Raw genomic sequence first — 72,089 nt, 5'->3', positions numbered from 1 at the left:
CTTTGGTAACATCAGTAGTCCTGGCCTTGCCTTAGCATCTGAAGAGTAATTGGGTGAGGAGATGGATAGAAGAATACATTTTTGGATGACAATTTGATTAATTGTGTTTCCCCTTAAGTTTCTCAATCAGATTTTCAGCATTAGTAGAGGTCATTTTCTTGCTAAAAAAGAGAAAAGAATATGCTTCTTTTTGAATTCATGTTTATTTAATTCTCAATTCCAAATTTTCTCCCTTCCTCACCCATTGAGAAGGCAAGAAAAATAGGCTCTATTACAAATAAGTATTGACATGCAAAAAAAAATGTCCACATTAGCTATATTCCAAGAGGGGAAAAGCAAGAAAAAGAAGAAAATATACTTCAGTCTGCACTCTCAGTCCATCATTTCTCTTTCTGGAGGTAGATATCATGTGTCATTAGGAATTGTGGCTGGTCATGCTTCTTTTCGAAAAATCTTTGTGAAGGGAGTTAGAGTGAGCAACACAACCTAGTGATTTGTTAGCTTGCTAGAAATTGGTCTGGGAGTGGAAAAGTTACCACTTGATTTAATGAGTTACCCCTTGGGTGCCTTGGACTTGGAGTCTGAAGGGCCTGTGTTCAAATCTTGTTTCAGAAATTACCATCTGTGTGACTTTGGGTGAGTCACTTCCGTGGGCCTGGGTTGAAATCCTGCTTCAGACATTTACAATCGATGTGACCTTGAAGGAGTCATTTAAGTTCTCTGTGCCTGAATTTCTTCATCTGTAAAATGAGGGCCTTTAATGCTCCTTCCAACTCTAAAGCAATGATCCAATGATGAGTTAATTAACAGCTGAGCTCACCTCCTTCCAGTGAGTCAAAGCTTTCTGTAGAGACCCTGATAGCCACGAAGACACACTGGGCAAGAATACGACAGGAATCAAGCAATGCCTCAGAGTCTCTGGTACCATTTTTCAATGGCTCTAACCTTTTAAGTGGTAGCTAGCAGGCTAAATGGATAGAGCACTTATCTTAGAGTCAGGAAAACCAATTTTTTTGAGTTCAAATCCGACCCCAGCCACTTAGTAGCTGCGTGACCCTGGGCAAGTCACTTAACCCTGTTTGCCTCAGGTTTCTCATCTATAAAATAAGCTGGAGAAGGAAATGGCAAACCACTCCGATATCTTTGCCAAGAAAACTCCAAGTAGGGTCACGAAGGGTCAGACACAACTCAACAGCAACTTTTAGTCGATCATCAAAGCCACTTGGCCTAGCCTTTTGATTCAGGCTTCCCTTGTCCAAAATGGCCTTTTACTGGGAGCTGGACCTTCACTTCCGAGATAAGGAGACAACGGCCTTAGGATTTGATAAACACTAAGTGAATTCATCCTGTTAGGGATTCAAGATCATTTGAAAAAATAGAGATATAGAAAGTGTCCCTTGAAGAAAAATGAGGGTGGGCCAAGGGGGAACTGCCAATGGGGCTGTTTATTTACTGTACTTAGCATATTTATACAGCAGGTTTCCTGGTTAAAAGCACTTTACAGTCATTAGCTAATTGCCTCTCTGAGCTACTGGGCCCCCAGAGGAAGGCTATGTGTTGAAATTGAGCCTGCTCTAAGTAAGATCCTCATGAAGGAGGAAGAGCGTTTACACTTCACATTAACAAGCATTGATTAAGGGGGAAGGGAGCAAGCATTTATCGAGCCCCTATTATGTGCTAGACACAGTGCTAAGCCCTTAACAAATATTAACACTTTGATTCTCACAATAGCCCTGTGTGGTAGATGTTATTTTTACCCCCATTTTCCAGTTGAAGAAACTGAGGCAGACAGAGGTTAAGTGATTTGCCCAGGGTCATACAACTAGCACATGTCTGAGTCAAGATTTGAATTAAAGCCTTCCTGATTCCAGGCCCAGGGCCCTAGCCACTATATTGCCTGGCTGTCTCCAGCTATCACGCACTTACTATATGCCACGCACTAAGTGCACAGCATTTAGCAAGGATCCCACGTTTAAAGTTATTGATCAGCCACTGGCACTGAGCGCAGCACTGAGGGTACAAACAAAAATCAGAACCAGTTCCTGCCTTCAAGTAGCTTACATTTTATTGGGGGAGATAACATTCATAAATATAGGTAGATGTAAGATCTGTATAGATTAGATACTAGGTAACATGAGAGGGAATGGCACTGGAAGCCAGGGGGACTGGGAAAGGTCTCCTTCAGAAGGCATCGCTGGGACTGAATCTTTATGAGAAACAGAGATTCTAAGAGGGAGAGGTGAGGAGTATTCCAGGCATGGAGGACAGTCAGAGCAAAGGTGCTAAGATGGGTTAGGTACCTGAAAGAATGGCTTGCTGCTACTGTCAACGTTCTAGCTGTAACTAACACTAGATCATGAGCCCCTACTACTGTGCTTCCTATTAACAAATCGGCCAGTAGTCTCAATTCTTTAGCAAAGGCATACTCAAATGGCATAACAAGGAACAGTAGTTTCAAAATGTTTTCCCCTAACACCAGGAGAATCTTCTTTCATAAACACACAGAGTCCTTTGTGGGGAAAAGGAGGGATAAATTTTGTTGTGTTGTTCTTAGAGGCAATTGGGATTAAGTGACTTATCCAGGGTCACACCTCTAGTGATAAGGTCAGATTTGAACTCAGGTCCTCCTGATTCCAAGGCCAGTGCTCTATCCGTTGTGCCATCTAACTGCCTCTGAGGAGGGGATAAATTAAAGTACAATGATAATGAGGCACTAGTAAGTAATTTATAAGCCTAAGAGTTTCATGGCCTCAGCAGCATGGCATTGGTGATGTGCAAGGCTTAGCTAGGCTTGTTCCTCCTGTTGATGGACCAGGCAGGCTGACCTGCCACTGGGCAGTGTCAGGAAGTCTACATTAAGCTGGACAGGGCCAGGCAGACCATTCTGCCACAGAGAAGGAGCTGCCAGGCAGATTGCTCAGTCACTGGGCTCTAGTCAGAGTGTAGAGTTGCTGCTGAATATCTCTGCTGGATGACTCCCTCTTCAGTGGGCGGCGGCAGCCACTGCCTTGGTTGAGTGGTACTGGGATCTCTTCAGCTGGAGTGTTACAGTTGTCTTTTCAGAAGTAGTGCTACAGAGCTCTGTAAGCTAGGGCAGCACCTTTAACTTGGGATCAGCAGAAACCTCTTTCCTTTGATTCCAGTGGTTTGTTACCCCTAGGCTTGAGATGGGAGCTTTTTTCTCTTCCTTCTGCAATCCTTCCAGTCTTTTAAAAGCCCCTTCCCACTTTAAGCCACTTCACCTTGCCTTAGACTGATTTATTTCAATCCTACCACCCACACTTCTTTGGGCATCTTAGGTAGATTTGACTACGGACAAAGGCACACTCTTAGAGTAGGCAAGTCCGTTGTCTCACAGGCCTCTTCCTATGCAATTGAGCTGTTCAAGCTTCCACCTTTCCTAGAATGGGGACTGTCTATTTTTTATCTGAAGACCTTGCAGATCTTCAATTTTTTTTTTTTTTGCTGACATCTCACCCTACATCTGGAAAGATTGGTTATGAACAGCTTTAAATGAAGAGGAGTTTGTTTATGATTGTAGAAGTGATAGGAAGCCTCTGAAATTATAAAGTAAAAAAGAGCATAGCTCTTGAGCTGAAAAGAACCTAAAATGCCATCCAGTCCAAACTCTCATTTTACAGATGAGGAAACTGAGGCTCGTGGAGGTTAAGTGACTTGTCCAGGGTCATACAGGTAATAAGTGACAAGAGACAGGCTTTAGATTCAGGTCCTCCGACCAGGTCCAGGATCGGTGCTTTTTCCCTACTGCCTCCAATGGTCAGATCCGTCCTTTAGGAAAATCACTCTGGTGATTGTGGCTAGATTGGAGTGGTAGAATATTTGATGCCATCGGGAGCTGATTGCAATTGTCTAGGCAAGAAATGATGAGGGCTTATACCAGGCTACTGGCTGTGTAAGCAGAAAAGAGGAGATATTTGTGAGAAATGTTGAGGATATAGATTTGTATCAAAATTACAACTTCAAAGGAAATGAAACAAACTCAGTAAAGGAGACAGATTGTTCCCTAAATACAAAATATTAGATAAATTAGATGTTATATCTGCATCTGGGTTTATATCATATTTTAATAAAATATTTAAAATGAATTGAAATATTTAAAACTACTACATTAAAACATTAGTGTGGCATTTAAAAATGAAGTCCACAAGAAATAGTCTTCCCATTGAGAGAATGCATGATAGGGGACTCCTGCAACATTGTGGTCCACAAATGGACACAGGCCCACTAGAAATCTTGCTCTATACCAGTGTGCCCTGGTAATCAATCAATTACTCAGTCAGCCAACAAGCATTTAAGCTCTTACTGCTAGCCAGGCACCACACTAAGCTTTAGGATACAAAATGAATTTTAAAAAAAGATCCCTGCCCTCAAGGACCTTTCATTTTAATGGGTCAACCAACATATGCATAAAAAGCATGTACAGGATGCACAGTTACCATAAATGCATACAAATACACCAGGAACTTCAGAGGGGAAGACACTAGCAGCCGGAAGGGCTGGAAAAGCCCAGCAGACTGCAGAAAATGGGAATTAAAGAGAAGCAAACAGGAGTCTGGACTCTTGGCTTGAACTCCATGTGGTGTGTGCTGCCCTCTACTGGCTCTTTGTTGAACTATTTTGTCTGTAAGTGTTAGGGTTTTTTGGACACGGGGCTCAAAAGGGGTCCTTAGAGGTCATTTGAACCAGTCCTCGTTTTACAGCCAATGAAATGAAAGCCCCCAGAAGTTAACTGACTCTCTAAAAGTCACACAGATAGTAAACAGCAGACTCAGAATTTAAACGCAGCTTCTTTAGAGACCGGCATATGAAGGAGTGTGTGTGTGTGTGTGTGTGTGTGTGTGTCTGTGTCTGTGTCTGTGTCTGTGTCTGTGTCTGTGTCTGTTGTCTTTGCCTTGCCTAAGATCAAATACAAGGTTGTTAGCTTGGCATTGAGAATCCTTTACAATGTTCTTCTTTCCCTGCTGCCCCACCCCCATCTACCTTGCCAGGTTTATTTTAGCTTACCTTACTGCTCCAGGTCTGTTTCAACCAAACAGACTATAGCTCTTCCTTGAACTCTCCACTCCACTTTTCCTTGTATTGCACAAGCCACCTCCACCCCACCATGCTTGACATGCACTCTTTCCTTATTTTCACTTCTCAGAATTCATTGGCATGCATAGTTTATGGGCCAGGTGAATCAGAGAGTATGAGAAAAACCTAGTGCCCTTTTTTAAGGGCTCAGGCTTGCCATAAGGTATGAACCCAGACCACATGAGTCACTTAATATCTTAGGAACCCAGCCCCATGCCACTTAGTAAATCAATAAAATTAATCACAATAATTCAGAGCTCTAGTGAAACCCAATGAAGGAATTAACTCAGGGTTGCTCGATCTCTACACACTTTATGTGACTTGTGATTATATACACTCAGATAATGACACAATAATAATTGCTTACATTTTAAAAAAAGTTTTCAGGTTTGCATGTGATTTTGCTCACCAGAACACTGCCAATTTCAAATATGAGACCATATGTAGGAAGTTTTGTGTAAACTTTAAAACATTATAAAACTGAAAGCTATGGCCATAAAGGATTACAATTTCCATGCTGGACTCCATTCGTCCATATTTCATTTTGAAAACTCTAATCACTACCTTGCTACTTTGTGGTTTTGGGGTGTGTGTGTGTGTGTGTGTGTGTGTGTGTGTGTACATGTGTCTGTTGGTTTTTTCTTTGTGAAAGAAGGACTTGCAACACAAGCCTACCTACAAAGGCTAATGTAAAGGAGATTCTTACATGGGGAGAGGAGTTTAAAACAGGCGATTGCTAAAATCTGTTCCTTTGTCTTCAGAGATCAAAACATGGTGGTGGCTTATGAATCATGGCATGCCTCAGAGTGCCGAGGACCAGGAGATAGTTAGCATCTCTTTTGTTCTGTGTTCCTCTTGAGTCTTTATTATGTCTTTGCTAATAATTAACACTTAAAGAGCACTTGACAATTCCACAGAATCCAGGAACCTTTGGGTCCAAGGGACTATAAAGTTATCCAGGCCAGTCTGACCTTGAACAGAGATCCCCTCATCAACACTGCAGACTAGTGGTGAGTCTGTTTGAACATCTCTAAGGGCAGGTAACCTGCTGTCTCCTAATCCCAGCTTCTGTATAACCACCTTTCAAATACTTAGACAGGAATCTTTAGTGCCTGCTTCACAATTGGCCTTGATTCAGCTAGGATTGCAGCCAACGGTCTCCAGCTCCTGTCCTTGCCCCAGGCCCTTCCCTGAGAGCCCTACATGAGCCCCAACCATGCCTGTACAGGGAGCACAGTGTCAGCCTCCAGACCCAGTCACTTGCCACAGGTTTCTTCCTCCTGGGGCTTTTCCTGGTTCCCTGTCTCCTCCCACACCTTTATACTCTTCCTGTCCCAGTTATACAAACCCCATGCCCTATTCCCAACTGCTCACTCCCTTATCCCATCTTCCAAAACTACCTTCGTTCCTCCATGTCCCACTTTAGATCCTTCTGCCCCTTCCACCATGCTCTCTGGATTGTGCTTGCTTTCGTCTTACACCTTTTCTTTTCTCCTTTCTTCATTTTCTGGCATTCACTGACACCTAACTTCTTCATCATAACCCATCAACCATGGTCATCCTTTCCAGTACTGGTTGCAATTTTACCCATGGCCCTGGTTCCCTGGTCACAATGGGGGAGTCAGAATACTCCATTTCCAGACTGTCTCTATACTACCATCACCTTGGCAACCTCTCCTCCTTTTTTGGTTCACACTACTCAAATTTATGACCCAATCTAGATCATAGTAGCCAATATCTATTGACCTCCAGAACATTCTCCTTATTTTACCGATGACGTTAGTGCCTGGCTCACTGCTTTTTTCTGTATCCCAAATCCTGCCTGCTTTCTCCTAGAAGACATTATGCCCTTAAAAGTTCCTCCATCTACTCAATTCCCATGACTTCCATTTTACATCATTCTGGGTTGTAGGCCTGGATAACCAGAATGATGGTAGTGCTCATGACAGTTATAGAGAAGGTCAGAAAGGGGAAAGGTTTGAGGGAAAAGATTTTTAACATCAGAATCATTTCCAAGTCATCAGGCACAGCTATTTTTCATGTGAAAAATTCTAGGACATGTTATATACACTGTGACCAAGATAACAAAGTGATCACCTTCTCTTTAGTTAATATAATTTCTCCACAGCTACAATGCTCATGGTTAGGCAACCCAACATGATTGTCTGTGAACAGCTTAACTATTAACTATCTCAGACAGTTTTTCTGACATATATCACCTCCATATCCAGGTCCAGAAAAATGTCATTCTCTAATCCCACTTAGTTAATTGTTCAGCTTAAAGAAGTACATAAGATCTTCTAGCATTAAAATTTCTAGGATTAAATATCATACCATAATTTGAGATCTATAGAAACAGACGGCTCAGAGCACCTGTGTTAAATGTTGCTCTTCAAGGCCAGTAGAGTAATGCAAAGCCATAAATGCTGAACAGAAACCTGAGTTCTCCATCCCTTTCTCATATCTGAGTATTGTACTTACTAGCATTTCAAAATTCATATTCAGCTCTGGTCTTCTCCTCAGGAATGTTGAAAAGCTTCTATTCCATTAAAGGTCATTTTTCTCCTTTTATATTCTTCTCAGCTTTGCTTATAAGCCTATAGGTTTTTCCTTTTTAAATACTGTATTCCAAGGTCTCCTTTCATTTAAGGTAAAAGATGATAGATCTAGTGTGATCCTGACTGTGTTTTTTTGGTATTTGATCTCTTTCCTTCTGGCTGCTTGTAGTCTTTTTTCTTTGATCTAAAGTTCTGGATTTTGGCTGTGACATTTCAGGGTTATTTTTTTTTTTTAATTCCAAAGATTGGGAAGGGTGGATTCTTCCTATTGTCAGTTTTCCCTCTAGTTCTAGATCTGAGAAGTTTTCCTTTATGATTTCTTAAAATATAGTATGCAGAATTTTTTTAAAGGTCAGGCTTTTTTTGTGGAGTACAATGATTCTTAAATGGTTTCTCTTTGACTTGTTTTCTGGGTTGGTTGTTTTTGATAGCAGTTATCTATTTTTTTTTAATTTTTCAATAATTTAATTTTTTCTAATATTTCAGAGTCTTTTCTTTTCACATATTCAAGCTTCCTGGGAATCTATTATTTGGGTAAGGTTTACCATTCTTTCTTCCTTTATTTTTTTTCTTTGCAATTCTTTCCTCTAGAGATTTTATTTCGTTTTGATCTCTTGCTTCATTTCTTATAGATGTTCATATAGTTCTTGTGGGAAAATCTGTTTTTTCCTGAGTGTCTGCTCACAGCTGTTATAGAGTTATTTTCTCCTTTTAGGTTAGAGTTTTGGGTAGCTATGACGTTGGGGGTGGAGCCAAGATGGCAGCTGGAAAGCAGGGACTTGTGTGAGCTCCCCACCACATCCCTCCAAAAACCTATAAAAAATGGCTCTGAACAAATTCTAGAACTGCAGAACCCACAAAATAGCAGAGGGAAGCAGGGATCCAGCACAGGACAGCCTGTATGGTTGCTGGATGAGGTCTATAGCGTATGGAGTGGAGGAGAGCAGAGCTCAGCGTGGGAGGCAGCAGGACCAACCAGACCAGGAGCCGGGGAGGACAGGCCCTAGCACCCTGAATCAGTGAGCTGTGGCAGTTACCAGACTTCTCAACCCACAAACACCAAAGACAACAGAGAAGGTTAGTGGGAAAAGCTGTGGGGGACAGAGTTTGTGGTTCAGCCACCACCCCAGGAGCAGCAGGGGAGGTGCAGCTACAGAATTACAGCTGCAGTTACTTCCAGCCCCAGGCCCACGTGGTGGGAGGAATTAAGTGGCAGATCAGAGCAGGAGTGCAGAGCCTGCTGAAGATTTGCGTCAGGTCCGGGTTGGTGGTTCTTGAGGAAGGAGGAGTGCTGGGGTGGCAGAGCTGGCTATATAGAAATAGCTCTGAAATCAATGGTGCATCCCCTCAAGCTTGGAACAAAGTACTCTTTGCTCTACAAGCAGTCATACCCCAACGAAAAACTCAAGGGTCAAGTAAGTTGGCTGGGAACATGGCCAGGCAGCAAAAACACACCCAGATTCAGTCTCAGACTTTGGTGACAAAGAAGACCAAAACATATGGCCTGAAGAAGTCAACAAAGTCCAAGAGCCTACACCAAAAGCCTCCAAGAAAAACATGAACTGGTCTCAGGCCATGGAAGAGCTCAAAAAGGAGTTGGAAAAGCAAGTTAGAGAAGTAGAGGAAAAATTGGGATGAGAAATGAGAATGATACAAGAAAACCATGAAAAACAAGTCAATGACTTGCTAAAGGAGACCCAAAAAATACTGAAAAAAATATTGAAGAAAACAACACTTTAAAAAATAGACTAACTCAAATGTCAAAAGAGCTCCAAAAAGCCAATGAGGAGAAGAATGCCTTGAAAGGCAGAATTAGCCAAATGGAAAAGGAGGTCCAAAAGACCACTGAAGAAAATACTACCTTAAAAATGAGATTGAAGCAAGTAGAAGCTAGTGACTTTATGAGAAATCAACCAAAGGAATGAAAAAATGGAAGACAATGTCAAATTTCTCATTGGAAAAACCACTGACCTAGAAAATAGATCCAGGAGAGTTAATTTAAAAATTATTGGACTACCTGAAAGCCATGATCAAAAAAAGAGCCTAGATATCATCTTTCAAGAAATTATCAAGGAGAATTACCCTGATATTCTAGAGCTAGAGGGTAAAATAGAAATTGAAAGAATCCACAGATTGCCTACTCAAATAGATCCCCAAAAAGAAAACTCCTAGGAATACTGTCGCCAAATTCCAGAGCTCCCAGGTCAAGGAGAAAATACTGCAAGCAGCCAGAAAGAAACAATTTGAATATTGTGGAAAAACAATCAGGATAACACAGGATCTGGCAGCTTCCACCTTAAGGAACCAAAGAGCTTGGAATATGATATTCCGGAGGTCAATGGAGCTAGGATTAAAACCAAGAATCACCTACCCAGCAAAACTGAGTATCATGCTCCAAGGCAAAATATGGATTTTCAATAAAATAGAGGACTTTCAAGCTTTCTCAGGGAAAAGACCAGAGCTGAATAGAAAATTTGACTTTCAAACACAAGAATCAAGAAAAGCATGAAAAGGTAAACAAGAAAGAGAAATCATAAGGGACTTACCTAAAGTTAAACTGTTTTGTTTACATTCCTACATAGAAAGATGATGTATATGATTCATGAGACCTCAATATCATAGTAGCTGAAAGGAATATGCATATATATATATATGTGTATACATATATATACATGTGTGTGTCTATGTATGTATATATGTAGGTATATATATATATATATATATATATATATATATATATACACACACACACACAAAGGGCACAGTGTGAGTTGAATATGAAGGAATGATGTCTAAAAATATAAAATCAATTTAAGGGATAAGAGAGGAATATATTGAGAGAGGGAGAAAGGGAGAGATAGAATGGGGTAAATTATCTCGCATAAATGTGGTAAGAAAAAGTGGTTCTGTAGGAAGGGAAGAGGGGGCAGGTGAGGGGGAATGAGTAAATCTTGCTCTCATCGGATTTGACCTGAGGAGGGAATACCATACACACTCAATTGGGTAGCTTACCCCCAGGAAAGAAGGAGGAAGAAGATAAAAAAGGGGGGATGATAGAAGGGAGGGCAGATGGGGGGAGGAGGTAATCAAAAACAAACATTTTCGGAAAAGGACAGGGTCAAGGGAGAAAATTCCATAAAGGGGATAGGTTAGGAAGGAGCAAAACATAGTTAATCTTTCACAACATGAGTATTGTGGAAGGGTTTTACATAATGATACACATGTGGCCTATGTTGAATTGCTTGCCTTCTTAGGGAGGGTGGGTGGGGAGGGAAGAAGGGAGAGAATTTGGAACTCAAAGTTTTAAAAACAGATGTTCAAAAACAACAACAACAAAAAAGAGTTTTTGCATGCAACTAGGAAATAAGATACACAGGCAATGGGGCATAGAAATTTATCTTGCCCTACAAGAGAAGAAGGGAAAGGGGGATGGGAGGGGAGTGGGGTGACAGATGGGAGGGCTGACTGGGGAACAGGGCAACCATCTTGGAGTGGGGGGAGGGTAGAAACGGGGAAAAATTTGTAATTCAAACTTTTGTGAAAATCAATGCTGAAAACTAAATATATTAAATGAATTAAAAAAGCAAGAAAAATAAATAAATAAATAAATAAGTAAGTAAAAGAAAAAAAAAGAGTTTTGGGTAGCTCTGGATCCACAATAATTTTTTTGTGATAGACGATTTTAATTAAACCCATATTTTACTCCAATCGGTATTATTCAGTTTGATATGATTCCATAGGGGTAGTGATTATAAATTCTGTATATTAGGCCTCACAGCTTTGAACTGCATATTGTGAGTTCACTTGCTTAATCATAGGAAGCTAACTATAGGATCTCCACGCTTTCTACCTGCCTCAGAATAGGGGACCAAACATAGTGTGGTGGAGATGACTCAGTAACGTGGAAAGTCACCCAGCTATTTTTGTTACCTCTCCATCCTTTGTCATCTTTCTATTGCCTAATATGAGGAGATGGCCATGACCACTTGGCCAATAAGTGACCCTGTTTCGTGGCCTGTGGCCAGCCTGTCTACCAGCCTATTAGATGTTTTCATTTCTGTTTATCATCCCACCCCATTGGATTGCTTGTTGGCTTGGTAGGACCTATTGGAAGGTCAAGATATGGGTTTGTCAACCAATGGGATTTTATATTTCGTGGAGGTGCTCCTGAAGAATCCAGGTCAGGGTATATCAACCTGTATTTTACTATGCCTCATCTGTATTGACCTAGTATTAAACACTATAAAACTAAGCCCTGGAAGAAGGGGTCATCTCAGATCATGAGGAAGATCTGAGGTCCCATTCATTGAAGTGGGTCTGGTCCCTTTAATAAATGGTTATTCACTCAGAGCTCTGTCTCTGTTTCTTTTATTGCAGCTTGGACAATTCTATACCCCCCACTTTATTTTTTTTATTTTAAGCTTTTATTTAGTATTTTATTTTCCCCCAGCTACATGTAAAAACAATTTTTACCATTAGTTTTTAAAACTTTGAGTTCCAAATTCTCTCCCTTCCTCCCTGCACACCACCCCCTCACTGCATTGAGGAGGCAAGCAATTTGATATAGGTTTATGTATGTGTGGTCATGCAAAAACATTCATATTAGTCAGGTAAAAAAATATACAAGAAAAAAATCAAGAAAAATAAAGTTTTAAAAAAGTGTGCTCCAAACTGTATTCAGACACCATCAGTTCTTTCTCTGGGGATGGATGGCATTTTTTATCATAAGTCCCTCAGAATTGTCTTATATTGTATTGCTGAGAATAGTGAAGTCATTCACAGCTGATCATCTTACAATGTTGCTACTACTTTGTACATGGTACATTTCACTTTGCATCAGCTCATGCAAGTCTTTCTAGGTTTTTCTGAGAGCATCCTGCTTATCATTTCTTATAGTATAATAGTATTCCATCATAATTACATACCACAGCTTGTTCAGCCATTCCCCAATGAATGGGCATCCCCTCAACTTCTAATTCTTTACCCTCAGAAAAGAGCTGCTATAAATAATTTTGCACCTATAGGTCCTTTTCCTTTTTTTTAATCTCTTTTGAGGTACAGACTTAGTAACTGGTATTGCCAGATCAAAGAGTATGCATGGTTTTATAGCCCTTTGGGCATAGTTCCAAATTGCTCTGTTGGAATGGTTGAATCAGTTTACAACTCCACCAACAGTGTTTAAGTCTCATTTTTCCCACGTTCCCTCCAACATTTGTCATTTACCTTTTCTGCCCTATTAGCAATCTAATAGGCATGAAGTAGTACCTCAGAATTGTTTTAATTTGCATTTCTCATGCAAATCAAAACAACTCTTAGGTACCACATCTCTCCTGTCAGATTGGCTAACATGACAAAACAGGGAAATGATAAATGCTGGAGAGGATGTGGGAAAATTGGAACACTGTTACATTGCTGGTGGAGTTGTAAACTGATCCAGCCATTCTGGAGAGCAATTTGGAACTATGCCCAAAGGGCTATAAAAATGTTCATACCCTTTGACCCAGCAATACCACTTCGAGGGGTTGTATCCCAAAGAGATCACACAAGTGGGAAAAGGACCCATACGTACAAAAATATTTATAGCAGCTCTTTTCGTAGTAGCAAAGAATTGGAAATCAAGGGGATGCCCATCAATTGGGGAATGGCTGAACAAGTTGTGGTATATGAATGTAATGGAATAATATTGTGCAATAAGAAGGGGGGACGATATGGATGTCATAATAACCTGGAGAAACCTACGTGATGTGATGCTGAGTGAGTGGAGCAGAACCAGGAGAACATTATACACAACCACAGATATATGGATTCTGCGATGACTAACCTTGACAGAGTTAGCTCTTCTCAGCAATACAAGGTTCAAGGACAACTCCAAAGGACTCATGATGGAGAGAGCTATCTAAATCCAGAGAGAGAACTATGGAGTCTGAATGCAGATTGAAGCAAACTGTTTGCTCTCCTTTTTTTTTTTCTTTTGTTTTTTTTTTTTGGTTTTGTTTCTCCTTTCTCATGATTCATTCCATTGATCATAATTCTTCTTTACAACTTGACTATTGTGTAAATAAGTTCAATGTGAAGTTATACGTAGAAGATATATTGGACTCCATACCATCTTGGGGAGGGATGAGGGTGGGGGAAGAAATTCTGGAACTCAAAATTATGTGGAACTGAGTTTTATAAACTAAAAATAAAAAATCTTAATAAAAATAATAATTTGCATTTCTCCAATCAGTAGTGAGTTTAAGTATTTTTTCATATGGCTATAGATAGCTGATTATTTCATCGGATAACTGATCTTATTTTTTGATCATTTCTCATTTGGGGACTCCACACTTTGTGGGGTTGCTGTCTTCATCTGTTTATTCATCTCTCTAGCCTTAGATCCTGAATTGGCATTTTGTGCTGCCCTTTTGGATGGGGTAGTCAGTCTCATCTTTGGTTACCTAGGTTATTCTGCTGACCTCTACCTCTTGGATCCTTGAAGGTCAGACCACCCTTTCTTCTATAGCATTTCAGGAGAGAATATTAGAGACCTTGGAACCTTTGGGCCTGGGTTGTTGTAGTCTGAGTGTGATCATGACTGTACTGGTCACTGCTACTCCCAATGGCTTCCAAGGTCCTTGATATGGAATTTGCATTATGTTGACCTGAAAGTGTGGTTAAAGTAGGCAAACAAGTTAGGTGATAGAAAATTTTATATTACTTATTCTTTTATTCCCTTAAATTAGCAGATACATACATGTACAAAGCCAGACAAATTCTGACTGCCTGAACAGAAAAATGAGAAGGTTTAAATATTTTTAGAACAGTCACAATTCAGCATGTTTGTGCTACTCTATTTTATGATTCCCATGTATATTTAACCATGATACAAGAAAAGGATTTTTCTTAATGGAATAGGTTGTAAATACAATAAGATAAGAGAGTTGACAAAGGTCAGTTGAAACTACAACCCAGCATTTCTGAGTTTAATTTACCATTAACATTCCATAAAATAATATATGCCCATAAAATATTAAGCAAGATAGTTTCTTTGGTTTAAGGGTCTCATCCTTAATGGTTAATAGGCAGAGGAAAGAATGTTCTTAGGTCACCCCTATCTGGCCTTGTTGACATAGGAAAAGTTTACTCAGAGAACAAAGAAGCTTAGGTTCAGCTGGTTAATCAGTTCAGTCTCTTCCTCTGGTTAAAGTTACAAAAATGATATTAAATGATCATCAATTACCATGGGACTTTCTTAGGGCCCTGCTTCTGGATTCAGAGCCTAGAGGAATCAAAGTGTCCCTGGCTTGCCTTGGGTCACACTGGGAGGCTACAGTCTTGTTTGTCTACATTGGTGCTAGCTTTTCTGGTGGCCTCAATTATGATTGAGTCTGTGAGTTTCTGGCTTAATTTTTTTGACAGTCCTGGGATAGACCAAGTCAGCTACAGTGACTTTTCATCATTTTTTTTTATCATTATTTGGTATCATGAAATTTTTGGCTTTTTACTGAAGTCGGTATTTGGCAGCTGGTCTGGATGCTTCCATTCAGGCAGCAACCTAGACTGAGGAAGTCCCTTATTACTCTGTTTCATCACATTTGTTGCCCTTGGCCTTCAAGCAAGGGGAAGTGGTAGAGATTTCTCTCCTGTCTATCACACCAGGGCAATAGTAGCTTGTAGCGGAAGAACACATCAGTAAGAAACATATGCCTACCTAGGCAAGCCTGACACTAGATATCAATTCTGGGGATTCCTTCTTCTGACTTTCAAATTTTTCATTTTTCATTTGGATTTTTTTACATGTATATTTCTGGGTTTTTTTTTCTATCTTCTGGGTTCTCTTCTGTGGAAGAAACAAATAGCTATTCTATACCTTATATCCATATTAAGGCCCTTTTCTAGAGGATATCCTATCACCCACATTGTAGGAAGACCTTAGACATAAGTACTACCTAAGCTTTATTTTAAATATTTTATTAGAAGAATCCAGATGTGTTTGTAAATGAGCCAAAGAAAATGTGATCTTCTAGTGAGAACGAGTTTCTTGGGTAAACCTTGGCCATATGAGCCCAGAATTTCTAGTGGGAGACTCTGAGCTGAGGGTTTTGGAAATGTTGAGTTTGAGATCTATGGGGGATGTGCCGGTACAATGTTCAGAAGCCATAAGGAGATGTGGGACTAGAAGTTAGGAGAGATGTGATATTTACATGTGTAGATTTGGGGGTAATATGCATAGAGAAATTAGTTGAAGCCTACTTCATTAGTGGCAGCTACTGAAATCACTAAGAGAGAACATATAGAGGGAAAGAGAAGGGTCAAGAAAGATTCCCAGGGAATGCCTTGCAAGAGAGTTCAGGACATGGTTGATGATGCTGTGTTGGACACAGAAAGTGATCTGTTAAGTAGAAAGAGAACCACAAAGACAAGTGTCATAAAACCCTAGGGAGCAGACAGACAGTATATAGTTAATGGCTATTGATATGAACAGATGAAAGAAATAGGTAATAACCTGAAAAAGGCCAGCTTCACTAATAATCAAAGATGTAAATTAAAATAATCAGTGCCTATTGTTCAGATATACCCCTAAAGCAGGGGGTCTTAACTTTTTCTGTGTCATGGCCCCTGTGGCAGTCTGGTGAAGCCTATGAACTCCTTAGGATAAGGTTTTCAGACCTATAAAACAAAATGTAGAGGATTACAAAGGAAATCAATTATATTGAAATAGAATTTTCAAAATATTTTAAAACAAATTCACAGACCCCAGATTAAGAATCTGTTCCAAAATTTGTTTTTTTTTAAAGAGCTATCTGTTCAAAGTTTCATAGTACTATATTTTACCACATAATTGTGGCAGATTTCATGCCAAATTTTTTTTTTGCCAAAAATGTGGTGTGACCATTGTAAGAAGCTTTCAAAATTGTTCTGGTATTACTTAAAAATCATTTATTACTGAACTGTTGTGGGTGCAGGATGAGAATGCATGGAATCCTGGTGAATATATGTTAAAATTGAATACTGACAATGCATTTGTGCTGAGAATTCTAGACTCCTGGCTTGCAATGTGCGAGAGATAAATGCGTATCCATACGCCACTGGCCAACACTTAGCTTACCTTTTAAGCAGTGTGATGAATAGAATTGTACTACTCGATGATTACACAATGAAAAGTTACAAATCAATTTTTTTGGACTAAAAAAAAACCCACACAGGATTCACCAATTATGTGGTGGTGATGATTATGTGGTGAAATATGGCATCATTATGTGTAATTACAAAAATCTGGAAGCAACCTATATACCCTATGGGGAAATGATTAAATATGTCATGATACATTGTTATAATAGAAGATTATAATAACAGCTTCATTTATACATTATTTTAAGGTTTATAGAGCACTTAAAAATGTTATCTCCTTTTCTCCTCACAACAATCCTGAAAGGTAGGTGCTATATTACTATCATTTTATGGTTAAGGAAACTGAGGTAGGTAGGTTTATTGACTTACTCTGGGTCATTATAGTATCTGTGAGCAGATTTGAACTTGGTCTTCCTGACTTCAGATCAAGCATGTACAGTCTACCCTCTCTATTAGCCTCAGCATCCTCCTTCTCAAAAATGAAAGGACTTGACCTATAAGGTGTGAACTCCTAGCGGGTAGGAGGCATTGGAGATACCTCAGGGAGACTATCTAAACAGCTCAGTAAAATAGATCAGGAAACTGTTTCCCAGGGTGAATTGACCTCCAGGGGCCATCTCTGAGAGCATGCATCTAGAGCTTCCCTGGGGAGACAATTCAATCTCCACCACACTATCTACTATAATCAGGAAGTTTTTCAGATCTAGGTATTACTGTCTATCAAATGTTAGTGAATGTGAGTGATAAGTTCAGTGTACTAAATTCATGATAGTCTTTTGTCATTATGTATTTTCTCAAAAGATATTACAGTGCAGTTACCGTCTTGAACATCTGAAAAATTTACAAGGGAATCACCATTCTAAAAAAGTTTGTGGACAACTGCTTTAAGGTGTACTTCAGGTATAAATTACCGTGGTGATACTGTGTGTCGCTGGCTTTATCTATGTTTGCATGGTGTAAGTTTCTCTAGGGCATGGACTGTCTTTTACCTCTTTTTGTATTTTCAGCTCTTGGCACGTTACTTGGCACATACTAGATACTTATTAAATGTTTATGGGTCGCTTACTGTGTGATGCAATATACATATTACACACACATATACATACATATGCTGATTCCATGTTATATACATGCATATATACATATGCATACACACAGACACACACACACATTTCAACAGCTCTTGGTGTGGAAACTCCCTTTCCCGTTGCAGACCCACAAGCATCTGTGTGATTTAGTCTCTGGAATTGCTTGAAGTCAGGATGCGTCTTAGGGGGTCAGAGTGGGATTTGAACCCAGGTCTTAGTGATTCCGAGCCCAGCACGCTAGTTCGTTGCCACTACATAAAGTGACATCTGCGTAGCACTGTCAAGTTTACAAAGCTGTGTTCATCCGTATCTCCTGTGACCCTCACAACGTCCCCTCCAGGTAGAGGCTACAGGTATTCTTCCCATTTGACAGATGAAAAAAGGGGCGCACAGAGCTGGTTAGTGTAGGAGGCAGACTGTGAACCCAAGTCTAGCACTATTTTTTCTCTTTCCCCTAAACAATAGCCCCGAGGACACCAGGATGAGGACTGGGTTTATGACCTTTGGATAAATCAGAGAAGCTCCTCACTGGGCAGGAGACCCCGCCCTTCCCAGGCCCGCTGCCCCTCCCTCCAGCTCGCGCACGCGCGTCCTCTCTCCACCCGCCCCGCCCCCACTTGTTGTGGGGGAGGGGTACGGGCCGGGGAGAGCCCTGGAGTGACGTAAGCAGCGACTTCCCCTCTTCTCCTCCCCCCAAGCCCCGCCCTATCCACGCGCATCTCCGCCAATCGCGGGCCGCGCTCCCTCGGTGACCTTTTCCGGCCCCTCCAGGCTCCCGCCCCCCAGTCCCCAGCAGCTTCTTTGTCGCCAGAGGCACCTGAGGTGAGAGCGTCTTCTTCTGTCGTTTTAGTCGCCTCAGCCCCCAGACTCGGAGCCGCAGCCGCCGCTTGGGGTCCCCTGGCCCGAGGCTCCCGCCCGCCATGGACTACGATGAAGGTGAGCTCGCGGGGGCCTGCCTGGCCGGGCCGCCTCAAGATGGCCGGGGCTGCTTGGGGGGCTTCGTGTGGTGCCCCTAGCCCGCCCCGCGCCTAGGCCTCGGTTCGACCTGGGGAGGGGGTGAGGAGAATGGTGCGTAGGAGCAGGCGAGGCCTCTCCCACCTCATCGGCGCACTCGGAATCCGGCCCGGTCCTGTGGGTGCTTTGTTTTCCGAGGGGCGTCCGATCCCCGGGGGCTGGGGTGACCCTTCTGTGGGCCCCGGACCCCTGGGAACGGACCCTTTCTGGGGAGCCCGTCCTTAAATGCATACAGTAAAACCCAAAGAATCCCAAAGGAGACCAGTCCCAGGCATCAAAACAAAAAAGAAATCCCCAGGTTAAGGACCCCTGCCCTAGGCCGCCGTGCGCGCCCCCTCCCCCGGCACAAAGACGGGGGCGATCTCCCCATATTCGCCTTCCTTCGCTGTAGGAATATTTGAAATTGGCGAACAGTGTCCCAGGCTTCGTTCCTGGAGTGAGTTGGCCAACCGGCATCATTTCCCAGCTTTTCGGTGTCAGCACAGATTTAATGCTTGGAAGCGACCTCAAAGTCGACTTATTCAGCGCCTTTTGTGTGCCGGGTCTCGAGGACACCGAGACGGAAACAGCCCCTGCCCCTCAAGGGGCTTCTAGTGGGGGGAAAAATAACGTGTGCATACGTGTGTATATGTGTATATATGCACGTATATATGTACATCGAAAATATACACAAGAGACACAAGGTACTATTTTGGGGGTGGGGCTGGAAAGGGCTCTAGAAGGAGGTCTCATTGGGCACAACCCTTATAGGTCCATAATGATGAATTATTCTGCAGACTGGAAGATAAACCCTAAATGTCATCTTGCATGGTGGTATTTGAAGTTAACAAAGGCTCATTGCTTAAATGGGCAATGGTCACCTAGTTTGAGGTGAGTTTTTCACTCATTGTCACTCCGTGTGAGTTTTTAGAAGGTCCTTTATTATACAGATTCCAGTTGTGGTGCCAGTGTAAAGACTGTGATTTGTCTATGCTATCTTGCGGGATAGCCTTTGAAATTAATGAGTGTTGTAACAGGCTTTATTGCCTTGAGGATGTATGGATCTCTATGATAAAGCCTGCTTCGGAGTCATTAGTTCTTTTATAGTACTACTAATAGTGCTCTGCATGATAGGGCTGTGCTTGTTGACCAACTCAAAAAAGCAGCCTCAGGTCAGATTTTTCAGAATAGTTAAAACAAGTACCCTTCACTACTAGACAAGTTCACAGACAAAGCAGGCCATTGTTGATAGCCAAGTGGTCTTGCAAATGGTCACCAGGAAAGTACATAAAGGAAAGATGTCATTTTAATGTTATGTCCTTCTCAAGTCACCCAAACTTTAGACAGATTTCCAAAAAAAAGAGTATTGATGTATTTGAATTCTCCTTAATCTCCCTGCCTGCCTTTTATTGAAACTTCTTTGGCTAAAATAATCAGCAAATTTCTTCCCATTATCAGTCCCTGGACAACCACAAATTTGGCCTTTTTAAATGGCTTTTCTAGGAGAAAAAAAGTCTGTGTCTAGTTGGTTGTAAGAAATAAAAGGAAAAATAAATCTTACCTGGTTTTCTTTTGCATTGGAAGGGAAAAAGCAGGTTCACTGAAAAATAATTCAAAATGTTACTTTTTAATATGCCTTTTTTTGTTTGCATGCTTTAAATTAATACTTCATATGAGGTGTGTCAGGGATGCAATAGCATTGTTGTGAATCTTTCAGAAATTATTAGTTGATGTAATTTGAAGTAGGCTTTATGTGTAACTATTTTGCAGTAGGAAATTCATTTGCCATTTGTTGCCAAGAGTTTCTTGTTTAGTCTTTGATATCAAGAATTACTCTGATACATGGATAGTTCCGAACAGTGACACTAGAGGTGGTTCAAGTTAGGAATAATTTTTTAAAGTCTTTTTCATGCTGCTGTTGGGAGATGGGCCTGAGACCCTGTATTTTGAGCACCAGCTTAGGTGAAGTACCATTAAATTATCAGTTTATTTTTGTAGGTTTAGAACTGGAAGGGTCAACAGAAATCATCTAGTCCATGAGGGTTAATAGCTTTTTTTTGTGTCATCGACCCCTTTGGCCGTTAGGTAAAGCCCATGGTACCCCTCTCCAGATGGTTTTTAATGCATACAATAAAATACATAGGATTACAAAGGAAACCAATTATAGTGAAATAGTTTTCAAAATATTAAAAGCAGAAGCTCACAGACCCAAAGTCAGGGAGCTCTGATCTAGTCTGACCTCTTTTATTTGAAGCAGGATGAAATACAGAGAAGGATAAATAAGCCAGAGATGGATAATGATTCGTTTCAAATCCCACAGGTAGTAATAGGGCCAGAATTTGAACTTCAGGTCTTTTGACTCTACATTCTGCGCTCTTTCCACTAAGCCATGACAACTCAGTATTTAAGTCTCTTATATTAGATTTTTTAAGTTGTGTTACTTTGCCAAGGATATGATTTGACCCAGGACATATCTCAGCCTGGTGCCAAAAGACTGTTTTGTATTTGTGGATAAATTTGATATTCTTTCATTAATTTCTATTCATAAAACTAGCAAGAGTGATATTTCTTTGTTTTGAGAAGGGATGGAGTATTTTGTGAGTTGTAGTCATACTGTAGCTAGGTAGGGACATAATCTGTGTATTTTAAGACAAAATCTTAGACTCTAGTAGAGTTTGTAAAACAAAGTTAATTTGGAAGACATATGTTTTCAATTTTTAAATTGCTTTAATTCTGGTCTGTTTCCCTTTGTCACTCAGAAATACCTCTCTCTGCAGTCATTTGGTATAGATCAGGTAATGAAATTAATTTTTGTGATGTTATATGCAGTATTTCAATTCAGTTCTGCAAAATTTATTGAGAGCTGCTCTGCAGGTTACTTGAAGGGCATACAAACCTGAATGAAAGAATTCCTGACCTAAAAGAGTTTATATACACTTATATAATTAATATAATAAAAATCTACTACTGGGACAGGAAAAAAAAAACAATAATGCATCGCCAAAGCAAATGTAATTAACTATTGGGTTACTTCCATCACATTTGTGTGCACAATGACCATTAGCTGCATCAAAGGGGTGTGTGTGTGTGCGTGTGTGTGTGCGTGTGCGTGTGTACGTACCTACGTGTGTGTTTGTCTGTGTGTGTGTGTACACACGCATGTGCTCCAGTATTACTAGTAAGAATGGAAAGAAGGTTTGCATTTAAGTCTTTCCTTTGTTGTTGATTGTCTTTGTGATCTTAGGTAAGTCCTGTAATTTTCTCTTCTGGAAAGCAGAAATTAAATTCGGGATTCACACAGATTGTTTTTTGTGCTTGAGTATTTCAGAAGCAAGACAGGTTTTAAAAAGTGCAGGAAATTCCATGTATGGTAACTCTTGTTCACTCTGAGCAACTTGTTTGCCGCAGTGGAGTAACTAGTGTGTTGTAGCGGTAGGTCTTCCTGACTCCAAGGCTAGTTTACTCATTAAATGATCCATATAAAAACGTATTATAGAGTGCTAGCATCCTTCCAGATACCTAACCATCAAGCAATTATTAGTAATAGTAATAGTTTTGGTGGGGGGAGTATTTAATTTCTTTTGGAGGGGGATACCGAATATACATTTAATAAATACTCCATTTTTCCAAATCTAAATTAGATTGTACCCACATAGTTTTTTAAAATTTTTTATTTATTTTGAACTTAAATACCTACAGACAAAACAGAGAACATTTTCATGTACACAGCATGACAAAAAGAGGATTCAGTATTAAACCTTGAATTTCCATTTCACACTATGTAATAAGTACTACATACTGTTTTTAAAGCTACCCTGTTTTTCTGTGCTTCCTTCTAAATTTTCTTTTGTTTTCTGCTGTGCCTGTTTTATTTATTTTTTCCCTCCCTCCCCACCTCACCCTAGAAAAGGCTCTCATTAGACACAAGTATGTATGTATATATGTAAAACCATATCATGCATACTTCTGTTTATTAGTTCTTTCTTTGGTGGATAGCATCTTCCTTCACAGGTCCTTTGTAGTTGATTTGAGTATTTAGAATACACAAAAGGGCTTAGTTGTTCAAAGTTATTCTTAAGACAATGATGCTTAAGCAATTTCTTGATTTTGTTCGTTTCACTCTTCATTATTTCATTCAAGTCTTTCCATGTTTTTTTAAAAATCAACCAGCTCATCATTTCTTATAGGACAATAATATCTCATCACAATCACATACCACAACTTGTTTAGCCATTCCCCAATTGGACAGTTAGGCTGGTCCCAATGTAAATTGGCCCTAGTCTTAAATGCCAAGATAAGGAACATACGTATTTTATCCTGTGAGCGAAGGACAGCACTGAAAATTTTTGAGCAAGAGATGACGCAATAAAATCTGTGCATTGAAAAGTTATTTTGGGAGAGCAATTTGGAACTATGCCCAGAGGGCTATAAAAATGTGCATACCCTTTGACTCAGCAACACCACTTTTAGGGCTATATCCCAAAGAGATTATACAAGGGGGGAAAGGACCTGTATGTACAAAAATATTTATAGCAGCTCTTTTTGTGGTGACAAAGAATTGGAAATCAGAGGGATGCCCATCAATTGGGGAATGGCTAAACAAATTGTGGTATATGAATGTAATGGAATACTATTGTGCTATAAGAAATGAGGAGCAGATGGACTTCATAAGAACCTGGAGAAATTTATATGATCTGATGATGAGTGAAGGGAGCAGAACCAGGAGAACATTGTACACAACCACAGACACATTGCTTCTGTGATGACTAATTTTGATAGACTTGGCTCGTCTCAACAATGCAAGGTTCTAAGACAGCTCCAAAAGACTCATGAAGGAAAAGGCTGTCCATGTCCAGAGAAAGAATTATGGAGTCTGAATGCAGATTGAAGCAAACTATTTGCTCTCTCTCTCTTTTAATTTAATTTAATTTGATTTGATTTGATTCTTGGTTTTGTTTCATCTTTCTCATGGTTCATTTCATTGGTTATAATTCTTCTTTACAACTTGATTATTGGGAAAATAAGTTTAATGTGAAGGTATATGTAGAACTTAGATCACATGCCGTCTTGGGTTGGGGAGGAGGAGGTGAGGGGAGAAAATTTGGAACTCAAAAACTAGTGGAACTGAGTGTTGTAAACTAAAAAAAAAATAATTAGCTTAAAAAAAAGTTATTTTGGCAGCCTTGTGAAAGAGTAGAAAGGGGGGAGACTGGAGGTAGGGAAACCAGTTATGTTTTCTAGAGAGAGCAGCCATGTGGATTGGAGTTAGGGTAGTAACAATGTGAGTAGAGAGAAGTAATGGATGAGAGTAGTACAATGGCAGAATCTGTGAGTCTGGGTAGATGTGAGTGGGGTAAGGGAGAGGGAATAGTGTGACGATATGGACCGGAGTGACTGGAAGAATGATAGTACCATTGGGTTGAAGCCTGGCTTTACAGGGAAGGTGAAGAGTTCAGTTTTTTTCGACAGGTGTGGTTGGATAGCATACCATTACGGTGATGTGCAGCATCTAAATATGATACCTGAGCTGAGGGAAGAAGTCAAACGGGGAAGTAGAGATTTGGGATCACAGGAACTCTACTCAAAGCCTCCTTTTAAAGATGGCTCCCTTGCCAGACATCTCTTCATTCCAAATCCTGATGTACTCCTTTGGGCTCTATCATTCCCTGGGGATGACATCATCAGGAAACTCACCATTCTCTGAGATTGGATCAGCCTTGGTACTCAAACTTATCGATACCCTCAGAACCTTCTGCCCTTCTGTTGGCAGGGCTAGAGGGTGGAGCAAAGAGCTCCTCCTACAACCTGCATAGAAAGAGGGCTCCTAGGGCAGCCAACTTTTCATTTCCTACACATCTGCACTCCCCTGGACTGGACTTCATCATGGATCATACTGAGTATTACCGTTGTACACTCTGCCCCCCCAGCGTCTCTTTTTGTGTCGTCTTCCCTCATTAGATTGTAAGCTTCATGAGGGCAGAGACTTTTTTGTATTTGTATCTCTAGCACTTAGCACGTAGTAGGAGCTTAATAAAAGTTTACTGACTACCTGACATTGCCAAGAGAGAGAATATCTGAAAGAGATCCGAGAGCAGAACCTTGTGGGGATGGCTGTAGTTTGAGAGTGGAAAATTACCAATGAGGGGAAAGAATTGGTCAGACACATAGTATATATTATACATTTTTGGTTTTTTTGGTAGGTTTTTTTTGTTTGTTTGTTTGGGGGGGGCAGGGCAATTGGGGTTAAGTGACTTGCTCAAGGTCACACAGATAGTACATGTGTTAAATGTCTGAGGCCGGATTTGAACTCAGGTCCTCCTGACTCCAGGGCTGGTGCACTACTCACTGCACCACCTAGTTGCCCCTTTTTTGGTAGGTTTTTAGGTTAATTTTGCAACTTTAAAAATGATGGGATTATTTTGTTTGTTAAAGATTAGCAAGCAGAAAATGGAGAAGCCTTTGGGAGGGGAAATCATCTGACCTTTGCAAACACCTGACATTTACATTATTTTTTTCTTGTCTAAGCTCACCAGTTTATTATATGTACATTTCTTTTACAACAGATAAGCACAGTTTTTACTTAATGCAACTGTGATCTGATCATCACCCATCCTTGTGTTCTTTTCATATGTGCTGCTTGCCCTTGTTCTCTTGTATATCCTTTTCAAGGTGATCACTAAATGTGCTGGGTGCATTTTTGTAAGGGTTTTTTTTTTGTTGTATAGACACATTTATGTCGAGCAAATAGGCTGCTCATTAATCGTATTTTGCTCTTACCATGTGACTTATTCACCATTTTCTAGTCATACATCTCTCTGAAGACAGCCTTTTTGCTGTCTCTTTTGTGTAGTTCATAGGTGTTAGTGTTACAAGATCATAGATTGCACTTTGGAAATGACTTCATACATCTTGTAGACCAGCTCCCCTTTTTTATAGATGCAGAGCTGAAGCCCAGAAAAGCTCAGTGACTTGCCTGGGCTTGCACAGGTAGCAGGTAGCCTCTTTTCCTCTGTGCCATATGCCCACTGTATGTCCCTGCATTGCCTTTTAGGTGACCTTGAAATCCAATTCTTTAGAGACTTTGGTCATCCATGTCTTGTAGCCACATAGCACTCACTACTGGAAGAATATTATTGTTATAGATCTTTGTTTCAGAATTGTTAAAGGCATTGTATAATTTTTCAAAGTCAGTCGAGGCTGCTGTCTGTCTTTCTTGTTAAGTTCTGGACCCATTTCATTGTTCCATTTGCATTTTGACGGGTTTTTGCCAAGTTTAATGAAATAATGTAAGTAAAAACCTTTGCAGACCCTTCAGCCTCTGTACCTTTGAACCGTTACCACTCTTAGGAGGCTGTGCTGAGTCAAAGAGCTTGGTTAATCAGCTTGGCATGCCAGACGATAGTAGGAGATCATTACAGGAAATTCTTTTTCCATTTGTTCTCTGCATTTGACATCCTTCATGACAGTGGCAGACATCTTTGCATCTTGTTTTCTTATGCCTCATTTGATATAAATTATCAGAGCATCACCAAATTTATTTGTTATATTTTATTTTTCAAGTAATGTATAATTTTAACATGTACATAAGAGAGCCCTTATTAGGAATCTTTGAAACAGGGTTTTGTTTTCCTAAACCAAATGCGTTTTTATAGTCAATGAACTGTAAGCACCAGTGGGATCTTATAATTTTCTATTTCAGTCAATTGTGTTATTATAAAGATATGATTTGTTATAGAATATCATTCGCAAACGCCTTCCTGTTCTGGGTTTTATACCTTCATCAGGTATGCCCTTAGTGCCTGTGTAAGATTATTTTTGTGAAATTTTGGTAAGAGATGGAAAAGTAGACATAAGGGTCAGTATTTGATATTTTCTTGGTCACCTGAGTTTTTTTCTAAGCTTTTGGTTTGTCTCCTCCACTCCTTTTCAGTATTTTGAAATTTGATCTTTCAGTGCCCTGAAAACTGTCTTGCCTTCATTGTGGACCTATACTCCATTTTTAAAATTTTCGTTAAAGATGTTGCTTATTCTTGACCTCTCTGCAGCCGTATATGATGTCAATCACTATCTCCTCCTAGATATTGTCTTCTATGATGTTTTGATGACACTGCACTTTCCTGATTCTCAGACCTGTCTTGACTACCACTTCTCAGTGACCTTGGCTTAATATTTATCCTGGTCATGCCCCTTAACCATTGGTGTCCCCAAAGGCCTTGTCTTGAGCTTTTTTCTCTTTTTGTTCTGTACTGTCTTACTTGGTGATCTCATTAGCTCCCATGAGTTCGGTTATCATCTTTATTAAGATATAAATCTTAAAGCATATAAAATCTTAAAGTTATAAATCTAAAGCATTTAGGGAGTTTGACCACTCCCTCTGCTAAATGATCTCCAGTGACTTACAGTTACCTCCAAGAAAAAGTATTATAAAATTGTCTTTTAGCATTTAAAGCCCTTCATAAATGGCCCACTTCCTACTTTTCTAGTCCTTTTCAACTTTAATTCCCTCTTGCAGTCTGTAATCCAACTAACTACACTTGCCCTCTTGCTGTTTCTCCCACCAGAGATTCTGATTCTAACCCCTATGTCTATACCTTTGAACTGACTGTTCCCTTTGTCTGGAATGTTCTGATCTAGTACAATACACTCATTTCACACACAAGAACACTAAGTTCCAGGTTAAATAATCTTCCCAAGACCATGTAGCTAGCAATTAGAAGAGTAGTGATTTGGAACCAGATCCTATGATTTCAAATTTAATTCTGCTTAAAACTATCAAATATAAAAATACTAAATTCAGAACCGAACATATACGCTGACCCATTAATGACAGTCATTAAATTAAGCTGTACCTATAATGCAAGGGTTGCTCCCTAATCAGATAGTGCAAGGCCATATATGTGGTGCCAGGAGGGTAAATGCCTAGGAAAAAAAAATCTCCCTATGGTGTCACTGATTCCAGAAATCGTACTATTATCATTTTTTTCCCCTTAGGATTAAGCATTGCTTTGACCTCTTCTGGGTCTCCTTTTAAAATCCAAATGCTTCTAAACAGAAGTGAGGACAGAGAACATTGTAGACCAGGGCTGTTCAACCTTAGGTTATCTTAGGGCCGCATTAAAATAAAATAATTATTCGAGGGCCATGCCCAGAATAAAAAATACAGTACATTAATAGAAAGTGGGGGAAAGTGCGTCATCAATATCACAGGAGAAGGTGGGAAGCTAGAAAGCAAATGCAAAACAACAAAGCGACAACACAACCGGATAAAGGTAGGTGCATACTGACTAGTCTGCATCGCATTGCATCCCACCGATGGATTGAAAATTCCGTGCTATATGTTCTGTCCATTATTACTGCTTTAAAACACCAAAGAAAATTAACATCAATGAGATTATTTATTAGTGATGGAATTAAAAAATCTAATGCACATTCCATGCAAATTATTATTTTATTTTTTCGCTCCTGAAAATTAAAACCCACAGGTGGGCTGTATAAAATTGCACTGTGGGCCTTGGCCCCCTGGCCACATTTTGGACAGCCCTGTTTTACACAAAGGAGACAGTTCAAAGGTATAGACATAGAATGTCCTTATCACCTTGGGAAACAGACCTAATGGTATTATTGCTGGGTCAAAAGGTATTTACAGTTTTATAACTCTTCGACCATAATCCCAGATTACTCTCCAGAATGGTTGGATCAATTCACAGTTTCACCAAAAATATATTAATGTCCCGATTTTTACACATCCCCTTCAACATTTGTCATTTTCCCCTTCTATCATTTTAACCATTCTGATAGGTGTAAAATATCTCAAAATTGTTTTAATTTGCATTTCGCTAATCAATAATGATTTAGAGCATTTTTTCATATAACTCTATATAGTTTTGATTTTTTTTTTATTGAAATAACTGCCTGTTCATATCCTTTGGCCATTTATCAGTTGGGGAATGAGTCATTCTTATAAATTTTACAAAGTTCTCTATATATTTGAGATATGATACCTTTATCTGCGAAACTGTCTATAAATTTTTGTGTCCCGTTTTCTTTCCTTCTTATCTTAGCAACTTTGGCTTTATTTGTACAAAACTTTTTAATTTAATGTAATCAAAATTATCCATTTTACTTCTCACAGTGCTATCTCTTATTCGTAAATTCTTCTGTCCAAAAGTCTGATAGGTGATATGTGCCATGTTCTTCTAGTTTTATTAGGTTATCTCCCTTTATATCTACGCCATCTATCCATTTTGACCCTGTAAGTGATATGAGATATTAGTCTATACCCAATTTATTCCAGGCTGCTTTTCAGTTTTCCCAGTGATTTTTACCAAATAGTGTATTCTTACCCCAAAAGCTTAAATCTTTACATTTGTCGAACACAATGTTACTATAATCATTTAGTACTATATATTATATGTACTCTGTTCCACTGATATACATTTTTATTTCTTACCCAGATAGTTTTGATAATTAGTGCCTTATAATATTGTTAAATATCTGGTACTGCTACATTTTTTTTCATTAATTTATTTGATAATCTTGACCTTTTGTTCTTCCAAATGAATTATATTATTATTTTTTTCTAGGTCAGTAAAATAATTTTTTGGTAATTTAATTGGGATGGCATTGAATAAGCAGATTAAATTAAGTAGAATTGTCATTTTTATTATATTGGCTCTGCCCACCTATGACAATTATTCTTCAGTTATTTAAATCTGACTTTATTTGTATAAAAAGTATTTTTATAATTATGTTGATGTAGTTCCTGGGTTTGTCTTGGCAGGTATACTCCTAGGTATTTTATGTAGTCTGGAGCTATTTTAAATGGTATCTCTTATTATTTATTATCTCTTCTCTATTAAAGTATCTTTTTTTTTTTTAAATGCAATTTATTTATTTAACATATTTGGTTTTCAACATTGATTTTCACAACAGTTTGAATTACAAATTTTCTACCCATTTCTGCCCTCCCCCCCCACTCCAAGATGGCTTATATTCTGGTTGCCCTGTTCCCCAGTCAGCCCTCCCCTCTATCACCCCCCTCCCCTCTCATCCCCTTTTCCCTTCCTTTCTTGTAGGGCAAGATAAATTTCTACGCCCCATTGCCTGTGTATCTTATTTTTTAGTTGCATACAAAAACTTTTTTTGTTTTTGAACATCTGATTTTAAAACTTTGAGTTCCAAATTCCCTTCCCTCTTCCCTTCCCACCCACCCTCCCTAAGAAGTTGAGCAATTCAACCTAGGCCACACATGTATTATTATGTATAACCCTTCCACAATACTCATGTTGTGAAAGGCTAACTACATTTTGCTCCTTCCCAACCCATCCCGCTTTATTGAATTTTCTCCCTTGACCCTGTCCCCTTTCCAAAGTGTTTGTTTTGATTACCTCCACCCCCATCTGCCCTCCACTCCATCATCCCCCCACCTTTTTTTTTTTATCTTCCTCCCTCTTCTTTCCTGTGGGGTAAGATACCCAACTGAGTATGTATGGTATTCCCCCTCAGGCCAAATCTGATGAGAGCAAGGTTCACTCATTCCCCCCTCACCTGCCCTCTCCCCTCCTCCCATAGAACTGCTTCCTCTTGCCACCTTTATGCGAGATAATCCACCCCAATCTATCTCTCCCTATCTCCCTCTCTCAGTATGTTACTCTCTCATCCCTTAATTTCATTTTATTTCTTTTAGCTATCTTCCCTTCATCCTCAACTCACCCTGTGTCTGCTCTCTCTCTTTTACATATATATATATGCACATACATACACACATAGATACATACATACATACACATTCACTTATATATATACATAAACATATATATATATGCATATTCCCTTCAACTACCCTAATACTGAGGTCTCATGAATCATACTCATCATCTTTCCATGTAGGAATGTAAACAAAACAGTTCAACTTTAGTAAGTCCCTTGCAATTTCCGTTTCTTGATTACCTTTTCATGCTTCTCTTGATTCTTGTGTTTGAAAGTCAAATTTTCTATTCAGTTCTGGTCTTTTCACTGAGAAAGCTTGAAAGTCCTCTATTTTATTGAAAGTCCATATTTTGCCTTGGAACATGATACTCAGTTTTGCTGGGTAGGTGATTCTAGGTTTTAATCCTAGCTCCATTGACCTCCGGAATATCACATTCCAAGCCCTTCGATCTCTTAACGTAGAAGCTGCCAGATCTTGGAAAATTCTGATTGTGTTTCCACAATACTCAAATTGTTTCTTTCTGGCTGCTTGCAGTATTTTCTCCTTGATCTGGGAGCTCTGGAATTTGGCAACAATATTCCTAGGAGATTTCTTTTTGGGATCTATTTGAGGAGGCGATCGATGGATTCTTTCAATTTCTATTTTGCCCTGTGGCTCTAGAATATCAGGGCAGTTCTCCTTGATAATTTCCTGAAAGATGGTATCTAGGCTCTTTTTTTGATCATGGCTTTCAGGTAGTCCAATAATTTTTAAATTATCTCTCCTGGATCTATTTTCCAGGTCAGTGGTTTTTCCAATGAGATATTTCACATTGTCTTCCATTTTTTCATTCCTCTGGTTCTGTTTTATAATATCCTGATTTCTCATAAAGTCACTAGCTTCCACTTGCTCCAATCTAATTTTTAAAGTAGTATTTTCTTCAGTGGTCTTTTGGACCTCCTTTTCCATTTGGCTAATTCTGCCTTTCAAGGCATTCTTCTCCTCATTGGCTTTTTGGAGCTCTTTTGCCATTTGAGTTAGTCTATTTTTTAAGGTGTTGTTTTCTTCAGTGTATTTTTCAGTATTTTTTTGGGTCTCCTTTAGCAAGTCATTGACTTGTTTTTCATGGTTTTCTCGCATCCTTCTTATTTCTCTTCCCAATTTTTCCTCTACTTCTCTAACTTGCTTTTCCAAATCCTTTTTGAGTTCTTCTATGGCCTGGGGCCAGTTCATGTTTTTCTTGGAGGCTTTGGTTGTAGGCTCTATGACTTTGTTGTCTTCTTTAGGCTGTATGTTTTGGTCTTCTTTGTCACCAAAGAAAGAATCCAAAGTCTGAGACTGAATCTGGGCGCGTTTTCGCTGCCTGGCCATATTCCCAACCAACTAACTTAACTCTTGAGTTTTTCAGTGGGGTATGACTGCTTGTAGATTACAGAGTTCTATGTTCTACGTTTGGGGGGGAGGTGCCAGCTCTGTCAGAGCCGCACTCCTCCTTCCCCAAGGACCCCCAGTCCAGACTGGGCTCAGATCTTCGGCAGGCTGTGCACCCCTGCTGTGATCCGCCACTTAATTCCTCCCACCAGGTGGGCCTGGAGCCGGAAGTAACAACAGCTGTAGCTGCCCCACCTCCGCTGCCCCCGGGGCTGAACCGCGAACTCCTTCCACTCCCGCAGCTTTTCCCACTAACCTTCTCCGCAGTCTTTGGTGTTTGTGGGTCGAGGGGGTCTGGTAACTGCCGCAGCTCACACATCCAGGGCGCTAGGGCCCCCTCCGCCCGGCCTCTGGTCTGGATCGTCCACGCCGCTCAGGCTGGGCCCTGCTCCACTCCGTTCGCAGCTCCCAGCTCCCAGCTCCGTGTGGAACAGAGCTCACCCAGAGACCATCCGGGCTGTCCTGGGCTGGAGCCCTGCTTCCCTCCGCTGTTCTGTGGGTTCTGCCGTTCTAGAATTGGTTCAGAGCCATTTTTATAGGTTTTTGGAGGGACTCGGGTACGGAGCTCACTCTAGTCCGTGCTTACCAGCCGCCATCTTGGCTCCGCCCCCTATTAAAGTATCTTTTACTGTCTCTTCTTGTAGGGTTTTGCTGGTGATATATAGAAATGCTGTAGGTTTATTTTATATCTTGTTACTTTGCTAAAATTATTTCAGCGAACTTTTAAAATTGAATCTCTAGGATTGTCTGTCATCATATTGTCTGCAAAAAGAGATAGTTTTATTACCTCATTGCCCGTTCTGATTCCTTCGATTTATTTTTCTTCTCTTATTGCTATTGCTAGCATTTCTCCCATCCAAGTACGAACTAGCTAGCATTTCTAATACAATATTGAAATACTGGCAATAAATGGTATCCTTGTTTCACTCATGTTCTTATTGGGAAGGCTTCTATCTTATCCCCATTACAAATAATGCTTGCTGATCGTTTTAGGTAGCTGCTTCTTATCATTTTGAAGAAAAATCCATGTATACCCATACTTCAAATATTTTAAATAGGAATGAGTGTTGTATTTTGTAAAAAAGAAATTTTTTTTGCATCTATTGATGTAATCGTGTGATTTTTGTTACATTTATTATTGACATCAATTATGTTCATAGTTTTCATTATATTAAACCATCCCTATATTCCTGCTATAAATCCCATTTGGTCACCATGTATAATCTTTGTGAAATATTGTTGTAGTCTCCAGGCTAGTGTTTTATTTAGAATTTTATATCCATATTCATTAATGAAATTGGTCTATGATTTTCTTTCTCTTTGTGTTCTTCCTAGTTTAGGTGTCAATACAATATTTGTTTCATAAAAGGAGTTTAGTAGGAATCCTTTGCTTATTATTCCAAACATTTAATATTGGAATTGGTTGATCTTTAAATGTTTGGTAGAATTCACTTTTAAATCCATCTGGTCCTGATTCTTTTTTCTTAGGAAGCTCCTTTATAGCCTGTTCAATATCTTTCTCTAAAATAGTATTATTTAGATATTCTGTTTCCTCTTCTGTTAATCCAGACAGTTTATATTTTTGTAAATATTCTTCCATTTCACTTAAATTCTTAAATCTGTTGGCATATAAATGGGCAAAATAACACCTACTAATTGCTTTGATTTCCTCTTCATTAGTGATATATTCACCCTTTTCATTTTTGATACTACTAATTTGGTTTTCTTCTCTCTCTCTCTCTCTTTCTCTCTCTCTCTCTCCATATTAACCAATGCTTTATTTTATTGTTTTTTTTTCCCATAAAACCAACTTCTAAGTTATACTTATTAATTCAGAGGTTTTCTTACATTCATTTTACTAATTCACCTTTAATTTTAGGAATTTTATTTTGGTGTTTAATTGGGGATTTTTAATTTGTTTTTTTTTCCTAGTTTTTTTAAATTGCATGCCCAATTCATTACTCTGCCCTTTCTCTGTTTTATTGATGTAAGCATTTAAAGATGTAAATTTTCCTCTCATTACTGCTCTCGTTGTATCCCATAGATTTTGATATGTAGTTTCATTATCATTCTCTTTAAAAAAAATTGTTTATTGTTTCTGTATCTTGTTCTTTAACCCACTCATTCTTTAAGATTAGGTTATTTAGTCTCCAATTCATTTTTAAAATGTGTTTTGATAGTCCCTTATTAAATATAATTTTTATTGCATTATGATCTGAAAAGAATGCATTTAATATTTCTGCTTTTCTTCATTTAACTATAAAGTTTTTAATGCCCTAATATGTGGTCAATAGTTAATGCCCTAATATGTGGTCAATAAAAGGTACCATTTACTGTTGAGAATTTCTTTGCAGTTCTTTCCAAATATCTATCATATCTAGCTTATCTAAGAGCCTATTCATCTTATTGACTTCTTATTTAGTTTTTGGTTAGATTTATCTAGTTCTGAGAGGGGAAAGGTTAAAGTCCCCACTATTATAGTTTTGCTATCTGTTTCCATCTGTAATTCATTTAGCTTTTCCTTTAAAAATTTGGATGCTATAGCACTTGGAGCACATAGATTTAGTGCTGATATTACCTCATTATCTTTGGTACCTTTTATCATAATGTTTCCCTATTTATCTCTTTTAATTAAATCTGTTTTAGCTTTAACTTCCTCTGAGATTGTGATTGCTGTCTCTGTTTTTTTTTTTTGCATAAGCTAAAAAACACAGTGAATTATACTTCAGCACTTTATTTTTACTTTATGTGTATCTTTCATTTTTAAATGTGTTTTTTGTAAACAACATATTGTCAAATTATGGTTTTTAATCCATTTTATCCATTTCTGTTTTGTGGGTGAGTCCATCCCACTCACATTTATAGTTATAATTACTAGTTGTGCATTTCCTTCCATCCAATTTTTTTTATCACTTCGTCCTTCTCTCCTCTTTTTTACCCTATTCTTTCTCAAACATCTGATTGACTTTTAACCACTGCCTTCCTATTCTGCACCCCTTCTAAGAATTTCTCCCTTATCCTCTCCCCTTACCCTCCACTTTTCGATTTGCATATCCTTCTAAAAGTCCCTTCCTTATCCTATCCCCTTGCCCTCCTATTTCTCTGCAAGTTAAGAAGACTTGTATACCTTTCTAGATGAATATGTTATTCTCTTTAACCCAGTTCTGGAGAGAATAAGGTTCTAGGACCATCAGCCCTCCACCCCCTCCTCCCTCCATTGTAATAGTTCTATTCATGTCTCATTAGTATGAGATAATTACTCCATTTTTCCTCTCCTTACCCAATTTTATTTTTAAAGTTCATCCCATCATGACCACATAACATTCTTAAGAGTTACAGATAACATTTTCCCATATAAGAAATAAACATTTTGACCTGATTAAATCCTTTGTAATTGGTCTTTAGTGTTTACCTTATGTTTCCCCTGAATCCCATAGGTCAGATTGTCCGTTCAGTTCTCCGCTTTTCTTCACAAATACCTAAAAGTTCTTTAGTTCGTTCAATATCCATTTTTCCCCCATTCGTGATTACAAACAGCTTTGCTGGGTAAGTTATTTTTGGCTGCAAGCCCATCTCCCTTGCTCTTTGAAATACAATGTTCCGTGCTTTTCAGTCTTTTTATGTAAAAGCTGCTAAATCTTGTGTTATCCTGACTGTAGCTCCACGGTATTTAATTTTTTTTTTTCCCTAGTTGCTTATAGTATTTTTCTCCTTGACTGGGAGTTTTGATAACTATGATGTTCCTGTGAATTTTTATCTTGGGATCTCTTCCAGGTAGTGATTAGTGGATTTTTTCTATTGCAGTTTTACCCTCTCATTTTAAAACTTCTGGGCAATTTACCTTGATAATTTCTTGAAGTATAGTGTCCAAACTTGTTTTTATCGTAACTTTAAGGTAGTCCAGCAATTCTCATATTGCCTCTCCTCAATCTGTTTCTTCAGGTCAGTTTTTCTAAGGCAGTGTTTCATATTCTCTTCTATTTTTTCATTCTTTTTATTTTGTTTTGTTATTTCTTAGTGTCTTATGAAGTCATTAACTTCCCCTTGCTCAATTCTAATTTTTAAGGAATTATTTTCTTCCTTAAGTTTTTGGATCTTTTTTTCTAATTGAACTTCTCATAATATTTTTTTTCCTAATTTTTCCATGACCTTTCTTATTTGATTTTTAAAGCCCTTTTTAAGCTCCTCCAAAAACTGTTTTGGCCTTGTGACCTTTTCACTTGGAGATAGATAGATATAGTTCTTTTAACTTCACTGTCTTCTGTGTTTGAACCTAGATTTTCTCAATACCATAGTAGCTATCCATGGTTGGGTTCTTTCTCTTTTACTTACTTTTTTTAAAGCAACTTATTTCTTGTCTGTTAACTTTGCATTAAAGTAAGGCACTAGATCCACTATGGGAGGATAACATCTCAGAATTCAGTGGGTTTTTTGTTTGTTTGTTTTCCACTCTTGTTTTCTGAGCCCTTGTCTGGGAGCCTGACTTCATGTACTCCTCTTTGTCCTTGAGCCAGGACCAGGTCCCCCAGTAACACTGTCACTGCAAATGCTCTTGCTCCCTGTGATACCTCCTACATCTGCAAGCTTTAGCTCACCCCTCTGCCCTGGAATCAAAATCAGAGACTCCACTCTTCTGCAGTGCTCACAGTCAGCAGAGTCTCTGCCCTCTGTGACCACACTCACCTGTGTGCTTGCTTCTCTCCCAAAGCCATAGTCCAGGACAGCTTCTGGTCAGGGCCCAGTTTCTAAAACCAGTGGAGGGCTCTGCAGTCTTTCCCTGATGAGCTGTCCCACCCCTACACTATCCATGAGGCATAAGTTTCTGAAGCTGAGGCTCTCCTAATGTCCTCCCAAGTTATCTTAGGCAGACAACTGCTTTATCCAGACTTTTAATTATTTCTGCCACTCAAAAATTCATTTTGAGGCATTATTTTATATTTTCTCTTGGGATTTAGGAAAGCCAGGTAATTTCCTGCCTTACTCCACCATCTTAGAATTCCTTCCAATTATATTTTATTCTGGCTCCAGCCACACTCCCTATACCTACTGTAGTCCTTATGCCACATTGTCTGAAGCAAAAAAGGACAGGATTAGGGCAGTTACTAGAAGATATGCTAGAGAAAATTATTTTGTCCTAAGTAGGAGTTTTATAACAGTACCTTGAAGACAGATGCAGGCAGTTTAAAGTGGAAACTAGAAGACTTTGTGTAGACTTTGAGTTGGTCTGTCTGTCCCATTCCTACTTGTTTCTAAAATACCCTCCTCCCTCCCTGAACTAACTGGGGCTAGCTCCAATAACATTCTTTGAAATGAAATGTAGAACTTTTTTAAGGGAAAATAGGTTGATTTTTTTTTGTCAGAGGGAGTTTTGAGTAATTAGAATTTAAAGTTTATAATAGGATTTCTTTTTCACTAAAAAAAAACCTATGTATTTGTCTTGTTTGCCACTCTCTAGTAGGGGAGACTTATAACACATTTTAGGCAATGACTAATCTCTTTTACATTTGAAGTGTGTGAAACTAAAAATTGTCTATTGGTTCTTTTTATTTTTCGTTTTTTAATGGAGTTATAATTTAAATAGTGATTCCAAACATTGTATTTTATCCTATATTAACCTCCCCTCAGGGGAAAGGGTGGGTTTAGGTGGGATTCTAGTCTCACACTCTTTGGAACCTCCAGTTTAGATCATTATTATCATCATCATCATCATTATCATCACTAACATTTTTATAGTTCTATGTGCTAGACACTGTACGGCACCCTTTATAGTTATAATCTCATTTCATCTAAACAACAACCATGGGAGATAGGTGCTATCATTATCCCCATTTTGCCCATGAGGAAACTCAGGTAAACAGAGGTGAAGTGACTTACTTGCCCAGGGTCACACAGAGCTAGTAAGTTTCTGAGGCTGGATTTGAACTCAGGTGTTCCTGATGCCAGGCCTGACCCTCTATCCACTGTGCCACATAGGTGCCTCAAGTTATGGTCTAGGGACTCTGGGGAGTCCTTGGTATCCTTTCAAAGATTCCATGAGGTCAAAACTATTTTCATAATAATGATGAGACATTTTAATTTCTAATACAGTAAATGATGATATAACCCACATAAACAAAACTTCTTTGGGAGTCCTCAATAATTCTTAAGATCATGAAAGGGGTCCTCAGACCAAAAAGTTTGAATTGCTACTCCAGTATACTGTAGAATCCTAATTAATATACTACGTTGCTAGGAATCCCATTCTCAATCTGCAGGACCTAGAGATAATAGGTGATGAAAGTTGTGACTTGGCTAAAAGGTGTTCAGAGTATTTGAGTTTTGATAGTTTGAATTGTTTTAAGCAGACCGTAAGGTAAAGAAAAATCATAGCACTTGGCATAGTCAGTTCCTTTTATAAATAGATAAGTTATTTAGGAAAATCTGATAGAGTTATTTTTCTTTGTTTAATTTGTTGTTTTAAAAGCATTGAATCTGGTTCAGATAATGTGCTGAAACAATTGCTGTTTTTTACTGCCTGTCTTTGTTGTTGTTGTTTAGAGTCCGTAGTGCTAGAGAAAGCTGCGTAAAACGAGCATGCTGGGGTTGAGCTGTACCCTTGTAATTTTTGAAATTCATAAGCATAGTAATGAGTTGCAGGATCACATGTAAAGGTCAGCCCATTTTGTGTTGGTCTCGAATTTGTATCAGAGTGCTAGAAATAAACCATTTTCTTTAGAGTGAGCAGTACTGACTTCTTTTTTTCTCTTTCAGGAATAGATCGGGATTATGGCCATGGATTTTATGGAGGTCTGACTTTTAAAGTTAATTATCTAAAATTCTTCATGTGAGGGCCAATTAAGGTGAGCCTAATTTAGTTTCTTTTTAATTTTTATAGGGATGGATCGTGACTATGGCCATGGCTCCTATGGAGGTCCGAGATCCATGGACTCCTACCTAAACCAGTCATATGACATGGACAGTCATAGTGGTGGTGGTGGTGGGGGTGGTAGCAGGTAAATCATTTAATTACTTGACCAAATGATTCAACAGCTTAATTTAAGATTCAGAATAAAATCTTTTAACTTAAGTGTTCCTTAGGTATATTGCCTGATACTTGTTGTTAACAAAGTGGCATTAAATTGAAAACATCATGAATATTTAAAAGATGTAATGAGTTAAAAAAAATAACTGACAAATATACTCCTTGTTTCTGGGAAATCCTAATTAACTAAAAAATAGGAGTGTTTATAAAATATTTTAATGTCTTTCTAAAGTCTTTTTAAAGTCTAAGTAGAACTTAATTTTAACCATTGTCTCCTCATCAAACCAAGTGCTGCAGTCAGCTGTGATCAAAGATAACTTTGATCTATTTGTTACTGTCATTAATATTTTTTGGTTGTTAATTATTTTTTTCAATGCACTGTAAGCGGGAGTGATGGGGAAAGCAGCAAAGCATTTTAAACTAGGATAATTTTAAGTCAATTTGTTTAGCAATATTCCACATCTAAGGAACATTTAAGATAACTATTCATATTCTTTTGATTTTAATGTATAATTACAAGAGTATGTTGTAATGTTAAACTTTTTCTTTCTTTAAATCATATCCAGCTTATTTTATTGGCAGATACTGCTTACACCAAAAACACATAATCTCTATTCTAAATAACATACTTGCTTATTTTTAATTAGGTACAGTGAAATTTATATTTAAATGTTGCTACTACATAAGACTTAAGCTTTAGTTGATCACCTGCAGAGTTTAGGTTAATCATATTCTGGAGTAAAGGGATCTGCTGTCCCCAAAGGCACAAAGAATGATATTGTATGTAAGTACCAGTAGACAGGAAGAAAGGGAAACTGGTAGGCTCTGGGTTCCTCAGCAGAGGGCTGGGTTGGTCCTCACTTTTCCCTGGTGCTTAATGTGTGTGTCCTCTTAGTGTTTGATAGTTGTCAGTTCTTCTTGAGGGGAAAACATACTTTTTTGTCCTTGCTGGGTTTCTGAAGTAAATAGTACCTTCCATTTAGTAATCTGTAAATGACTGAAATAATGTAACATGATTTAGTGTTTTAAAATGTTATTACCTATTGCATTGAAAATGTGCATAGACTATTTCTGCAGACATTTTGTATTGTTTTTGTGTGTAACTTGGGGCTTTTCTTCATAAAACTAGCTTCTGAATACAATATCATGTAAATCATGTTTCTAATAAAAGTTTATTGACAATTAATTGGTTTGATTATAAATATGAGTGATTTGTAAGTTTAGATTTGTATGACAAAAAAGGTTTTGTTTTTGTTTTGATTTCTGTTGAATTTCTCTATGTTAAAAACATGAAGAGATTACGTACTCCTTTCCTTAGGACAATTTCACGGGATTGTAATTCTTTTTTTATCAAGGAAATTATTTTTAAAGTAATTGATTATGTGTACTGTCATCATTCACAACGCATTGCCTTTCCCATCTGCCTTGAAATTTCATAGGTAAAGGGCATGTATTGGAGATAGATGTCATTTTTTCAGTCCTGTATCATGTGCCTTAATCCTTTTGAATATGTTAGACTTAGTAGTCTACAAGTGGGAAGAGGCTAAGGCTTGATTGACCTTGACCTCAAAGATTGGCAGATTGTTAAAGTTTGTTAACCAGGGATAGCATACACAATTTTAGTCTGCTTCAGAGGCAATCAAATAGTTTGGTGATATGACGTTTGGCGTGTATAAGGGTCAGTTCTGTGTTCTAAATAGCCTATGTCTTTGTAACCCAGGATAGCTTCCCAATTGAAAATTAAGGTGGTGTAAGTGCTGTGTATATTTCAATATTAGGTGTGAGTTCAAAGAAGGAAGACTTAACTGATTATGTAGTGAACTTTAGCAAGTGACTTTTTTTTTTCCTTGAGACTAGGGCTGGGCTTAAATAATGACAGGAAAAAATTTTCTTTTTACTAGAAAAGCCACTGAGAAGTAGATACATCAAGTTAAGGCTTATTACACTTGACTCTTAGAAATTGGCTGTGATAGCTTTCTGTCTGTTCATGTGCCAAATTGCCCAGCCCTAATCATGTTTAAACAGAAGCAGAATTGTACAAATCAGTATAGCATAACTGAATTTTAGTTGATAAATGTCAACTGATAATTTGTCTTTTGCAATGTCTAACATTAGTAAGCTTACCTTTTTTTTTTCCCTCACTGTGCAACTTTTCCAGGTTTGGACCTTATGAGTCTTACGACTCCGGGTCTTCTCTGGGTGGGCGAGATCTGTACAGATCTGGCTATGATTTTAATGAACCCGAACAAAGCCGCTTCGGAGGTAGTTATGGTGGTCGATTTGAGAGCTCCTACCGGAATAGCCTTGACTCTTTCGGAGGTAGAAACCAGGGCGGGTCTAGCTGGGAAGCACCTTACTCCCGTTCAAAATTGAGGCCTGGGTTTATGGAGGACAGAGGAAGAGAGAGTTACTCTTCCTACAGCAGTTCTTCTTCACCCCATATGCAGCCTGCACCTGTAGGCTCTCGGGGGAGAGGAACGCCTGCTTATCCTGAAAATACGTTTGGAAGCAGAAACTATGATGCTTTTGGAGGACCATCAACAGGCAGAGGCCGAGGCCGAGGAGTAAGTACAACAGAATCTTTTCAGATTCTTTTTGCTAGTCACTCTTTTAAACCCTTTCAAGACCATGATTTTAATGTGGATCACACACTGTTTTCATCCCACTGTACTTTGACCAAGCACAAGCTGAGTGGTAAATAAGTTCTTCTTAAGTTCACAAAGTGTGTTTTTCTGGTATCTCTTTGAAAATGAATGGCAGTAGGAGAGGAGTGTTTCATAAAGTTTTTGCCTATTTCTTTTATTGGAAAGGTGAGGATGATACAGGTTTGGTCTAAAAGGGGTTAAAAAGAACTGCATTTTCCTTGTAAACACGAGCATTTTTGCTGGTGTGATATTCTTGGATTATTGTAAAGGGTAACTCTGAAACCTTTTAAGGTTTTGAGTAGGTTAAAGGTGCAATGTATGACCCAAAAAGTTTTGCTGATAAGCTTTGGCAAGCATAATTCTCAACAGATTCCACATTAAACAATAAATCCACAAGTTGGAAGCATTTCATTTTTGCTTAATCATATTTCTACATTGGGGCAGGGTGAGGGGTGGGATGCTTGGAGAAGATGTCTAAAATGGGCTGTATACTATAGTTCTTTGTTCAGTTTTAATCTCTCTAATGCAGTCTCTTATGACATGTTTTTTCTTTTAATGACATGTTTTATTGGTCAGTTTCCATCTGTATAACTAATTTTACCACTGAGGAATAGTTTCTTATGTTAGGTAGTTTAATATTCCGATTCCCTTAATGTGATTGTATCTTATAATAAATGTTTTGTGTAATAACATTTAAATGAGTACTTTTTACTAGGTTTCCTAATTGTTTAATTTGAAAATATATAACTTAAAAGTTATTTATTATTTATACCTGTATTCATAAGTAACTTGATTGACAAGAAATTTTTTATAGTAAGTATGTAGATTTGGGAGTTATAATGTAGTTTGGTCTTTTAAGAATATTAAATCTGTCATTTTTTTAATTAAAGAAATGGATTTTTTAAAAGTCAAATAATTTTTTTTTTGCAAAAGAAAGCAATTTTGAGCAAATATAAAAAGGGACATGTTTTGATTACTAGCCAACAGTAATTCAATATAATTTGGTGTCCTATGTAGAAATTTTGCATTTATAGCAGTTAACTGTTATGTAAAATGCATTGCACCTTTAATGGCTAATTATTGAAAGTTTCTCTTTTTTTGTGGTGAACCTATAAGTTATCTTGGAAACTTCGTTTAGTTATTAATTAGGTTAGATATAGTTCACATGCATAACATGCAACTGTAAACAATATAGCTTTGTTTCATGTACCATCACATTTTGTAAATAAGAGGAATTGAAAATAGTTGGGATTTTAGATGTTAGATGTGAAAAATCGAAGTCAATGACTTTACAAAACTTATGTTAAAAAATTATAGAACATTGAGGATATTTTCTATACCATTTAGTTTCCTGTTTTATTTTAAATAGGTTTTTCGGTGGGATTTTATTTTTAAAATAATACTTTAAAGAAAACATCAGTTTTGTTTTCATGGCAGTAAAACAGATATTCTGCTGTTTGGATTCACCAGTCCAATCTGAATGGGCTTTTCTTTCTTCCCTTCTTTTGATGCATTAAATAAAGCAGTTAGATTTTCCTTTTTTCCTCCATAGTACTTGTACAGTTCCCATTGGTTTCTTCTCTTCAGATTACTCCTGTGTCTTGTATTTGAAGGGTGTAGTTGTTTAAGTAACTCTGAGGCATTTGGCCTCTGGGGATTTGGTACTAGCTAGAGAAGAGGCAGGAAAAGGAAGAACAGGGTAGTTGCACTTCTGTTCATCTAGAAGCTTTTTTCTATGTGAAATTACAGTTAAGAATATGTTTTCCAGGTGAGGCAAGCTCACAGAGTAGATGAGATGTGATTACTCTATATTCAGTGCTGTTTGGAGGGTATCTTGCTTTAAACCTGTGTGATGGTGGACAGGTTTCTTAATCTCCTTGCACCTGTCTTCTTTCTCACCTGTAAAAAGGAAGACGATGGGCAATGGGGTGTGGGTGGACTACATGGTGTCTGAGTTCCCTTTCAGCTCTGGATCTTTATCCTATGAAGAGTCTAATGGATTTTAGCTACTTTTTTTCTTTCATAAAGCTACAAACACCACAAGCACCTTTTCTGTTTAAAAGGCAGAGTTTTAGCAAAGTAAGGATTCACTGTAAGGTATTTTCTTGGGATACTTCAATTAGGAACTCTGAAGAGGAGTTGTCAGAGAGAGTTGTACAAGTTTTAGCCTTTTAATAGGCATGTTCATGATCTGGATTAATCATTGTGAATTTCAGAAATCCAACGTATAGGTAGGAAATATCCATATTTGTTCTACTGGTGGTGAAAATACATGCTGATCCATTGAATGTTTTTCTTGGGTGCTGCATATGTCAAAATATATTCTGGGGAATTTCCAGAGTAAACAAAAGAATAGGAAGTATGTCACTTGTTTATGAATTGATATTTTTATATTTGGCATTTTCCTAATAATTATTGATTTCACAAATTTACAGCATATGGGCGATTTTGGAGGCAAACGTAGACCTGGAATTGTTGTAGACTATCATAATAAACCCAGCAACGTAGCAGTTGCTGCAAGAGGAATCAAGAGAAAATTGATGCAGCCATCTAATAAGCCTGGAGGGACATTTATCAAGAAACTGAAACTGACAAAAGTGATTGAGAAGATAAACCAGAAAAAATCACCTAGTAAGTAGTAAAATGAAATTATCAGTTAGGCATTTTTATTTTTAGAAGAGGTTTTTTTTTTTTAAATGCTTTCTAGCTTTGATTGCACAAAAGTTTTATGCAGAAAATTGTGTTGTCTCTTTCAGTATTGATTGTATTGAAAATTAGTCCTTGAACTTGACAAGTACTTAAGATTTCTAAAAGGTTTTCAGTTTTTCTGTTACAAAATTATAACTGTTATTGAACTGGTCTCAGTGAGTCTCTTCCAAATTGAAGTCAAGTCATTAGTTATTGTTCTTTGGGACTAGCCATTTACCTAGTTCTGGCAACAACTAATTGAAGAAAATTTAAACTTTATTTTATTTTTACAATTTTCATTTTCTCCTTCTGTATTTGCCCCCACAATGAGAAAACAGGAAAAGCAGAACCTTTTACAAACATATAATATCAAGCAGAGCACAATCCCGTATTGGCTGTGTAAAAAAGAAAAAACGTCATACATGTGTGTTTGTCATATGTGTATGTAAAAATTATGTGTGTACATTATCTACGTATCTGTGTGTGTATATACGTGTCTATGTACATATGTGTAAAATTTGCTTCAGTTTTCCCATCAGCTCCCCTCCAGAGATAACTAGCATGTCATCATGAGTCTTCTTGAATCATGGTTGATCATTGCATTGATCAGAGTTCCTTTTAGAGTTCTTTGTCTTTACAATATTGTTACTATATAAATCATTTTCCTAGTTGGCTCACTTCACTTTGTATCAGTCTATAAAAATCTTCCCAGGTTTCTCTAAAACTATCCTTTTCATCATTCTTACACCATCTTCATCATTCTTTCACCACAGTAGTATTCTGCCTTCTTCATATACCATAACTTGTTCAGCCATTCACAAATTGATGGGCATCTTCTTAGATTCCAGTTCTTTACCTCCATAAAAAGAGTGGCTATAAACGTTTTCGTACGTATTTTTTTTCCTTTTCTTCTTTCTTTGATCTCTTAGGGGTAAATATCTAGCCTCAGTGTCATTGGTCAAAGGGTGTTTGCACAATTTTATATAGCTATTTGGACATAGTTTCAAATTGCTTTGTAGAATGGCTGGACCAACTTCTCCATCATTTGTCATTTTCCTTTTCTGATAGCTTTGATCTGATGGGTGTGAGGCAGTTGTAATTTGCATTTCTCAAATTATTAGTGATTTAACTAATGATAAATTCCTCTAGCTTATATCTCTCCATCTTTTAAGAATAATATGAGAGAATTTTTGAAAGGTTTTGCCAGAATTTTTAAGAAAACTATTAGCCTACAACATTCTTTATTTTAGCAGTCAGAAAGGGAAAAGAGATTACAATTGAATCATACCTTGTTTGGAGCTTATGTGCTAAAGTAGTTTTTAAGGCAGAAATCCCACATAGTCAAAATTACCCTGGAAAATCCTTTCATTTACCCATAAACTACAGCATAGTGTCTTTTAAATGGTTATAGCTCAAAAAATGCTCTTTCCTAAGTGCTTCAACTCTTTAAAAGAAAGGAGTCTTTATTAGAGTGCAGATGACTGGAGTGATTGATTATGGAAACAAGTGATCTTGAATTTATTTTTTATCACTTCCCAGGAACAGAATTTTTACTCTTAATAGCACAGAGAGTTGCCCACATTTTGAGAAGTAGTTAGGAGCTGAGACTGGCTGAGGGAATAGAAGACTCACATGGCTGGTGGAATCATGTGGGCTATTTAAATTGTCATCTGTCTGTCTCTCAGAAAATATTTTGTTTTGATTTAAACATATGACAGTTGAATTCCCCTAAGTTAATTGGGGGTATGATGCAACTCAATTGTAGTACACCTTAACCTATTTTTGATGAATTCGATTCATACATGTTCTTTGGGATTGCTTCTTCCTTTTCTAGAGGTTCATTCCATCCTTTTAATAATACATTCTGGCATTTTAGCAGAAATTGAATCCAGTTCACCAGCGTATTTGCAAAATCTACTGTGTTCTCCTCTTTGAAAGTTTGCCCTATTCCCATGTTGGACCCTTTTCCCATTCTGTATAGTTCCTTAGAAATCACCGACACTGATTCATCAATTACACATGCTAATTTTTATTATGTGGGGATGTAGTTCATTGATCAGCTTGGCCACTTGAACTTAAGAGCAGCTGGATGTTCTCTTCCCTTCTCTCTGTTGGATACCAACTCCCTACTAGCCATTTTGTTCTCTTTCACTCCAGTCCAAAGGTTGTTTTTCTGGACAGAGAAAATAGAAGCAAAGTTGAGTAGCTCTTCCCTCCCTACTCCTTCATCTTGTCTCCCCTGAACATCCGTGTTTTACCTTCTTTGATATTATACTTTGGCTTAGTAGTTAAAATACCAGCAACAAATGCCAGTGCTTTTTTTTGTCCTTTAATTTCCTCCTGTTCTCCTCACTCCAAGATCTTCATTAGCTTCAGAGCATTCTGAAGCTTTAGTGTTCCTTAAGATGCCACCACATTTTTTGTCTTTACCTGCTATTTTCTACCCTCATTTCCTTCTGTCCAGAATATTAAAAAAATCTAAGTTTCTTGAGGAGGTTCCCTGGGCATTCATATTTGTCTCTTTAGGCAGTTCCATCTTTCTCTTTTGCCAGTTATTTTCCCTTTTCTCCTCACAGTAACATTCACGAGAGCTTCCTATTCTTTTTAGAGGCAGTTCGTGACTCATTCGTAGAGAGTTGAGTCTGGAGTCAGAAAAACTCAAGTTCAGATCCGGCCTCAGACGCTTAGTACATGTGTCCTTCTGGATAAGTCACTTCAGTAGTTCCCGCAGCCGAAGAATGGCAGTAGTAACAGTGTCTATCTCGTGAGGTTGTTGTGAAGAGCCTTCTAAAAGCGCTCGGCACCTTGCCCAGCATGCAGTGTGCGCTGTATACATTCTTATTCCTTTTCTTTCCCTTGCCTTATGGGCTGACATCCCCTCTGGAATTTTAAATTATGGGATCCGTTTGTTTCATCTCTGAACCCTTTGAAAGTATGTCCTTTCCAAATGTGGGGTCCATGTCAGACTGTGCCTGGCTTCTCTCTTCTCTGTTACGTGAGCCTTGAATCTGTGCCGTGAGGAGTGGTTGGAGGGTCTGAGGCTGGTGAGCCTGGAGGAGAGAGAACTTAGGTAGAATAAGGGGTGGGGTTAATGGGGAAATGACAGTTGTGTTTCACTTTACATTCCTTATCTCGCTTGACTAGGATCAAAATCTAAGGGCCGTCTTGGACTCTTCGTCATCTCTTACCCACCATTTCCAATATGTTGCCAAGGCCTGTCAATTTCACCTTCTTCCTACTCAGCTCTGGTCTTTTTGCCAGAAATGCTTGAAAGTCTAAAGTTCCATTTTTCCCCATAGGATTGTGCTTACCTTTGCAGGGAAAGTTATTCTTAATTTTAAGCCTTTATCTTTTGCCTTTTGGAATATTGTATTCCAAGATCACTTTTTTTGCGTCAGAGCTACTATGTCTTGTGTGATCCTGACTATAATTTCTTGGTATTGAACTATTGCTGCTGCTGCTGCTGCTGCTTTTTTTGGAAAAGAACAAAAAAAAAATCAGAAAAAAACCTTAATCCCAAACTCTCCCCACCAAAAGAACATTTCCATACATAACACAGAACACATTCTAGCTAGTATAGGAGGGTTAGTTTGAAGCATCATCACCGCTAGCCTAAGAGAAATTGTTTTCTGAACCTGTTGGCTAGAAGAGAGGGAAGAAATTTTATTAAATGTTCTTTTAGGTTTAACTGTTGTTATTCATATAATTTATTAGCTAAAATGGCTCCTAAAAGTGAAGAAGAGAAGCGACGAGTTGAAATACGAAGAGAGAAACAAAGGCGGAGAAGAGAGAAGATCAGTGAGAAGTATGGCGATGAGTACAGGTCTGTGTTTAATGGAATAAAATAATCAGACTTTGTTAAAATAAACATCAGTTGCCTAATATGTGGGAGACGTCATGGTAGGTGCTAGAAATATATAAAGTAAAGGCAGTGGACATTTCTGAGAGACAATATTTCCATTATCTAGTATTTTTAGAGATGACTATGAAGTAGGAAAGAACCTCAGTTGCCGTATAAGCCAATCCATACCTACAAAAGGATCCCCTTTACAACATACCTGGGACGTGGTTGTAGATGAATGAATTTAAGAAGCATTTATTAAGTGTGTAATGTGTGGTAGGCAGTCTGCTAGATATTGGGGGAGACAGTTCCTTGCCTGTAGGAGCTAAGACCACACAAGGAGGGGAGCAGTGACACTGGAATGGGTAGTCCTAGCAATGCTGGTGGAACCCTAGGACTGCTGAGTGTCATATGCTTTCCATCAGCAGTGAGAGTCACTGTGTTGTATGTGGAGAAGATGCTCAGGCTTGGTGTCTGAGAGCAAGCACTTAGATGTTGACTTGGCTGCTGCCTGCATCATTCTGGGCAAGCCTCTCAGTCTCTCTGAGCCTCCTTTTCCTCATCTGTAGACCCTGTGAGCTCTAATTCTGTGATCGTGTAATTCAGATTCCTGTTCCCCATGCAAGAAGTAGAAAGTGGGAAAGGGGAAGGAGGGGCAGGTATCTGGCCTAGAGGGTGCTTGGAAAGATGTCCCAAAATGTTGAGGTTAGAAGAAAAGGAAGCATGGTCTGGGATCATTAAGAGACAGTTGGTTAGCGAGTTTGTACTCATACACCAAAGTCACCTCTAGGGTGGAATTCCAAGGCTGAGTGAGTTAGGTCCAGAGAGAGGAGGTTGCTGTTGAGGTGAGTGGGGGAGAGGAGTGGCAGTGGCAAGGTGAATGGCAAGAAGTGTCAAGGTGTCATTCAGCCTTTACTGACATTTTCCAGGGATGGGAATTCTTTAGTCCCTGAGGCAACTCCTTGCACTTCTAGCATTTATTACTGTCTTGTAAATTGTCACCTGGCCCCATTATGCTTGGTCCTGTTATAACCGTGATCCTCAATTCTAGGATTATTTAGAGGCTCTGAATGAATGGTTGGATCTAGACTGAGGTGGACTCAATGAGCCAGCACTCATTCTGAAGCACTCTTTTTCAAGAAGGTTTCTGGTCTTCAGACACACCCAAAGAAATGACTTATTTCTGAAACTTGAGTGATGTTACTTTGGTCCAGATTCCCTAGAACTTCTCTTAATTCACCTAGAAGCCTCAGCATGAAATCAGAATTAGGGTAAAGAATTTGGTTTTGATAATCCAGTTAGAGAACTGGGAGTTCTATAGTATAACCTTGAAGTGGACATCTCTGGACTTTGGCTTAACTTCTTAGCAGCTCAGTACAGGATTGGTTATGAGACTTTTCAGTCGTGCATAGATTGAGGTTACAGGCCAGAAACACTGAGTTGTGCAGTTACAAGGATGAGACCATGGGTGATGAACATTTCTTGACTTGGCAAACTGCTGTGAAAGTGGTGTTGTTCCCCCTGCCCTCAAGTGCATGTGATATCAGTTTATTGGTACAGTCTTCAGAAATCTTCAGTATCACCATTTTCTTCAAATATTGCCTGTTTGATTTTTTTTCTTCATAGGATGGCATTCACATGTTCATTTTGCAAATTCCGAACGTTTGAAGAAAAAGAAATTGAAGTTCATTTGGAAAGTTCTTCTCACCAGGAGACCTTAGATCATATTCAAAAACAAACCAAATTTGATAAAATAGTTATGGAATTTTTGCACGTAAGTAGCTGTTTTCATAGTTTATGAACCCCTTACTGCTTTGAGTTAAGATAGTGAAAATAATATCAAATGAATAATTAGGATGTTGAATTCCAAAGAGGTCGACGGGATCAGTACCGACTGGTTATTAGACAATCAGGGCTGGGGAAAAGCATTTTCTTTGAGGATTAGAGATGGAATTCAGATTAAAAGCTAAGTAAATAATCAAGATACTGGAGAGTAAGTGGGAAGCTGGGAATGGTCATTCATTAATCAAGCCTTTAAGTGTCTACTATATATCTATCATTGCACTATTTAATGGGGATACAAATAGAAAAACAAAGCAGTCCCTATCTTCAAGAAGCTGCCCAAGTGTGCGGGGTCACAACATCCAAAGGTTAAGTTTGGAGATAGGAAAAGGAATTTGTAATCATAGTCCTTTGCTGGGAAAGTTAGATTTCAGTAAGGGGAGAAGTAGATGGTGGGCACATAGTATGTTTCTGCTCTCTTCTCTTTTCCAGCATACTTACTGTGCCCCTTTGCCCACTATGTTGGCATTTACTGGGCCTAAATACTACCCATGACCCTAGACTAGGATAAACAATCTGAGATTACTTCCAGAGAGCTTGAACCTGTATCATGGCAGTATACTATAGTACTGGTAGAAGGTCTTTTATCAACTCAAGGGCCTCTACATAGTGTACATTTGTACCTTGTCATAAGTTTGGACACAACCCGACAATCTGCCGGGTACTGGAAGTACCTCTGTTAATTCCATGAATCTTGGCTCTTTTGGACTACACATTCTTATACATCTATGATTATCAGAGGGCTTATGAAGTAGTTGGTGAGTGAATCTTTTACAGTGAAGAATGATTGAATATAGGAAAAACTTGAGTGAACAGGTAAACTGAGCTCTTCTCACTGAATTGATTGGCTAGGGTGTATAGCATCTGACAGCCCTGTTGTTTTGCTGCCTGCTGATTGGATTTTTGGTGATAAGCAATGAAAAAGTGAGTCTTTACTTGGGTGTCACAAGTACTGTAGTCCAGAAATAAGAAATAAATTAGGACCTTGATTAATGTGATAGGAGAAGAAAGACTTTAGAATCTAAACATTTTCATCAGTCTGAATCGGCACCCTTGGTGAGAGTGAGAGATCTAGCACTGAGAGGGAAGTGAGCCATCTTAACTGTCAAAATTGCTGCCCCCCTAGGATAGGGGCAGGTCTTCTTGCCTCTTCTATGAAGCTTCAGTTCATTATTCCAGCCTGCACCGGCTTCTCCATTTAAAAACAATGACAACAAAACAAAAACTTCTACTGGGTTTCTGATCCATTCAGTATGACTTTGTTTTTAATTGTATTGTTTGTTAATTTTTACATATTTTTATCTTGTCTTCCTAGACTACTTTATGCATTTCTTGAGGGCTAGGACTATTTCTTACTCTGTTCAATTTGGAGTCAGGAATAACTGGTCTGAAATTCCACCTTCAGTACAGATTAGCTGTTTCACCATGGCTAGGTCACTTAAGCTTTTTGAGCCTCAGTTTCCTTTTCTTTAAGATGAGGATGATAATACCTCAAGTGCAATGACAGATGTCAAGTGCTTTGTAAACCTTAAAGTAACGCGCGCGCGCACACACACACACACACACACACACACCCCTGTTATTATATACTTATACTGCTGGATCTTTTTTCTTCTTTTGTTCTTTTTAGGAATGTATGGTGAATAAATTCAAGAAAACATCAATGCGTAAACAGCAGACAACTAATGATTCAGAAGCTGTCAAAGCAGCTGAGAGAGATGTAATGGAAGGTCGGTATCTTCTGACCAATCGTGTTTTCTAAATTCTTTGTTACAAGTGTTTGATAAGCTTGGGAGCTCATTGTGCTCCTTTCTCTTGTGAATTGGTACAACTTCGTTTTTACCTAATTAGGAGCAAGATTCAGAATGTTAAGAGAAAAGATATTTGCTAAATACTTAAACAGAAAATCATTTTAAAGGCAGAGACCTTACTTTGTTGTGTGTAGTGGATTTTCATATTCCCAATATGCAAATGGAGTATTTTGCAAAACATGCTTAAAAATCCTGGAACAAAATTTATTGGAATTTCTTTAGATAAGTGCAAATATTCAAATTCACAAATAGGAATAAAGTAAGAAAAATGAAAAAAAAACATGGTTAATAATTGATTTTATATATATATATATATATTTATATATACATATATGAAGTAAGTCCCAAAGATATATGACTAACACCCTCATCATCCTTTGTTTCCCAATCCTTTTGGCCTTTTCTGTGAATTTAACCTGCGGGGGTTTTTTTGTTTGTTTGTTTTCAGTTTTTGGCAGGGCAGTTGGGGTTAAGTGACAAGGTCACATAGCTAGTACATGTGTACATGTCTGAGGCTGCATTTGAATTCAGGTCCTCCTGACTCCAGGGCCGGTGCTCTCTCGCTGCACCACCTAGCTGCCCCTGTGTTTATTTTCCTTATTGTGTAATTATATTTGTAGAGTATCTCTCATTATTCTTTTGGTTCCATTTTATATTGTGTCTCATCCTGTAATTCTTCCCATAATTCTTTGAATTGCTTTCTTATGGCAGAGTAATGTAACCGCCATGGTTTGTTCTGCCATTCTCCAGTGGCCGGATGTTTGGTTTTGGGCCTGTTGCCACTGTTGAGTAGTGAGTGCTACTACTGGGCACGCTTTGATAGAGATGCTTCTTTTCTTCCCCCAGCCTGAGTTCATGGTGATAAGAGTCCCAGGCATGGGATCCTTGGTTTAAGGGGTGCATGTATTGTTATGACACTTAATCATATAATTTCAAATTGCTTACCCAAAGGGGTGGACTAATTCACAGCTACACCCACAGGTCTTGTTTTTACCACAGTTGTCCTAGGTTGTTGTCTTTGCCAATTTGATGGATATCAAGTCAAACCATAAGAATTTTAATTTGCATTTCTCTCATTTATAGAAATTTTTGGACTTTTTGATTTGATTATTGGTAATTTATGGGTTTCCAGAACTGCCTTTTCATTTCCCTGTGGTATAGTGGGACAAGAGCACTGGATTTGGAGTCAGATGACCTGGGTTCAAATCCTGACTCTGTCACTTCGTGACCTTTAGTAAATTCGTTGCCCTGAACTTTTGTTTCCTCATCTGTAAAGTGAGGTAATTGAACTAGATTTTCTCATAGGGTCCATTCAACTATAAATATATGATCCTGTAAAGTACATATTTGTGGAAAATGGCTGTTATCCTTTTTTTTTTTGGAGGGGGGAAGGCAGGGCATTTGGGTTAAGTGACTTACCCAAGGTTACACAGCTAGTAAGTGTGTCAAGTATCTGAGGCTGGATTTGAACTCAGGTCCTCTTGACTCCAGGGCTCGTGCGCTATTCACTGCACCACCTAGCTGCCCCAGAATGGCTGTTATTCTTACAGATTTATTAATCCCTTTGAAATTTTGTATTTTAGATTTTTGTTGGAAATGTTTTCAAAAAATTTTTTGTTTTTTTTTTCTTTCCTTTTATTCTGAACGTGTTGCATTTTGTTGTGCAGGGCCTTTTCTTTTTCCTTTTTTTCCAAAGATCAAGTGAATCTATTTTGTCTTTTATTTCCTTTAAGTATTGCCTTGTTTGGTGGCTAGGTGGTAAAGTTGGTCAAGTACCAGGCCTGGAGTCAGGAAGACCTGAGTTTGAATTAGGCCTCAGACACTAGCCTTGGGACCCAGGGCAAGTCACTTAGTCCTGTTTGCCTCTGTTCCCTCATGTGTAAAATGAGCTGGAGAAGGATATGGTAAACTACTCTAGTGTCTTTGCAACGAAAAATGCAAATGGGGTTCACAGATAGTTGGACACAACTGAAACAACTGAACAAACTTCCCCCTCTTCTCTTTTAAAAATATCCTTTATTAATGTAAATTTATCCTGTCTCCTGTGATAAATGATCCTGTGGATCATTTATCTCTCCTCAGCAAATTATAAATATTTTTAAGTCTTTAAAAAATCCTTTTTAAGTTTGATTTCTAAAGTTTCTTTTGGTGTTGCAACAATAAATATTTTAATAGTCTAAGTTCTTCTAATATATCATCTTTTAAAATGAGCTTGTGATTAAAAATAAATTTACCAGAATATAGACCCTTTGAAAATGAATAAAACTTTATTTTTCCAGTTCATGGATTATTCTTAGTTGCTCTAAATAACTACATTAGAGGGGCAGCTAGGTGGCGCAGTGCGTAGAGCACTGGCCCTGGCGTCAGGAAGACCTGAGTTCAAATTTAGCTTCAGACACTTAACACACTACCTGGGTGGCCTTGGGCAAGTCACTTAACACCAATTGCCCTGCCTTCCCCCCTCCAAAAAAAAAATAATTACATTAGATCAGGGATTCTTAACCCCTCTGTCAGTCTGGTGAAGTCCATGGACTCCTTTTCTGAATAGTTTTTTTAAATGCATAAAATACAATATATAGGATTACAAAGAAAAATAATTATATTGAAATATATATTCGAAAATATTTAAAAAACAAAAAAACGTTCATGCACTCTCAGGTAAAGAACTTGCATTAGATGATTATCACTCTCTTTGCATTTGGCATTAGGCATAAGGAAAGTATTTTAACAAATGCAAATTTGGTATTGGGTCTCTTAAGGATTAACAGTACTCATGTCAAGGGTAAGGATGTTTTTTTGGGGTGGGGGGGAGAGGTTAAAAGTAGATGGCCAGAAATAAAATGGTTTATTCAGGAATGAAGTTATGTACTAGCGTTTTGTCTTTCCTGGATAGAGAGACGATACATGAGGGATTTGAAGGCAGGTAGAGGTGAGACATCGGAGCCCTAAGAGAATTCTCTTTTGCAGTTTCCTTCAACTTGTCCTTTCTTCTCTTTCCTGAATCCTGCTGCAGAGAAGCTCATCTCCTCTCACTTCAGTACTTAGTCTTTTCTCTCTCTTTTTCTCATTCTTTGAAATTATTGAATCACTGAGGAGCTCACCATATTCCCTTTTCTTTTAGTAGGGAAGTTAAATTGTAAGAACATCAATGATCCTGTGATCCATAATACTGGGTCAGACCCCCATTATCTCTCCACATTGTCTCAGGTTACTTCATAATGACACCATGGAGAATTGTGTAATAAGGCAAGGTTGTTCTGTGTTAGCATTGCCTTTAAATTTCTAATGTAACCCCAAACATCCCTACCTCCCTTTCTAGCTCATTGTTCCTCTGTTGTCTGTGAATTTATATAAATCTTGGTTAATCCTATTTTGGTTTGTCTTTGGCCTCTACTACCTTTTAGGTTAACACTGTCTTTGCCCTACTTTGTAAATTAGTAGTTGGCACATAATTTGAAAACTTGCATATTTTTGCGAGTGTTATGGTGTGCCAGACTTGCATACTGGGATTTGGTGAATTTATGTTCACCCTTTCCATACCCTTCATGATTTTATATGATTTGATTGTATTTCTTTGTGGCCTCCATTTTTCCAAATTTAAGCATTGTAGTTTTTTTCAATTTATCCTCCTGTGTTATGGGATAACTTTTTTCTGCCCTGCAGTGTAATGGGGGAGTAAAGCCTTATTTGTGAGACGTTTCTCATTTAGAGAAAATGTTTATGTAAGTCCTGTTCTTTTTCTGATGTGTATGTTCTTTGGTCAACAGTGGTTTCTCATATTTGTTGAAATAAAAATCTTTGACACATGATTTTGTCTACTACTCACAAGGCAACATTTTAATATTGCACAATGAATTAGTAATTCTCTTTAATAGTTGAATGTATTTTTTAGGGGTTACTGCAGATGACCACATGATGAAAGTAGAGACTGTACACTGCAGTGCTTGCAGTGTGTATGTACCTGCCTTACACAGTTCGGTTCAACAGCACTTAAAATCTCCTGACCATGCCAAAGGGAAACAAGTATGTTTGAATCTAGTCTAGTAAGCCATTGACTTCTCTTACATTTGTGCTACTGAGGGCTGGTGGTGCTTATTGGGTCATTACCTTTGAACTGGTTTCACATTGATCCCTGTAAATACCTTCAGGTGTATTGTATCTGAAAGGTTACTCAGATTTGTAATTTTTAAAATCGTGATGAATGGTTTGAGACTTTTATTTTTGAGGAAAGGAAAAATAAGAATACAAGTAATGCTGTTAAATTCGTTAGGTTTTCTCTGTGACTAAAAGGCCACATAGCTCCCAATTCCTAAAAATATCATCCTTCACTGAGAGAGTAAAAACTTAGCAATTTTTTTAAACTGACTCTGGTGACCTGTAGGTAGAGAAGACTTGTTAAAAGGAAGAAATGCGTTAGGGTTATTAGATACTTGATCATCATATCATCTTTGAAAATTTGAGTTCTGTTTCTCTGCTGGTTTAGCATTCAGCCATGTTATATTTCATGCAAGGTCATTATTAAGGTCAGTAAAAGGTGATTTTGTGTTTTTGGGGGTGAAAGTTAGAAAAGTCAGTCCCAAGTATAGAGAAATTTAAAACATCTCTTTTTGCTTTCAAGTGGAACATACTTTGAGAATATATATCAATATTTTCATACTGATTCCCAGGGATAAGAGCTAAAATATCGTTGAACCCACTTTTTATTCTGTGAATTTCAGTTTTACCATCCCTGTTCCAGCCACCATCCCTTCTCCTTCCCTCTTTGCCTTTACCCATCTTCCTGTTCTGCCTTTTTGCCACTAGAACCTTCCTTCAAACACCTTAATTCCTATACCCAGACCCAATTTTAGAATGACTTTAGCTTTAGTGAGAACTGTTGCTCACTTTTAATGATAAGAAGTAAACAAAGAAAAAGAAAGGGACAGAAAAGGAAATAGGAAGAATAAAAGGGAAAAAAAGAAGGAAGGTGGGGAAAGGGGGTTGAGGGCACAAAAATCTCCTTACAAATGTTATCTCCCAAGACAAGTCTCTCTGAGCTTTTATTATTGGAACATTATTAGGAATGGTGTAAAGGAGAGGCAAATTTATTTCTTAATAATTAGCGTAAGTAGATCCCTAGGCAGAAATAGGGTATATTTATACGAGATAATAAATGATTAGTGATTTTTATTTAATTGTATTAAGGTACAGAACCTTTTAAAATCCAGAAATCTTATAGATTAACAATTAGTTATAACTACAATTAGACTTTGTCAGCAATTTTCAAATATTGTAGGAAAATAATGATTTGAATAAAAGTATTTATGAATTTGAATACTTTCACGTGGATTTGCTTTTTAAGTATTTATGTTTTTTTCTTCTTTTTGTAGGCCTATAGAGAACAAATAAAAAGAGAGAGTGTTTTAACTGCTACCAGCATCTTGAATAATCCAATTGTAAAAGCACGATATGAACTTTTTGTTAAGGTAAGATTTTGAAAAAATTTTCCAAGTGTTAATATGATGCTGTGATGGTTAAATTGCTACACTGTTCACACATTCACACATTTAGATTTAGTAAATGATGTTGGGGAATTATACTGAATGTTTTGAGTACAGACAGATATATGTGACTGTTTTCCTATTTCTGAACAGTTTTACGATATCTGGCTGTTGCTTTGCATTACTTCACACTTTTCTCAAAAAACGGTGAATTATAAGTAATTACTTCAGAAATGAGAAACCCTGGGTTACCTCTGTGTCATAGAGTAGAACTTTGTGGAGTGAGATCCCCTTTTCCAGAGAGTTATCTCATGTAACAGAATTTAATAGAGCAAAAAAAGTTCAGTAAAACTCAGCTAAGTTGAGCGTATTAACTGCGATAATGTATGTAAAGTGTTTTGCCAACCTTAAGTTGTCTATAGGTATTTGTTGCTGTTGTTCTTATTGTTGATATCATTCAATCCACCCAAAGTCTAAAGCCCCTTCAGTGCCATTTCTAGACAAGCAGCCAATACTCTGTCTATTGGAAGGCCTCCAGTGACAGGAAAGTCACACTTTGTAGAGTTTTCCATTCGCATTTTAGATAGCCGTGAGTAAGTTTTTACTTTTTATGTGTAATCTGACTTTTAAAAATTTCCGCCTACTGGTTTTTGTTCTCCCTTCCTGGCCTTAGCAGAATAAATATAATTCATCTTCCATATGACTGTCAGATCCTACCTTGTTTTCTGTTCTCCAAGCTAAACATCCCCATTTCTTTAAGTCCTTTTGTGGCTTGTTTTCCAATTTCTTTTCATCTGTGGTTCAACTTTCTTTGGATCAACTGAAGCACTCAGTGTCCTTTGTAAAATGGATCCAGATCTAGACTGAGTTCTCTAGGTGTGGTATGATCAAGACATCTTTCTCTCTGAGAGCTATGATTCTAGTAGTGCAAACTTAGATACAATTAACTTTTTTTTACCTGTCACATGACAATGCTGATTCCTACTGGGCTTTAGAAGTGACTTGCCCATTTTGTACTAGGAGAGTTGATTTTTCAGTATAGCTTCATGATTTTATATTTATCCTCATTAAATTTCAGACATTGAAACCTTGTTTTATCATCCAGTGTATTGGCTATCCTTCCTCCCAAGTGAAGTGCCTGAGGTTTTGGAAAAGTGGAGAAAAATTTGGAAGAGTTGCCATGGGAAGTGTCATGTCAGTTCCTAATTATGATATTGACAGACTATAGCTAAGGAGGCTGACTTCTATTCTGTCTACTCTGGAAAAACATAAGAAACAGTTATTCCTTTTTGACATTCCTCAATTTTTTTAATATTTCCTGTCTTAGGCTTCTTAGATGAGAATTTTAGGTGAACAAAAATCAAAGAGCAAATTGTTAGCTATAATTTTTATGTAAATTATCTAGGCGGTACTGTAATATGTTTGCTATTTTAAACAAAATTGTGTAAAGGCACAAATGAAGGTATTTTCAGTGAGTACTTGGTTCTTAATGTCAAAAAGTAATCATGGAATCTAATAGAAAAAAAGACAGAACTTCCAAATTATAAAGGATTTCTACAAGTCATTCGGTGGAATGTGTTTCTCTCTGCATTTTTTTCATTCATGTTTTAACAATCCGGCTAGTAGCTTCTGTGGGGGTGTAAGATCCTTCCACAGCCAGCACCCAGGAGGCTGCCAGTACTCCGGGAAAGCACAGATTCTTTTTATCTGCTTAAACAAGGAAAGCACGGTGAAGGGGTTGACCAGCTTACTTTAATCCAGCATTCAGTTAGTTCAGGGGAGCATACAGGCAACATTCATTTAGTTCGGGGGAAAAAACCAGGACCCTGAACTTCAGAACAAAATACAAACAAATTACAAATATCAACAGACAGACCCAATACAATTCATAGTTACCAACATCTAGGTTCAGCCCGAGAACTCGGACTGGCCCAGAGTCACGCTCGCCACCCCTGCCATTCCAACCGGAAAAAGGAAAAGGGAATCTTCAAGCTGTCTTCTCCCCTCTTATAGAGTTTTTGACATCATCAAGTGCCGCCTGAATGACCAGGGCCAATTGGTTCTTGAGTTGGCCCCTTCCCCTAGGTTAATACCCAATAGGGTGTGGCTCTGGAGTCAACACTTCCCCTCAGCCAGCCCCATGAATCATCACACAGGAAGTTCTCTGCTCCCAGGCATGAGTCTCTGGGCTTCCTGCCCTGGAAGAGAAGCAGCAGACCCAGCAGACCAGGTCAATACCCAACAGAGGTGGACCCAAACCCACGTGGTCCAAAAGCCTCTGCTGTCCCAGACATGTAAACTAGGCCCTCCCCAGAGTTAGCCCTAACAGGGGCCCAGCACCCAGCAAGGCTGAATGAGATAAACTGAGTCACTCAAAGAAAACAAAGTCCATTCTGGTCACAGTTCAGTAGAGAGACATGAGAACAGAGTGGTTCGTACTGTGAAGTGGCTGGGCTTTGTGGGTCTTTTCTTGGGTTCTCAGCAAAAATCCCTTGGGTTTCTTGGCCTTAATGACATCTTGTTCACATCTACTCTTAAATGTTTTTGCAGTGGAACTGTGGTTTGGGTAGGTAGAACTGAAGTCCTGCTCATGAAGTCAAACTCTACTTTTTAATCCGAACAGTGTGGTAATTTATAATCTAGGTTTCTTTGAAACTCTAATTATCTAGGAGATGGTAATGATTTTTTTTTTTTTTTTTTTTGCAGAGAAGGATAGTAGCTCTGAATTGGTACTATAATTTGGAATGAAAAGCCACCTCCTTAGACTACTAAATGAAATAAGTGAAATAGGCTTAGGCTGCTAAGTGTTAATTTTGGCCAGGTCACTTTTGAATTGTCAAAATGGCATGTTCCATTTTGTAAATATTCTCTTGTTTTTGATAGTCTGTGTTTTTATTCCACTATGACCAATAATTGGGACATCCAGATTTTGTGTCTGTCAGCAATTTTTAGTTAATGTTGCAAAATCATGACACTTGAAACATTCAAATGAAGTTTAAGCAGACTCTTATAAAAGTGCATTGTCTCTAATTAAGAGTTTGCATTCAATTAGCCTTCGTAAAATTTTCTTTGTTTTTTAACTGAAAATTAATTGCATACATTAAAAAACTATTTCATATGGATGTGTCTAGAATTTCATTAAGAAGAAAGCATAGACTGTAAGGAAATGGGAAATAAGGTGGCATTTTCAGTAGTTTTGCATATCTCCTTTGCTATATGTTGGTAGAAGTTGATAAAAGGCACAAACATGCCTTCTTCATACTGTAATCATAACAACAGATCACATGTATCTACAATTTTAGAGTGTTCAGAATGTTTTCTAGGAATTTGATTCACATAAAATGAATATATCACTTCTGTAAACACATTGTTATTTTGGTTTCAGGGTAAGAATCCCTTTGAAGCTGCAGATCAAAGTCAGGAGCAACAGGGAGAAGAATCTGATGAGGAGGAAGAGAAGATTGATGAGCCTGTGGAGGAAGAAGTAGGAGAGGAGGAAGAAGAGGAAGTAGAAGAGGAATTAGAAGAGGAAGGAACAGAAGAACAGGCTGACTTCAATATTGAACAATCTGAAGAAAATTAACTGCATTAGGAATTAGATGCAGCAATTTTTTTTCTTTCCTAAATTGGTTAAGTGGAAGACTTTAAATAGTACAAAATATGAGTTGTTTAACACTCTGTGCATGCATTCCATGATCTTACAATTTGGTTATATAAATACAAAATGTTTTAGATTTGTTTTACAAAAATGAGGGTAAGACTATTTTAGTAAGGCTTTTATAGCAACCAAACTTAGATCTGGTGAATTGGATAATTTTTTTTTTTACTTTATTGGATATTGAGGCTGAGATGTGTAATATTAATGTCTGCTCTAATCATTTTAACAGAAATGCTGCTCATGGGAGTGAATATTCAGAATGTATAAAAACACTTTTTGAATAATTACCCTTTGGAGAGAAGAATGGGCCAGAACTTTTTGCTTCAAGTATGGCTATTTTTAGACTGCATTGCTCAGTGTATGCTAGTTTGTGTTAGGGTATACACTACATATCTTTTTTGTGACTATGTACCAATTTATAGCAGAAAATGTTTTCTAGAAACATTTTTTTTCCTGAAGTAACAGTTTTAGATCAAATGTAATTTATCACTGGAGTATTTTTAAAAATCAGGGTTGTGTAGCTTCAGTATTCAGATATTAAAAGAACTTCACTTATCTCAGTAATTAGATTTTTGATAAGTATGGATTTTTCCAGATTTCATTTTAACCCACATTTAGAATTGGTTTTGAATATCTTGCTGATGTTTAGAGATGTTTTAGGTTTTTTTTTTTTTCTGTGCCAAATCTTGACTTCCTTTTGATTATATGTTTGAGTACAGAATTGTATCATAGCTGTTGTGAGTTCCTTTGTCATGACTCTTACTGACTGACACATTTAGAATCAAACTGTAATACTTTTGTGAATATTGTCTCTTTTTGGAATAAATAATCACTGAGTTTTAAAAGGATGTTTTTATGATCACTTTCTTAAAAATAGTTATGGTGAAGGGGGTAGGGTCCATCTTTTTAAGTTCTTTTTAAACTTTTTTCCTTCATTTTAGTGAGATGTAAGTAAATTAGAACATGAATGTTATTCATAACTGTTCTTCATTGTTAATACTAAAAAGTACCATTGGTTTGTCACTAAATGTATATTTTCTCCAGTAATCTTAATATAGTTTTTAATTTAGGGATAAGATCTCTCATTTTTTCCCAGAGACAGGAAATATTTTAGATTTGGGGACACTAAGTAGATGCTAATAATGAAAGGCATGTGGCATAGGGGATAGAATTAAAAGGTGGAGATGCCTTTGCGAGCTGTGTACGTGTAAGAATTTCTCATGTGCTAGAAAATAACAGGTCTTTGAAGTATTACTGTAGTGACATTTGTAGAATTTGACAGATTGTTAACTCCTTTGGCCCCTTCAGTTCCTTCAGTTGCAACTAGGAGGTGAAAGTTTCTTCGGTCCTGAAGAGTCATGGCATCCTGTGTGTCTCTCTGTTAGATGCACACCATTCTTTGTTTCCCTTTCGGAATCTACTGAACCCTGCTACAGCTGAGGTTCAGTCAGGAGAAATGAGTTTAGTCCTTTCGTTGGAATTTGGAATTTATCTTAAAGCTCATCTTTGTTAACATTAGCATTCTACTAAAGCCTTTTGCAGCCTTTTCAAATGGATGGGACAGAATTAAAATTTTGCATGGGATAGATTAAAGGTATCAGATAGTTAAGAGCATGTTGCCTATCTGGTAGTAAACCAGTAATTCTCTTTGCTGTTTGTTTCCCCTGGGTGTTGGTTAAACAAGGTGACTTTCAGGATACAGAGCTACCTAGAAACATTACAATCAGGGAGTGCTTAGGTGGGGTGTTTAAGGATAAATGTATAAAGAGAAGAACCCTTGAAGTAGTATATCTGGAAAACTACTTCTGGAAAAATAGATATATTAACATTCTTATAAAGAAAACAGATCCCTTGCAAATATCAAGTGTGTTCATGTTTTCCAAGACTTTTCAGTTTTTCTCTGTATTTAGCTAGGCTTTATTGATAGATTGTGGATGGACTGTCCAGTTATTGCTAGGTCTATTTTATTGGCCTTAATGTTCTTGTATCAGTGTCATTTCTGTGTAAAGATTTTTTTGATGCTTTCAGCCTTTTTGGCTTCAAGTTACCAAGAAATATACTTCAGTGGATCTATAATTTTATTAGTGGAGCTTAGTTCCTGCTCTGGGGCAGATTATAGCCCATCCTCACTTTCTCATCCTGGGTAGTTCTTGACCATTTCTTTCCAGGGATTCGTCTAATACCTTCCTCTTTTTCTTTCAGTTGGTCAGGGACAACAGTTGGGGCTCTCAGCCTTTTATTCCTTTTCCGTATAATTTTCAGCCATATGTGTCCTTGATGAGATATTTTTTGTCACTTTTGGGGCATAAGTTACTGTCGATAATACACTATAGTCTGCTTAACCCTGCCATGCATCTTTTCCATTCCTCATTGGTTCGCTTGGAGTTTTTCTTGTTCTGAGATGGGGCTCTTCTTAGATTTGTAGTTGTATAGGATCCACAGGATGATACTTATTTGAATGTATCAGGGGCCTGTAATTTAATTATTTTGGCTGCTTCCTTTATTCATACCTGTTATAACCGCTCTATGACTTAATAAATGGTCTTAGAGAATTGATGTGATTGAAGAATTCATAAACCAAGCCTGACTTGGTGATGAGCCTACATAGGGAATTGGTGTTTTAAAAAAAAATTTGTGTTTCTAGACACACATATCTACATCTTTTTATATGTGCAGACAAGTGTGTACCTATTAAAAGCAAGAAAACTGCCTGCTTTTGAGTGACACCAGTGTACACTGCATTCACAGATTGTTAATGCTAGCTTTGGTGTAACATAAACCATTGTCAATATACTTTGGTAGCACATCATATGTTTACTACTATGTTATTTTTTATTGTATTGTTTTCTAAATGTAGCTTTGTGTATATCTAATGCTATGTCACTAATATGTATTGTTATGTAATGTTATGTATGTGTAGTGCTGTGTCACCACCTTGTCTCTCCCCACTCCAGTCTGCCCTGCACTTAGCTGCCAGATTGATCTTCCTAAAGTGCAGGTCCAACCATGTCACACTCACCCCATCCCCTTCCTAAATTCAATAAACTCCAATAGTTTCCTGTTGCTTCTAGGTTCAAATATAAAATTATTTGTTTGCAATTCACAGCCCTTCTCAACCTGATCCCCTCCAAGCTTTTCAGTCTTCTTATACCTTATTCTCTCCTCTCTTCCCACATACTTTCCAGTCCAGTGACAGAGGCCTCCTTGCTATCCTTGAACAAGATGATCCACCTTCCACCTCTCAGCATTTTCATTGGCTATTTTCTGGGCCTAGAAAACTCTCCTTCATGTCTACCTTTTGGCTTCTCTGGTTTCCTTCAAGTCTGATAAAGTCTCGTCTTCTATGAGAAGACTTCTCTAATTCACCTTAATGCTAGTGCCTTCCCTCTATTGATTATTCTCTGATTTATACTGTACTTATTTTGTTTATACAGAGTTGTTTCCGTGTTGTCTCCCCTGTTAGATTGTGAGCTCCTTAAGAGCAAGGACTCAGGAGCTGGGACTACAACCAAGGATCAACTACCCAGCAAAATTAAGCATAATTTTTCAGGCAAGGAGATGGACATTCAACAAAATAAGGGAATTCCAGACCTTCCGGATAAAAAGGCCAGAACTCAATGGAAAATTTGATCTCCAAATACAAAACTCAAGAGAGACATAAAAAGGTAAATGGGGAAAAACCCCCACAAACCTTATTAATCAATAAGGGCAAATTATTTGCATCTTTATATAGAATTATATCATCTTATGTATGTTTTATATATATACATATATATGTCAATCTTGAGAATAGTACAGCTATTATGACAATTGAAAGGGATACACATAGACTGTGAATGTCTGTATAAAATAACTGATATAAGGATAAAAAACATAATTAAGAGATCTAAAGGGAAGGCTTTGAGAGAAGAGATAAGGAGGTAGTAGAAAAGGGTAAATTACACCAAATGAAAAGGCACAAAAACACATTTTAGTAGAGGGAAAGAAGGGAGGGAGAAGAGCAGTATTTGATCTTTACTGTCATCTGATCTGGTTCAAGAAGGGAATAACATACCCTGATAAGTATAGAAATCTAACTCGTCCTACAGGAAGTAGGAGGGGAAAGGGGGAAAAAAGGGAGAGGGGTGGTCAGAAGGGAGGGGAGAAGTAGCAAGTGGGAAATGGTAAGATAAGGGAGGGGAATAAAGAGGGAGGGTAAACTGAGGAAGGCGGTGGTCAAAAGCAGAACTTTGTTGAGGAATGGAAGGGGAAAGGGAGAAATAAAAGAATAAACGGGGGAAAGAGAATGGAGAAAAAGACACAGAAATCATAACTCTGAATGTGAATGGGATGAACTCTCCCATAAAACGGAAGCAGATAACAGAATGGATTAAAAACCATAATCCTACAATATGCTATTTACAAGAAACACATTTGAAACGGGGATACACACAGGGTAAAGGTAAAAGGCTGGAGTAAAATATATTGTGCCTCAGCTAAAGCAAAAAAAACAGGTGTAGCAATCCTAATCTCAAAGCAAAAGTAAAGATAGATTAAAAGAGATAAGGAAGGACACTACATCCTGCTAAAAGGCACCATAAACAATGAAGCAATATCATTGTTTAACGTATATGCACCAAGTAGTATGGCATACAAATTCTTAGACGAGAAGTTATGGGAATTACAGGAAGAAATAGACAGCAAAACTATAATATTGGGAGACCTCAACCTTCCCCTTTCTGAAATTGATAAATCTAACCTCAAAATAAATAAGAAAGAAGTTAAGGAAGTGAATAGAATTTTAGAAAAGGCAGATATGATAGACCTCCGGAGAAAACTGAATCGGGATGAAAAGGAATATACTTTCTTCTCAACGGTACATGGCACGTACTCAAAAATTGACCATGTACTAGGGCATAAAAACCTCACAATCCAATGCAGAAAGGCAGAAGTAGTCACAGCATACTTTTCAGATCATGATGCAATAAAAATTATTTGTAATAAAGAACCAGGGAAAAATAAGCTAAAAATTAATTGGAAACTAAATAACCTAATTCTAAAGAATGAGTGGGCCAAAGAACAAATCAGAGAAACAATTAATGACTTCATTCAAGAGAATGATGATAATGAGACAACATACCAAAACTTACAGGATACAGCAAAAGCAGTTCTTAGGGGAAGTTTTATATCTCTAAATGCTTACATGAATAAAATAGGGAAAAAGGAGATCAATGATTTGGGCACACAACTGAAAAAGCCAGAAAAAGAACAAATTGAAAATCCCCAATTAAATGCCAAATTAGAAATACTGAAAATCAAAGGAGAGATTAATAAAATTGAAACCAAGAAAATCATTGAATTAATAAATAAAACAAAGAGCTGGTTTTATGAAAAAACCAATAAAATTGATAAACCTTTGGTCAATTTGATTAAAAAAAAGAAAATAAAATTACCGCTATCAGAAATGAAAAGGGTGCATTCACCTGTAATGAAGAGAAAGTCAAAACAATAATTAGGAATTATTTTGCCCAATTGTATGTGCATAAATTTGACAACCTTAGAAATATGGATAAATATCTACAAAACATAAATTGCCCAGGTTAACAGAAAAGGAAGTAAAATGTCTAAATAACCCTATCTCAGAAAAAGAAATTGAGCAAGCCATCAATGAACTCCCTAGGAAAAAATCTCCAGGGCCAGATGGTTTTACATGTGAATTCTATCAAACATTTAAAGAACAATTAATTCCTATACTTTGTAGACTATTTGGGAAAATAGGTGAAGAAGGAGTCCTACAAAATTCTTTTTATGACACAAATATGGTACTAACATCCAAACCAGGTAGAGTCAAAACAGAGAAAGAAAATTATAGACCAATTTCCCTAATGAATATTGATGCAAAAATTTTAAATAAAATATTAGCAAAAAGATTGCAGCAACTTATCACCAGAGTAACACACTATGACCAGGTAGGATATATTCCAGGAATGCAAGGCTGGTTCAATATTAGGAAAACTATTAGCATAATTGACCATATCAACAACAAAACTAGCAGAAACCATATGATCATCTCAATAAATGCAGAAAAAGCCCTTGACAAAATACAACACCCATTCCTATTAAAAACACTAGAAAGCATAGGAATAAATGGAGCCTTCCTTAAAAGTATAAATAGCATCTACCTAAAACCATCAACAAGCATTATTTGTAATGGGGATAAGCTAGATGCATTCCCAATAAGATCGGGGTGAAACAAGGATGTCCATTATCACCCCTACTGTTCAATTTGGTACTAGAAACATTAGCTGTATCAATAAGAGGAGAAAAAGAAATGGAAGGAATTAGAATAGGCAAAGAAGAAGCTAAATTATCACTTTTTGCAGATGATATGATGATTTACTTAGAGAATCCTAGAGAATCAAGTAAAAAACTACTTGAAATAATAAACAACTTTAGCAAAGTTGCAGGATATAAAATAAACCCACATAAATCCTCAGCATTCCTATACATTACTAACAAAGCCCAACAGCAAGAGATAGAAAGAGAAATTCCATTCAAAGTTACTATAGACATTATAAAATATTTGGGAGTCTATCTGCCAAGACAAACCCAGGGCTTATATGAACATAATTATGAAACACTTTTCACACGAATAAAGTCAGATCTAAATAAATGGAAAAATATCAGTTGCTCATGGTTAGGCTGAGCTAATATAATAAAAATGACAATTTCATCTGAATTTATCTATTCAGTGCCATACCAATTAAACTACCAAAAAATTATTTTACAGAGCTGGATAAAATAATAACAAAATTCATCTCGAAGAACAAGAGGTCTAGAATATCTAGGGTATTAATGAAAAGAAATGCTAGGGAAGGTGGCCTAGCCATACCAGATATTACACTGTACTATGGAGCAGCAGTCATCAAAATTACCTGGTACTGGCTAAGAAACAGAGTTGTGGATCAGTGGAATAGGATAGGTGCACAAGATGGAGAAGTCAACGACTATAGAAATTTACTCTTTGATAAACCCAAAGAGGCCAGCTTCTGGGCTAAGAATTCATTATTTCACAAAAACTGCTGGGAAAATTGGAAAACAGTAGGGCAGAAACTGGGCATAGACCAATATCTTACACCATATACCAAAATAAAGTCAAAATGGGTTCATGATTTAGGAATAAAGGCTGAAACTATAAGCAATTTGGGAGAGCAAAGAATAGTTTACCTATCAGATTTATGGAAAAGAAAAGAATTCATGACTCAACAAGAGATAGAGAGCATTACAAAATGCAAAATGGATAATTTTGATTATGTCACATTGAAATGTTTTTGTACAAAAAAAGCCAATGCAACAGTGATTAGGAGGGAAGCAGAAAATTGGGAGAAAATCTTTACAACCAGTGTCTCTGATAAAGGCTTCTAAAATATGCAGGGAACTGAGCCAAATATGTAGGAATACAAGTCATTCCCCAATTGAGAAATGGTCAAAGGATATGAACAGACAGTTTTCAGAGGAAGAAATTAAAAATATCTATAGGCATATGAAAAAGTGCTCAAAATCACTACTGATTAGAGAAATGGAAATCAAAACAACTCTTAGATACCACATCTCTCCTATCAGATTGGCTAAAATAACAAAACAGGAAAATGATAAATGCTGGAGAGGATGTGGGAAAATTGGAACATTGTTACATTGCTGGTGGAGTTGTGAACTGATCCAGGCATGTTGGAGAGCAATTTGGAACTATGCCCTAAGGGCTATAAAAATGTTCATACACTTTGACCCTTCTAGGAGGACCCATATGTACAAAAATTTTTATAGCAGCTTTCTTTGTGGTAGCTAAGAATTGGAAATCAAAGGGATGCCCATCAATTGGGGAATGGCTGAACAAGCTGTGGTATATGAAGGTAATGGAATACTATTGTGCTATAAGAAATGGGGATGATATGGACTTCATAACAACCTGGAAAAAACTACATGACATAATACTGAGTGAGCAGAGCAGAGCCAGGAGAACATTATACACAACCACAGATATATGAATTCTGTGAGGACTAACCCTGACAGACTTTGCTCTTCTCAGCAACACAATGTGCAAAGACAACTCCAACGGACTCACGCTGAAGAATACTATCTATATCCAGAGAAAGAACTATGAAGTATGAATGCAGATTGAGGCACACTTCATGCTCGCCTTTCCCCACCCCCACCCCCCTTTTTTTTTTCTTCTCTCTTGTTTTTGTTTTTGGGTTGGTTTTTTTTTTTTTTTGGTTCTGTTTTTGCTTTCTCATGATTCATTCCACTAGTCACAATTCTTCTCCACAACTTGACTAGTGTGTAAATTAATTCAATGCGAAGTTATACATGGAAGTTATATGGGATTCCATGCCATCTTGGAGGGGGTGGGGGAGAGAGGGAAGAAAATCTGGAACTCAAAATTATGTAGAACCGTGTGTTGTAAAATAAAAAAAAAAAAAAAAAAAAAAGAACAAGGACTCTTGTGTTTTTTCCTATCTACAGGCCTCAGCATAGTGCCTGGAACCCAGAAGGTGCTTAAGAAATGCTTATTGACTGACTGAATTAGAAGAAGTAGATTCCAATGCATTTCTTTCTTGTGACTATGAGCTTGGCCATATGACTTAAGAGCTCTATCTCCATTTTTCTGAAGTTTAGTCAAGTATCCCTTCTTTTCTCTAATAAGTAGATTTTTGAGAATAAGTGAGATTTTGTCTGAAAATACAGTGATTTTCAGGGGAAAAGTGGTGTCATCTTCACGGTGTGTTTTGGAGGTTTGTTAGTTGTCTATTTAATTGGCAGAGTTGACAGTCTAACCTTTGAAATGGGGTGACCAGGAAATGGTCATGGTTGAGAAATTGCAGGAAATTTGGTGCTGGAAGTACCTAGTTTGACTATCTGAATCATTAGATTGTTGCCAGATGCCATCTGAAAGCCTGAAAGATTGATCAAATAGTATTTTTAAATAATAGTATTCTTTATGGGTTTGGTTTTAATTATGATACAGTACATACATTTAATCCCAGTTGTAAAATGTTGACCAGTATAACTGAATTGAAAAAAAAAAACCATAGTATTTGATAAACCTTGTGGATTAGTAGAAAAAAATCTGGATATAGACTCAGAGGGCCAGGGTTCAAATCCTAACTGTTTCTATCTATGACATTGGGCAAGACATTTCATCTTCCTGGGACTCACTTTCCTCATCTGTAATATGAAGGTTGGAATTGGACTAAATCTTTCAAGTTTCTTTCAGCTCTTAAGTCTGTAATGATTTGGTTTCTTAAGAATATCATAGGTCTTCCTGGAATGGAAGTCAAATATTTAGAGCAAGGAGAATAGTGTTTCCCTCCTGATCGTGGACAGTAGAAATGTGCATTTGTTGAAAGTTCTTAAGGAACACCTATTTTCGCATTGACATCTTGGCTATTTCTGGGCACAGTTGTCAGTATGTAAAGTTGTTGTAATCTAGATAGGTCCACTGACTGTCAGCATCCATCCTAGTTATCTTCCTCTCTAAGAGTTCCTTCTGTTCCCTGCAGTAGTTTTCTCTCCTCCTGTCCCTTATTGTTCGTATTCCTCAAAGTTTAGTCTTAGGTCCTGTGTTCTCGTGTTCTCTCTCTCTCTCTCTCTCTCTCTCTCTCTCTCTCTCTCTCTCTCTCTCTCTCTCTCTCTCTCTCTCTCACACACACACACACACACACTCTCTCTCTCTCTCACACACACACTCTCTCTCTCTCTCTCTCTCTCTCTCTCTCTCTCTCTCTCTCTCTATCTCTCTCAATATCAATACCCTTCCTTGGGGATGTCATCTACTTTGATTACTTCAGCTATCACTTCTGGTGGCGATTCCCAGATCTTTATCCCTAAACCTAACCTTTCTCCTAAATATTTGTTCTTCATTTGCAGCTTCCAGTTGACATTTACTTTTCCTTTTGGTTGTCTTGTTACCTCAAACTTAAAACATCTGAAATGAAATTTCTGTTCTGAACCAAAAAAGCTCATAGAAAGTAATGGGCTCCCCTCCCTGGAAGTCTTCTAATAAATTCTCGGTGATCCATTGTCAAGTGCATCGTAGAGGAGATTGTCTGTTCAGGCATAAGTTTAACTAGAGGTCCCCTAGGTGTCTCTGTCACTAAAATTCTTTGAGACAATTCAGAATACCAATGTCCAGATCAATTGAGCCTCAGGAGTAAACATTTGCCCTGAATAGTCTGCACAAAATTATTGAGATGACTGTAAGGATGTGTGTCTCTCAACAGAAGTGCTTAATGAGTACATTAGACATCATAGGTTTTAGACACGATTTATATTTGGACCAGATTTGAGAAAAACTGGAATTGGTTAGCAAGCCCAAAATTAAATGTAAATGATACATTTCCCAGAAGTTTTTTCTGATGAAATAGAAATGAGGCTTCCTAATGTGGACAAGATTTTAGAAATTTGATACGAAACAACAAATTCAGAAACTTGATTCTCTATTGGAAGTCTTTAGGGAGATTTGTGGAAAAAAATGAAGACTATTCATTGAGAGATTTCATGGGGTAGTATGATGATTATTAGTCTTTAAGCCAAAAAACCTGTCTTCAATCTTTTTGCTGTGATGCTATGGCTAGGTGAACCTGAGTAAGTCACCTAATCTTTCAGAGATCATCTCAAAAATGGGGATATACCACCTATTTCATATGTAGAATGGTTTTAAGGAGAATGCTTTGAAAATCTTAATGTACAGTGTAAAATGAGTTATTATTTGATGTGTCCTTAGAGTCTCTTTTCATGAGACCATAATTAGATACTTTAATAAACCTCATTTTGCCCCTTAGAATAATTTTTTGAAATTCTGTTATATCTAAGCTTAAGATTTTTAGGATCAATTGGTTTCTGTAAATTTCATAGATTGTTTTATGTTTTTTTTTTTGTACCTGTGACTTATGGGTCAGGTCTCAAGGAAGTATTAATATACCAGTCTGTTATTAGATGCAAACTCTTTCAGGTGGTAGAGAATCATTAGCATCACTTGTTCTGGTTTAGCTTTCTCACATCCACAAAAAACTGTTTTCAGAAGACTGTTTTCAAACCATACCATTACTCTTTTGGAAATTATATAAAAACTACCTGGGATTTTCCTGGTTCATCTAA

At 37.8% G+C, this 72,089-nt stretch overlaps 1 protein-coding gene across 2 annotated transcripts; it reads left to right on the top strand.

Annotated features, from left to right (window-relative positions):
* The first annotated feature begins 18,614 nt into the window (after positions 1–18,614).
* Positions 18,615–61,798, top strand: LOC118848839 (DBIRD complex subunit ZNF326-like). Of its 2 annotated transcripts, XM_036757870.1 has the most exons (11): positions 18,615–18,790; positions 38,718–38,753; positions 38,842–38,959; positions 41,147–41,552; positions 44,069–44,264; positions 48,036–48,144; positions 49,789–49,936; positions 51,635–51,734; positions 55,708–55,838; positions 57,185–57,280; positions 60,681–61,798. In XM_036757870.1, the coding sequence occupies exons 1-11, from the start codon at positions 18,775–18,777 to the stop codon at positions 60,876–60,878; spliced, it is 1,554 nt and encodes a 517-aa protein (XP_036613765.1). In that variant the 5' UTR covers positions 18,615–18,774; the 3' UTR covers positions 60,879–61,798. The 2 variants fall into 2 exon arrangements, with proteins under 2 accessions (XP_036613765.1, XP_036613766.1); XM_036757871.1 differs by lacking the exons at positions 18,615–18,790; positions 38,718–38,753; positions 41,147–41,552 and having other exon boundaries at positions 38,871–38,959.
* Positions 61,799–72,089: the final 10,291 nt, after the last annotated feature.

Source organism: Trichosurus vulpecula, chromosome 4 (assembly GCF_011100635.1).
Source record: "Trichosurus vulpecula isolate mTriVul1 chromosome 4, mTriVul1.pri, whole genome shotgun sequence".
Classification (NCBI taxonomy): domain Eukaryota; kingdom Metazoa; phylum Chordata; class Mammalia; order Diprotodontia; family Phalangeridae; genus Trichosurus; species Trichosurus vulpecula.
The sequence above is the reverse complement of the archived record's forward strand: the minus strand, read 5'-3'. Positions and strand labels throughout refer to the sequence as shown.

Coding starts and splice junctions, on each gene's coding strand:
- LOC118848839 (XM_036757870.1), top strand. Junction 44,265..48,035: donor AAACCAGAAAAAATCACCTA/GTAAGTAGTAAA, acceptor ATAATTTATTAG/CTAAAATGGCTCCTAAAAGT. Junction 49,937..51,634: donor TAGTTATGGAATTTTTGCAC/GTAAGTAGCTGT, acceptor TGTTCTTTTTAG/GAATGTATGGTGAATAAATT.